The sequence below is a fragment of the Erinaceus europaeus genome, chromosome 8 (assembly GCF_950295315.1).
Source record: "Erinaceus europaeus chromosome 8, mEriEur2.1, whole genome shotgun sequence".
Lineage (NCBI taxonomy): Eukaryota > Metazoa > Chordata > Mammalia > Eulipotyphla > Erinaceidae > Erinaceus > Erinaceus europaeus.
Window position 1 is genome coordinate 42,644,616 of NC_080169.1, and position 72,089 is coordinate 42,716,704.

The window sequence follows — 72,089 nt, forward strand, 5'->3', positions numbered from 1 at the left end:
TTTTACAGCCAATCTTAGATGGACCTTGAAAAATTCATGTTAAGTGAAATAAGTCGGAAACGGAAGGATGAATATGGGATGACCTCACTCTCAGGCAGAAGTTGAAAAACAAGATCAGAAGAGAAAACACAAGTAGAATCTGAAATGGAATTGGCATATTTCACCAAAGTTTAAGACTCTGGGGTGGGTGGGTGGGGAGAATATAGGTCCAAGAAGGATGACAGAGGACCTAGTGGGGTTTGTATTGTCAAATGGGAAACTGAGCAATGTTATGCATGTACAAACTATTCTATTTACTGTTGAATGTAAAACATTAATTCCCCAGTAAAGAAATTAAAAAAGATTAGCATACTAGTTATTTAAAAGAATTACAGTAGGACTTGTCATTTTTAAGAGGTGTTTTCATAAAATCATTAAAACAAAGTTACAGATCTTCAAACATCAAAAAAAAAAAAAAAAGAAGTAAAAGCACCAGAGAATTCAAGCATTAGAAAAAATTTCAGAGACATATCTGAGATAGAACTGATAAAATCTGACAACTGATTGAAAGGTAATTGAATGGAAGACAAATTAAAAATGTTAAAGTAAGGGAGCCGGGCAATGATGCAGTGCCTTAAACACACATGGTGCGAAATGCAAGGGAAGGCATAAGGATCCCGGTTCAAGCCCCTGAACTCCCCTCTTACAGGGGGTTCACTTCAAAGGCGGTGAAGTAGGTCTGCAGGTGTTTCTCTCCCCCGTCTTCCCCGCCTCTCACCATTTCTCTCTGTCCTATCCAACAACAACAACAATAGCAATAAATGATGAACAACAAGGGGAAAAATTAAAATAAAACAATGTTAAAGTAGAGCTTGGGTAAGGACAAACCAACTTAAGAACTAAGCTAAATAACTCAGTATCTGTTGGTATGCTTCTAGCTCTGCTTCTGGGATCTCTTCTGTTACATTGCTTGATGTTGGGGTCTATTTACATGATCTTTCTGTTACATTGGTTTGGTCTCACTCCCCCTGCCTCCAGGAGATTTGGTTTAGCCCTTGCTAGTTTTGCGCTTCTTCCTTCTCCCTGCCCCCTACCCAAGGTACTTCCGGAGTTCCTGCCACTGCTGCCAGAGGAGAAAGATGCAGGACAGAACTTGTGGTGATTAGATTAGATGAGTTTTTTGAACTGTTTGCTCATGAATAAAGAAATACAGCTTCTCTGCTCAGCCGTGTGTCCCTGGTCTCTGTCTCCCACCCACAAAGCTAGCCTGGCATACTGGCGCCCCGAACTCTGATGACAAATATCTATGAGTTTAGTTATGTAAGGTAATACAAAAGCATAAATACAATATTTGACTGATAGAAATTTTATTCTTCATGCTAATTTTTTTTTTTTTTTTACAAATTGTATTGTCATACACTATTATAAGAGTAACAATTACAAGTGAACTAAAAAATAGCATTGGGGAATTTCTATTCATTTGCTACTATTAGAAGCATGTTTCATCACAGAAAGCAATGATACAATTACAGAACTGCTCAACTTGGAAAGTTAAGTATGCCATGAGGGAGGCCATTTTATAATAGAAAATCATCCAAATACAATCTTAAATCCTATACTATATCCCATGGTTAGAATCTGCCCATTAGTACCCTCATTCAACTATGTGACCAAATAAGTCAAGTCAGCAAGCATTTACAGTATTTTTGCAAAATCTTATTCAATTTAGTTCTACAAGGAAAATATAAGACAAAACACACAGGCACAATTTACTGATATTTTATGCCTAAAACAAAACATGACACAATGAAATGATGCATCATTTGCAAATTGATACGTGTTCCATTTCACATAATTAAAAGATGAATAGTACTTACAGCACTAGAATCACCCAACTACAGCTGATACAGTATCTACAGACTTCTAGTTTCTAAAATTCTGGGGTAAGTGGGACAATTTGAACTGTAACAGTCTACATGGTAGTAATAATACCTCTTGGCCATTGGCCCAATACTAATCCATTTTGTTTTTTAGTATACAAAATATACTGAAAACATCTCTCTTAAACACATTTCAATTAATGTAATTACACAGAAGGCAACAATTCCCTTCTAAAATAGGTTTAGCTATGAAAAACTTTCTGTATATCTGCTAAATTAACTTATGGAATATTTTAGGGTCCTCAGACTACACAATATTTTTCATTTCAGAGTCTGTACTAAACACATATATAAAGAAATACAAATATTATCGCAGTTTTTTTTCTAATGGAAATTATCATTTTGCTCTTTACAGTAGCTTTATAAATATATTACTTTTATCCAAACTAAAAATAAATTTTAAAAATCCACTGCAAAATTTATATTCAAAAGACAAAAATACACAAATATTAAGTCAATCAGAAACTTTAACAAGTGAAACATTTTTTCTTTGACATAAGTAAATATGGGCTGTTGAAATTTTTGATTGAAGCACATCACAAATATATTTTATTTTAGTGTAAACTAACATATTTTTCCCTACAATAATAGTTTAAGGTAAATAACTCATTTAAAATCTGATTTTATGACAGAGAGAAAAAGAAAATTTAAGATTTTAAGATTTTAATCAAGCAGTTGCTGCTTACAATAGTGAGCTAAGAATCATAACAATATGGCAAATAAACTGGCTTACTACCTAATTTGAAATTTAATTCACAATGCCTATCAAAGATTGCTATGTATTTGTAATGTATAATCTTACATTTCTAAACGAAAATTCTATCTGACAAATTCATATATTTTAAAAACCAATGATAAAAAATTTATCATATCAAAGAGCTACAAAAGTAATAAAGTATACTAATAGTATTTCTGAAAATACTATCAAAACCATAAGGTCATATATTAAATGCAACAAACATTTTCCACAAATTAAATATTTCAAAGTTTAGAAAATATGCTTATGCGAAGAGCAGCGGATACTGGAGTAAAACAGACTACCTCAAATTTGCTTTCAAATCCATGCTTATGTGTTAATATCTGTAAAGCCAAATTCCTCAGACCTGGGGCAATGAAAGTAGGCCTCGAAGGCAGACCTAGTAGAGTTTTTCTGAGGAACAATAAGCTTAAGATAATCAGATTAGTATAGTTCAGAACAGTAAGTTATCACTAAAAATACAGTAAGCAGTGATTTACTTGGGGGTAAGTACCTATTTTCTTAAGTAAAATACAATAGTTATATAAAAACTTTTTATGATCTTTACAAAGAAAACAAAGTAGGAATAGAAGAAACTTAGTGACATGTTCTCCAATGAAAAACTCAGAATTATACTGTAATAATGACAGAGTCAACACCTCAAAGGATTTAGGAGGCTAGTGTCGGAAGTCTACTCGAATACTTTTAGTATTTCAGCAGTACCTTTCTATCTAATTTAATATTGCACTTCCAGTCCCAAAGTACATTTCAGAGTATTTTCTTGTCATGAATCCTCATGGAAAAAATGACCTCACTGACAGAAAGACACCCAAAACCTGCAAAACCATAATAACTTACAAGTTAAGAACTATGAGAAAGGTGATTATTTAGTAATTTTAAGCAATGTAAGTGTTGTAAAAAATTTTTGTTCTTATTTAAAATCTCAAATACATTAATCTCTATAATCTACTCTGATAATTTATAGTTATTAGGAGACCAAAGAACACCAAATTTTAAGAAATATTACATTCTGAAATGCTTATTAGCATGTGTTCATTGTCCATTTAAAATACTTTCGGTATCAACTATATTTTCTTTGCCAATAATATTAATTTTCAACTATTAGCTATGTAAATTTTTCTCAAAGTTTTTAACCAGCCTAATTCAAGGCAGTAATTTTCTCTTTATATAATTTTTTTTCTTGCTTTATATAATTTTTAAAAATATTTATTCTTTTTTTTTTAGTACTATTTTTTTGGGGGGGAATTAATGCTTTACATTCAACAGTAAATAGAATAGTTTGTACATGCATAACATTCCCCAGATTCCCATATAACAATACAACCCCCAACTAGGTCCTCTGAATCCTTCTTGGACCTGTATTCCCCCCACCCACCCACCCCAGAGTCTTTTACTTTGGTGCGATATGCCAATTCCATTTCTACTTGTTTTCTTTTCTGATCTTTTTTTCAACTTCTGCCTGAGAGTGAGGTCATCCCATATTCATCCTTCCGTTTCCAACTTATTTCACTTAACATGAGTTTTTCAAGGTCCATCCAAGATCGGCTGAAAATGATGAAGTCACCATTTTTTTTTACAGCTGAGTAGTATTCCACTGTGTATATATACCACAACTTGCTCAGCCACTCATCTGGTGTTGAATACCTGGGTTGCTTCCAGGTTTTGGCTATTACAAATTGTGCTGCCAAGAACATATGTGTACACAGATCTTTTTGGATGGATATGTTGGGTTCCTTAGGATATATCCCCAGGAGAGGAATTGCAGGGCCATAGGGTAGGTCCATTTCTAGCCTTTGGAGAGTTCTCCAGACTGTTCTCCACAGAGGTTGGACCAATTGACATTCCCACCAGCAATGTAGGAGGGTTCCTTTGACCCCACAGCCTCTCCAGCGTTTGCTGCTGTAACCTTTTCTGATGTATGACATTCTCACAGGAGAGAAGTGGTATCTCATTGTTGTCTTGATTTTCATTTATCTGACAATCAGAGACTTGGAGCATTTTTTCATGTGTTTCTCGGCTTTTTGGATCTCTTCTGTGGTGAATATTCTGTCCATGTCCTCCCCCCATTTTTGGATGGGGTTATTTGTTGTCTTGTTGTTGAGTTTGGCAAATTCTTTATATATGTTGGTTATTAAACTCTTGTCTGATGTATGGCATGTAAAGATCTTCTCCCATTCTGTGAGGGGTCTCTTGGTTTGAGTAGTGGTTTCTTTTGCTGTGAAGAAGCTTTTTAAATTGATGTAGTCACATAGGTTTATACTTGCCTTAGTCTTCTTTGTAATTGGATTCATTTCATTGAAGATGTCTTTGAAATTTTTGCGGAAAAGAGTTCTGCCAATATTTTCTTCTAAGTATCTGATAGTTTGTGGTCTAACATCCAAGTCCTTGATCCACTTGGAATTTACTTTTGTATTTGGTGAAATACAGTGATTGTTTCTTTTGCATATTTCAAACTATTGTTTCCAACACCATTTGTTGAACAGACTCTGCTTTCCCCATTTAATAGTCTGAGCCGATTTGTCAAAGATTAGATGTCCATAGGTGTGGGGGTATTTATTCTTTTATTGCCCTTGTTGTTTTATTGTTGTCATCATGTTGGATAGGACAGAGAGAAATGGAGAGAGGAGGGGAAGACAGAGGGGGGAGAGAAAGATAGACACCTGCAGACCTGCTTCACCACTTGTGAAGCGACTTCCCTCAGGTGGGGAGCCTAGGGCTTGAACCGAGATCCTTACACTGGTCCTTTAGCTTTGCATCACCTACGCTTAACCCACTGCGCTACCACCCAACTCCCCAAGCCAGTAATTTTCCAATGTGTATTTTAAATGATAGAGCAGACACACACATTACGTATGCCCCCCCCAAAATAAACTACTCAATTTATGCTAAGGAGGTCCTTCATCTCATGGTTTTCACTATGCTTCTAAAAGACGAGGATCTTACCATTCTCCTTTGTCTAACTCTCAACGCTATGAGAAATCAAATAGGAAAAAAATGAAAAAGCTCTGAAAAGGCACAGTGCCACATATGTGCAATTTCAACACGGTCTTGTTGTAATATAGATTTGGTCAGAATGAGTTTAGTAAAAGTGTAATTTAAGAGAAAGTTATTCTCATAAGTATAAAAAAATTAACACCTTTATATACTGTCTGGATAATGTCTAAGAGCAGATTTTTAGAAATGTACTGGTACGGGAGTCGGGCTGTAGCAAAGCGGGTTAAGCACAGGTGGCGCAAAGCACAAGGACCGGCATAAGGATCCTGGTTCGAACCCCAGCTCCCCACCTGCAGGGGAGTCGCTTCACAGGCAGTGAAGCAGGTCTGCAGGTGTCTATCTTTCTCTCCTCCTCTCTGTCTTCCCCTCCTCTCCATTTCTCTCTGTCCTATCCAACAACGACAACAATAATAACTACAACAATAAAACAACAAGGGCAACAAAAGGGAATAAATAAATAAAATAAATATTAAAAAAAAATTTTTTTAAAGTATTAAAAAAAAAAAGAAATGTACTGGTACTTTCCAATTGCCATGAAAGAATGAAAATTGACCTAAGATTTTTTAAAAATCATTCATTCTTTCCCGATTAAAAAAAAATGCTAGTAAGTTTGCTTTGACTGAAAAAAAAAAAACTTTTTTTTTCCAGTTTTATTACATTACTGACTGGCTTGCTCTAGGCTTATTCTGACCATTAATGCTGTCTGAAATAAGTCACAGGTGATTTTCATTTCTGTACTACTTGTTTTCAAGTCTGTTTTATTTTATTTGTTTGACAAATGCCACTGAAATTAAGGATGATAAAGTTTTCAATTTATATAATGAAAAAAAAGCACTGAAAACTAAGTCACTAAAGGCAAAAATTGTCAGCAGATACTAAGTATATGCTATGAAAGATCAGAGTAACATAACAAAACAGAAAATTCATTTAATTATATAGTAGTTTACAATTTTCTAAGTTTAAATGATATAAAGCAAAAAAAGAAACCATATTTTTAATAAGGCATATATTTTGAAGAAATGAATGATGGTTTTGAAAAAAATAGGACATGAGGACTAAGTGAGAAAACAGTAATGATAAAATCACTAGATAAGTAAGAAACTAAAAATCACTGGTAACACAACATAGAAACAATTTGAAAGTCCCAAATATAATTACTTATGTCACAGGAGTAGAAATTTGAGGTGAAAGATGGCTTAGATCATACTTCTTAAAAGATGTCAACTAATTTTGAACCATTTCATTTTCCATATCTAGAAATGTTAAAAAGATGTTAAAAGATTACAAATAAGAGAAAATAAAGAGAATGATATGATGAGTTACGAACCTTCCACACTGGGGTAAGTTCTGGTGTTGTAGTCTCTTTCTCTCTCATCTATATCAGAAAGTCAGCCTAGGGTGGGGTGGGGAAGACAGCATAATGGATACGCAAAGAGACTTTATGTCTGAGGCTCCAAGTCTCAAATTCAATTCCCAGCCCCAAACATAAACCAAATTTGAGCAGTGCTCTGGAATAAAAAAAAAAAAAGGAAGAAGGAGAAGGGGGAAAGGTGTGTGTGAATGTTGAGGGGGAGGGAGAAGGAAGAAGAAAAGAGGCGGGAGGAGGAAGAGAAAAAAAGAAAAAGCCAGCTTAGAACAGTAAGCCCTGGTGATAACAAAATAAATAAAAATAAGGGGGTGGATGTGAAATGAAAATGATTTGAAAAACAAACAGAATCAATGCATTAGCAAAGTATTCAAGGAGTATGGGAGCAGAAGAAAAAAACTGAAGTCAAAACTGAAAGTGGCCTTAAGTCTACTCATAATGAAATTAAAGGAGGTGGTTTTCATTTAATAGGAGAATAAGAATGGATGGATATGTCACCAGTGGATTACAGGGAATATATATATATATTTTAAAGTGCAGTCTCCTGACTTAAATGTTCACCTAAGAGGAAATCTAAGAAAAAGTATGTTAAAAGGCAGCAAGTTGAACTTTTATTATCTTTAATTCAAAAAAGCTTATATATTATGGTTGAGTGAGACTGATAAGCACATATATTTCAGATATAATTTTGGCAATTGAGAGGTAAAAGGGGGAGGTAATGATTTCTGTCCACAGGAAACATAAAAAAATCTAATGTCTGGTCATTAACACATTTTATATTAACATAGTCAGAACTTATGATCAATGGTTATCTATTTTAAAAGTACTTAAAACTGGCTGGAGAGACAGCATGATAGCTATGCAAGGCTTTCATGTCTGCAGCTCTGAGCTCCCAAGTTCAAGCCCTAACACCACCACAAAATAGAGGTGGTCAGTGCTCTGATCTTTATGTCTATCTCTATCTCTCTATCCCTCTTATTAAAATAAAATAAAGTTTCTTGAAAAAAAAAGACTTAGAACTTGGTAAATACAAACAGGAAGACTCTAAATGGAAGATGACATTAAAAATATGAAATAGCAGGGTTAACCTACATCTGAAAACAATTTTGAATAAAATACAAATCTAAGTAAGAACACTTAGAAACTGCTGGAAGCATTATATTAATGTAAGGGCAATGTAATAAAAAATTTAAATTGAGACAGAACTTGGATATATAGGTTAATGACAAAATTTCTTGCATACTTTTTAAAAAAAATTTTTATTATGTTTATTTATTGGATAGAGATAGCCAGAAATCAAGAGGGAAGGAGGTAATAAGGAGACAGAGACAACTGTAAAATGGCTTCACCACTCGCAAAGCTATCCTCCTGCAGGTGGGGACTGGGGTCTTGAACCTGGACCGTTGAGCATTGTAATATGGGCGCTCAACCAGGTGTGCCAACACCTAGCCCCTTCCTTGCATAATTCTACCATTATTTTTTCCGCTACAACACTTAATAAAACTGATGATCTAGGAACCTAAAAGCTGTTAAGAATAAGTATCTTTATATTCTCAAGTATGAAAAGCAAGATTTTAAAAAGCAGAACATAAAATTTTTTTTTTCAAATCCACTTTATGTCTAACCCAATATGCAAATGAAGCCATATTCACATTCTTTAGGTTTCTGAATTTCATTTTTCCTATTTATGAGCAACAACAGTTTTTAACAATTTATGTAACATTTAGTAAAGCTATATAAATGCCATGCAGTTTATTTACAGTATTTTACATTAAATTATTATGATTACACAGAAACTTCACAAAACTGTAACATAAAAAGACATACATTAGTTAGATGCTTTTAAAAATTTTTTAAAACAGAATATTGCAAATATTATTTTAGTTCATAAGTACTGTACAAACACTGGGTTAAAATAAGACTGACAAAACATGAAATCAGTAAAATATTTTAAAAAGAAAACTAGTGTTCAGATGAAAGTTAAAATAATGAGAATTTATAAAACAGGAATTAAGATTATTTTTAATGTCTTCCAGGAATTAGTCTTAGTAATAGGCTATAAAAAGATTCAGGAATAAAGGTTCACAAATTATGTTCATGTTTCATGTTAAAATCATATTTCCCACAGTGACTGGAGCTGTAACTTTTAATTATCTATAGTTTTACTAGGAAAATTTCAGTTTTCACCTCTGGGAACAGGAGGGAGAAGAAAACCAATCAGTGATTGAGATTAAAATAAAAAATCCTAGTTTAAAAATAACACAGACTGTAGAGTTGTAACAACTGCATGCCTACATGTTTTTAACTGTACTCTTAAAACAGGAGTATAAACTTTAGGTTTGTTAAATTTAAGATCTCCTATTAAGAAGTACCTCATGTTTGAGAGTTCAGAAAAAAATACCAGCAGATATTTCTTCTTTTCCTGCTTCTTGCTCATTTTTTACTGCTGTGGCTGAAGCACATTTAGATATTCAGCCTGTCCCAACTGGTAAGTTGTGTTCCTCCCACAGTCGACATACTGATACCTCTCCTGGGATATCTGTTCAGAGTGTCCAAAATATGTTGTTGTCACAGTAACTCTACAAATAAAGCAAATGGCAATGTATGAAAGTTATATGTATGTGTGTTTGTATATATGTATATATACATATTTATATCCATATCCATATCCACACATGTTTAAAGTGAGAATATTTGTATATATCAAAATCTCTTTCACAGAGATTATTGAATGTATGTTTGTGGACAAACTTTGGGAAGCTTCTCTTTTCCCAGTATAGGACAGAAATGCTGGTTGAACAACTCCTTTGAAGCAATTGTACACAATTTAATCAAAATATATTAAAATAAGCAGGTTCACCTCATGCTTCAAAATAACCACATGGTTCACTAATCAGAGAAAATAGGTCAAATATAAGCTAATGGCTGAGATATAAAACCACAAAGTACAGTGTTTTAGTGGGTGAAATAATTCCCAATCTAAAAACAAATCATATTACTTACCATAATTGTTAAGAATTACCTATCAGGAGTCAGGTGGTAGCGCAGTGGGTTAAACACAGGTGGTGCAAAGCTCAAGGACAGGTGTAAGGATCCCGGTTCAAGCCCCCGGCTCCCCACCTGCAGGGGAGTGGCTTCACAAGTGAAGCAGGTCTGTAGGTGTCTATCTTTCTCTCACCCTGTCTTCCCCTCCTCTCTCCATTTCTGTCCTAACCAATAACAATGACATTAATAATAACAATAATAAAACAACAAGAGCAACAAAAGAAAATAAATAATTATCTATCACATATGGACAGTCAGAAATTCTGTTTCTGAGTTCTATATCAAATCAGGCCATTTTCCTCAGTTTTTACAGTTATGTGATTCTTTGCTAAATCTCTGAGCTCCTGTTTTTTCTCACATGTAAAGTATTTAATACTTGACCTCACAGCACTTTTTAAAAGTTTCATATCCAACTGATATAGCATTTGTAAAAACGATGTATATGTTTAAGCCAAAATTACAAGCCTAAGGTCTTTGGTGTTTTTTTTTAATGTTTGTAAAGAGCTAACCTCTTTTTTTAAAAAATACTTTATTTAGATATTGACAGAAACAGAAAAAAGTAGAGAGGGAATGGGGAAATTGAGATAGACAGAGATGAGGGGAAGAGATGTGCAGCATTGTTTTACCACTAGCAAAACTTCCTCTTGTAGGTGGGGCTAGGGCCTTGAACCTGGGTCCTTGTACAAAGTAACATACATGCTTAACCAGGTACACCGGTGTATCACCCAGTCCCACAAACTTAGTTCTAACAGAAAATGTCTTTAAAAGGGAAAAAAAAAGTCATACTTACTGCATCATGAGTACTATATTATGTACTTTGATGGATACCAGTGTACAGAAATCACTATTAAAAAAAACACGAATAAATGAAAAATGATGATGCAGAAATTTAAAACAGTTTAATTTACCAATCCTTTTCATATTTTAAAGCTAATAAATATATTTGTAAGGAGATTAGGAAGGTGACACACAGACTTGTATGTGTAAGGAGGTCCTGTTTGATCTTTAGCATCACATATTCCAGAAATGAGCAGTGCTCTGTCATATATATAAATCAGACACTGGGTCTCATGATACATAATTTCACTGCTCCTGTGCCAACTTTTAAAAATGATTTTTATGTCACATATGAATATACATATAATGGGGGGGGGGAAACCTAGCACTACCCCCATCATCTTTGGAGATACCCCAGTATCATGATGTTCCTATGTGGTGTCAATGCTTGAACCTGTGGTTTCACACATGGTAAGGCCTTAACAGATGAGTTAGTACTCACTTCCAAATAAATATTTAAAAAATAACAACGTTATGCATGTACAAGCCATTGTATTTTACTGTCAAATGTAAACCATCAATCTCCCAATAAAGAAATTAAAAAATAATAACATTAAGAAAGTACAGAAAATGACACTTAATGGTTAGGCATTCTCTGTAGTTCAAATGTTTTAATGACTTCTTATTTGAAAAATGTACTCTGTGGGAGTCGGGCTGTAGCTCAACGGGTTAAGTGCAGGTGGCACAAAGCACAAGGACCAGCATAAGGATCCCGGTTCGAGCCCTGGCTCCCCACCTGCAGGGGAGTTGCTTCACAGGCGGTGAAGCAGGTCTGCAGGTGTCTGTCTTTCTCTCCTCCTCTCTGTCTTCCCCTCCTCTCTCCATTTCTCTCTGTCCTATCCAACAACGACAACATCAATAACTACAACATAAAACAACAAGGGCAACGAAAGGGAATAAATAAATAAATAAATAAATATAAAAAATTAAAAAAAAAAGAAAAAGAAAAATGTACTCTGTGATAGCAGTTGTAGAGTTATTTTAACATGGGTTACAAATTATTTCTACTTTTTTTTTATATTGTGAAATTTTGGTAACCAGCTTGTTACTCAAAGTATCTATATCAAGTTAAAAGAAAAAAAAAGAACATTTATAATTATTTTTAAGCTTAACAAGAGTCAATATTCATTTAGATCCTAGTTAAAAGCTTTAAAATTTTAGATGAGCAATTATTATTATGAGCAATACATTATTCAAATATACTGCACAAAAATTACACATTAGCCTTTTATATTAAAATACTAAAGACCAACATGCTACACTTCATGAGAATATACCTTGCTTACACAATACTGTAAAGAAATGATAACATGGTATTAGATTTGCCTGACAGAAAATAAACTTTGCACATATAAGTACATGCATATAATATATGTTGAAGTGGAAAAGAAAAATAGAGATGATTATTTATCAGAAGTGGTATTCTAAAATAGTATTCTGACTACTAGCATTATAAAATTTTTTAGAACACAAGCTTTTATAATTCTGTTTTACTATTAAGAAAAATATTAAACATTATAACTTACTACATGTAACTCATTTCTTCTGCTAAGATAGTAGGTACTGTGTAATCAATCTGAAAGACAAAATAAACCAACCAAATAAACCAAATCAGAAAAAAAAAAATCAAGTATCTAAACTCATACCTCTACAAGAATTTAGAAATCTCTCTTTTCACAGGTGTGGTTCTAAGAATTTCTCTTATACATGCATAGCAAACATTTCAAAAAATTCTCTGTGTTATTGAAGTACTTAACATGACAGATGAAACTGAGACACAGTACTTTCTTTAACATATTCCATGACTAGTTGGTGTATTGCACTTAAGTAAAAGACTCTGGGGTGGGTAGGGGGGAGAGTAAGGTCCAAAAAGGATGACAGAGGACCTACAGAGGGTTGTATTGTTATGTGGAAAACTGAGAAATGTTATGCATGTACAAAGTTGAATGTAAAACATGAATCCCCCCAATAAAGAAATAAAAAAAAAACAGAAGATTAAGGAAACTTTTAAAAAATATTTTTATTATTACTGGGTAGAGAAATTGAGTGGAGGAGGTAGAGATAGAGAGGGAGAGAGACAGAGCCAGACAGACACCTACAACACAGCTTCACCACTCATGAGGCTTTTCCCCTGCAGATGGGGACCAGGGGCTCGAACCTGGGTCCTTGCTTATTGGAACCTGTGCACTTAACCAAGTGCGCTACTGCCTGGCCCCTAAGGAAACTTTTTTTTTTTTTTTTTATAAAGTAAAACAAGCAGGGTGGGTTCCAAAAAAAAGAAAAGAAAAAGAAAGAAAGAAACTACTGTGTAACAGTTTTCTTTTGTTTTTTAACCGTGTGTGTGTGTGTGTGTGTGTGTGTGTGTGTGTGTACACTGGATTATCTGGGACTGCAGTGTTCTTTTAAATAGCAAATGTACCCCCACACCTATGGGCATTAATTTTTTATAAGGGAGCCTTATCTTTTTTTTTTATTTCTTTATTGGGGAATTAATGTTTTACATTCGACAATAAATACAATAGTTTGTACATGCATAACATTTCCCAGTTTTCCATGTAACAGTAAAACCCCACTACATCCTCTGTCATCCTTTTTGGACCTGTATTCTCCCCCACCCACCCACCCCAGAGTCTTTTACTTTGGTGCAATATGCCAATTTCAGTGGGAGCCCTAACTATTAAATGGAGAAAGGAGGGTCTCTTCAATAAATGGTGCTGGAAAAAAAAAAAAAAAAACATATTCCATGACTGAGACTTACTTGTTTCATATCTAGAGGGCCAATATTGGTTATGTTGTTTAAGCGTGCTTTTCCAATAACTGTTTTTGAAAACTGAACTTGTGCAGTTATGTTTTCAACTTCAACAGAATAGTAATTATTATTTGTTATATTTAGTGTGTTCTGCAAAGGAGACAAAATGTGAAAGTTATCACAGTTAGTTATAATAATAATAAATATATACTTAAAAATATTCAAGAGGATGATTTCATTTATAGTCATACTTTTTTTTTTTGCCACCAGTTATCTCTGAGGCCAAGTGCCTACAAGACTACTACATGAAGGCCATTTATTTTGTTCTGTTTTTCTTCTTTTTCTTCTTACAGAAATAGAGAAATGGGGAGGGGGGTAGAAATAGAGAGAAACGCTGCTCAGGTAGGGACCAGAGGTATGAACCCTTGTCCTTGTGCATGGTGTTGTGTTTGCTATAACCCAGCTCCCATGATTCATTCTTTAATACTAATAAAAACAATAAAAATATAAAATAAAACCCATTATATGTACAAATTAGTTTTAGGAACTATATATGTATCACACATACATAATAAAACAGTATTTTATATTTAAATGTCCAAAATACATAGTACAAGAATATGGATAAATTAATGTTAGAAAATAAAATTTTTGGCTTGAGTTGACAAAAATTCAATAGAACAATTTTTAATTTATATAATTTTAATGAATGTCAAACAGATTTCTTTATAGATTAGTAAGAAGCTTCCTATTTTATTAAGTATACAAAAGACCATTTAAAAATGGTAAACACTGCTTTTAAAAAAAAAGATGGGAATCGGGCTGCAGTGCAGCAGGTTAAGCATAGGTGGCGCAAAGCACAAGGACCGGCATAAGGATCCGGGTTCGAACCCTGGTTCCCCACCTGCCGGGGAGTCACTTCACAGGCGGTGAAGCAGGTCTGCAGGTGTCTATCTTTCTCTCCTCCTCTCTGTCTTCCCCTCCTCTCTCCATTTCTCTCTGTCCTATCCAACAATGACAACAACAATAATAACTACAACAATAAAACAATAAGGGCAACAAAAGGGAATAAATAAATAAAATAAATAAAATAAAAAAAGATATATTACTAGGGTTGTACATAAACACCATTTCCATCACCAAAATACTATGTCCCATCCCACCCACCTACCCCCAGTGAAGCCGAACATCCACCCTCACCCTCCACCCAGAGAGTTTAACTTTGGTGCCCTACTCCAAACTCAAGTCAAATACTGCTTTGAGTCTCCCTTTCTGTTCTTTTTCAACTTCTGTTTATGAGTGGGATCATCCCATACTCATGTTTGTCTTTCTGACTCAGCTCACTTAACATAATACCTCCATCCAAGATGGGTCAGAGAATGTGGGTTCAATGTTCTTAATAGCTGCATAGTATTCCATTGTGTATATACACTACAGCTTTCTCAGCCATTCATATGTTGTGGGGCACCTGGGTGCTTTTGCTTCCAGGTTTTAGCTATTATGAATTGTGCTGCTATGAACATAGGTGTACACATATCTTTTTGGCTGGTTGGAGTCCTTGGAGAATATCCCTAGGAAAGAATTACTCATTAATCGGGTGAGACCTTTCCTTTCAAAGGGTTCTCTAATTCCATTTCAGGTGGTCCACTTCCTAACAAAGTCCCAAAACCTACATATAGACCAGGTCCCCTGAGATAGGGCATATGTTCACATGTATCCATAAATTAGTGCAAAATATATATCTGAAAGCAAAAGTGCACTATAGTCTGCAGTGAGTCAATATATGCAGCAAGCAAGTAGAAAGTCCTAAAAAGATACCATAAAGTTCCTAATGAAATAGTGTCTACTTAGACTTAGATATCCTCATCACCTACTTCCTATTATACTTCCCTCACTCACTCCAAAAGTAACCTTATCAAAGTAAGGACTGAAAAAGCTGAATAAGGCAAGAGACTGGCATAATTCAATGATGACTCTTTAGTCACTATCAGGCCACCCCATCAGCTGAGGCCCTATTCATAGAGTACTGAGATTCCCAAACAGACATGATGGGCCTAGGCCTTGAATAAATCCCTCTCTCCATTGTTACTGGTCATCTCTATCAGGAAACACAAAATAGACGCCTGTGTGGGCCCCATAAGACCTTGGCCTCAACTTGGATCAACAACAGTAGAGAATGTTTCATCCTCCGAAGGGAGGCTGGACAACATACTCTTATGTTCCACCAGAGGAAGATGGGTTTTGAAACTGCGGCAGCTTGGAATATTCCTACTCATGACCACAGAATGTGAGGTCAGATCTACTGGGATGAAGAGGTCACATAAGCTCCTAAACTGAATATGGGCCCCAGTGTGAGACTATGTGGAAGTTTGGTAGAGCTTAGGGAAGCTCCCCCCCTCATCTTCATGGATGGAGGTCTGAAAAGACACCTCTCTTGTTAGCCTCTCCCCAGAGAGATGAGCAAAGAGACAAAAGTCTATCAGGCTCAGCTTACCCTCTGTAAGACTCCTGAAATCTACAAAGAGCCTATTTCCTCTCTCCCATACTGTCAGCCAAATGGTTACACTCAAAGTTCACACATTCCACTTCACCTTTTGATCACAAAGGAAGAGCACATCCTGTCACACACTCCTAACACTGGACAAGTGAAAAGCCCCCAAAACCCTATTTCCTGGAGCCCTTTTGATGTCTTTAAAGCCTTGTTCTTCCTTCTCTATCTCACCTTACTGGTTCAACCCCTATTCTCTCAAATGCCTTTCGATAATTAAATGCCTGCATCAGGAGACTAATTGTACAGATCTTTATGTATCAATTCTTGTCATACAAGCCCCCTGCCAGAGGGGCATGCTGACCTTTAAGAAACCTGTGAATTCTGACATATGTGAAAACTGTTCTTTGTCTAGCCTTCTAAATCAACCCAAACCCACCACCCCACCCCCAATAAACAAGTGTGTTCATACCAGAATCCTCCCCAAGTTTCTTTCTTTTCACACAGTCTCTTGAACTGGTGATGGGAATTTGGTAAGTTTACCTTTCTAGCTGAGAGTCAACCCACGTGAGTGCCTGCACCCCAGATCACATCAAATCGATGGGCTTTACAGTCAACAGTATTTATACACCTTTCCCATACTTGGGAGCTACTCTCTTCCCTAATCCAGCTTTCTGGTCCTTTCTGCAGCCATGACATCATCTCCCCAGACAATAACTTGGATCCACCTGCATTTCAGATTTCAGGCTCAGGGAAAAACAAACAAACAAAAAAAACTAGTCATAGCCCTTTGGAATTTAACTAAGATAGTGTTACCACTCCACAAAACGGAAGCCCCAGATCTTCATCCGTAATATTCTAGCCCTTAGGCTCATAATTAGTCAACAATGTTTGTTAACTCTTCTTATATGTTAACTCTTCTTTCAGCCACCAGGTTCCAGATGCTACCATGATGCCAACCTGACTTCCCTGGGCAGATGACACCACCAATGTGTCCTAGAGCCCCAATTCTCCAGAGCCCCACCTCACTAGGGAAAGAGAGAGACAGTCTGTGAGTATGGATCGACCTGTCAATGCCCATGTTCAATGGGGAAACAATTACAGAAGCCAGACCTTCCACCTTCTGCACCCATAATGTCCCTTGGTCCATACTCCCAGAGGGATAAAAAGGAAAGCTATCAAGGGAGGGGATGGGATACAAAGTTCTGGTGGTGGGAGTTGTGTGGAATTGTACCCTTCTTATCCTATGTTTTTTGTCAGTGTTTTCTTTTTATAAATAAAGATTAAAAAAAAAAAACTGTGGGGCTGGGTGCATAATGAAATTATATTCAGGTGACACTGACTGCACTGTAAAGTATGAACCCCCTCAATAAGAAATGTTTTTTAAAAAAACATGTATTTACTAATGAGAAAGCTAGAATATCATGTTAGCACATGGGATCCCAAGGGACTGAACTTGGCACCTCATGTTTGAGAGTCCAATGCTTTATCCACTGTGTCACCTCTTAGTCTATTCAATAGTATTTTTTTTTTAAGGTTTTTAAAGATTTATTTTATGATAGCAAAATAGTTCACTCAGGCAATGGGCTGCTTTGCAATGTGTGTGACCCAGGTTGGAGCATGGCCTCCACTGCACTGAAGAAAACTTCAATGCTATGGTAATTTTTACTACCTTTATGTCTCTCTGCTTCTCTCTTCATAAGTATAAATATAAAATATTAAAAAAGAATTTATTGACTATAAATGAAAATTTCACAAGAGAATGAGAAGGAAGGAGGCCAAGCACTTTGGTACATCACCATGATGGGGACTAAACTGAAAAGCTCAGGCATGTAAGTCCAACACTCTACCAGCTGAATCACTCCTCTAGTTGTTAAACAGTCCTTTATCAAGCATGAATAGAAACCCATTACTGGGTCAATTATAAAAAAAGAAATGAAAAGAGATACAAATTCACTTGTTTGAAAATAATCATAACCATATAAAATATATTTATTTGTTTATTTATTCATGTGTTTATGAGAGAGACTAGGGGAAAGAGAAAGAGAGAACCAGAGTATCACTCTGGAACATTCAATGGCAGGATTTAAACTTGGACCTTAAGCTGGAGAGTTCAAAGGCTTTTCCCACCGCACCACCTCCCAGGTGCAGGCACAGTTTTTATATACAAAAACAAAATCAAGTTCACTTATGGGACTCAAATTCACAACTATCGGCTCAAACTATTCTAGAAAATAGTGAGTAAATATAAGAAAGGAATCTCTGGACGTAAAAATAAGTCCTTATCCATTTGGACACTTAATCCACTTAATCTTTTTAATACACGATGTTAGGGAAAATTGGGTAGAAAAATCCAGAAGATTAAAACATGACAACTACATTTCATCAAGCACAAAAATTAACTTGGGGGCCAGGTGGGGTACACAGTACTGTGCACAAGGACCCAGGTTGGAGTCCCTGATCCCCACATTCAGAGGGAAAAAGCTTCATAAGTGGTTAAGGAGTGCTACACATATCTTTCATTCTCTCTCCCTATCTCTATTCACTTTCAATTTCTCTTTGTCCTATCAAATAAAGTAGAGAGAGAGGGAAAGGGAGAGGGAGAGGGAGAGGGAGAGGGAGAGGGAGAGGGAGAGGGAGAGGGGAGAACAGAAAAGAGAAGAAAGAGAGAGGGGGAGGCGAGGGGGAGGGAAGGGGGGAGAGGGAGGAGGAGAGGGAGAAATAATTAAAACAAACAAAAAAATCCCAGTGGCCCAAGAGGTAACACAAGGGAGAAAAAATCATTGGTCTCTCAAACCTGAGGTCCTGAGCTTGATTTTGAACACATGCACTAGTTCTGACACTGGTTCTCTCATCCTCTTTCCTTTCATTAATAAATAAGTTAAGAAAAAAAAATCAGTGAAAATAAGTTTAAAAAGGGAGAGAGGATCTAAACAGACTGTCTGGTCAAGTTAAGAGATTGAGATCATGAACGGGCATATGAAGATATGCTCAGTCACTGACTATTTGAGATACACAAATCAAGATAACTCACATGGAGAAATAGCTCACATAGATAGTGTGTTGTTTTGCCATGTGTGTAACCCAGGTTTGAGCCTGGCCACCACAGTACTGAAGAAAGCTTTCTCTCACTCTGTTTCTGCCTCTCTAACTCTATCTAAAATAGAAAGAATAAAAAATATATATAAAGATAATAATGAGTTATTACCTTACATTTATCAGAATGCCATACACTAATAAAAGACAAGAGCAAGTACCAGCGAGGATGTGAGGAATAAAGTACTTCTCCACTATTGGTGGGAACATAAATTGGTTTAGTCCTTAGGGAAAACAATAGGGAGATTCCTAAGATATTGAAAGTTGCTCTACCATATGATTTGCCAATTCATTTTCTACAGGCATCTCACTTCTTTTCTGTCTCTTTCTCTCCTTCTCTCTATCATCTACCAAAAAATAAAAAATCCTCAATAGGGGTAGACTGGGAGTATGGATCGACCAGTCAACGTCCATGTCCAGCAGGGAAGCAATTACAGAAGCCAGACCTTCCACCCTCGGCAACCCACAACGACCCTGGATCCATACTCCAGAGACAGAGAAGGCTATCAGGGGAAGGGATGGGATATGGAGACCGGGTTATGGGAATTGTGTGGAATTGTACCCCTCTTATTCTATGGTTTTGTTAATGTCTCCTTTCTTAAATAAAAAAATAAAATATAAAATAAAATAAAATTTAAAAATCCTCAATAGGGATATAGTTGGCATAGTTGATAATTAGCACAACAAAGAAATAAATAGGAAAAGAAAAAAAATAAAACTCTTTAGCTTAAAAAATAAAGAAAAAACAAACTTCAATATTTTAAATAAAAATTAGTACTTACTGTGATATTTAAATATATCGTACGCTTTTGAACATCATAACTGACATAGGCTGATTTTACACCAATGTATTTCACATCAATAGAGCGAGGGAAAAGGAAAAAAACAGCTAATCCAGAAAGGAACAGGCAGACAAACACAGATGCCATCACATATAACTTTCTGCAAAAGAAAATAGTTAAATATATCATAATGTATTTAGTGAAACATTTAGAGAAAATACTTTCTAATTTGGAAATTTTCCCTGACTTATTTTACCAGCAAGCAAAAAGGTACAGTTTGACCAGTATTTTACATTATATAAATACTGAATCAATCAGGAGTGTATTTGAGTCTTTTAAGTAATAATATGTTCATCGAAGATGACTTACTCTTTTTGGAGTCTGAAATTCAGGCTTACTATAGCTAGGACAGTGTACTCTTTCCAAAACTGGGCTCCATAACAGAATCAAGCTGCATTTTTTAAAATAAGAATATTTATTTTAAGATTTCCTTCTAAATTCACTAAAGCAGGCTTTTCATGTGTGAGTTTTGCCCTTAGATGATTCTCTAAAGTAACTGCTCAGCAAACCACCTATGAAGTCCTTTAAATAGAATGACATTCACATCTCATCAATCTCACTGAGCCATCTGAGTTTTCTACTCAATAATTTACTTACTCAGTTATTAAGAAGTATTTATTTAAAATCAAGAAGATACTATGCAGTTATAAGGAAAAAAAATTAGGTTTCCATGTTTTCCGTTACTCTAAGTTCTCCTACTAGAATGTATCTTTTCTATCTTACTCTTCATTTCTAATCTCATAGCTGAAAATTTCCTCATATCTTTTAAGATATGACCTAGCAATTCACGATACTATATCCTGATATAGTGTTTTATTTAAATGTTTCCTGTTCAAATTCTACAGCAATGTTTTGGTTTTGTTTCTGTGTCTTGCTTGTCACTTTAATGCTTCCTTACAGTAAAAAAAATTCTTACAACAAAAATTGACATTTTATTCTTTCCTCTATTTTTCCCCAGCCAGCTCATCATCTAAATACCTTGATAGGAATAATCTTGTTATGCAGCACAACAGCTGGTTCAAGTGCCTCATTTCTAAAGTTTCTGAATATTATTACTAAGCTGCTCAAGAGAGCAAAATGACTTCTTAAAAATCACAATTAAAACAAATATAAATTTGCTAAATCACTACTACTAGCCCATACTGCTGCCTTGAAAGAAAAAAAAAAAAAAAAGTTACCACTCATTCTACCCAACCTTAAACACAGTAACTACTAGACTGTCTGTCTACTGGGTACTTTAAATATACAGTTAGAGTACCAACTACATACCAAAACAGCTAATGAAAAAAGTATATAAAAGGGCCGGGTGGTGGCACACCTAGTTGAGTGCACATGTTAAAATGTACAAGGACACAAGTTCGAGACCCCTGTCCTTACCTGCAGGGGGAAGGCTTTGTTAGTGGAAGCAGTGTTACAGGTTCTCTCTCTCTCTCCGGCCCCCTCCTCTCTTTACCTTCCCTCTCAATTTCTGGCTGTCTCTATCCAAGAAATAAATAAAGATAATAAATTTAAAAAAAAAAAACTTAAAAAAAGTATACAAAGAGAAACTATGATTAGAGACATCAACTTTGTTGGGAGTGTTGCTCTTATTTTCAATAACTTACTGGCAGCTGAGTCCACCACAAATTTATTGGCTTAGTGCTTAAGGTTATTAATTCAGCCTACTTATGAACAAATGAATTAATATTTTACATTATTTTGGACCCATACTTTACAACTGTAACATGTATTATTGAACTTGACAGGGTAATATAGTATATTTCCTTATACTATTTCATACCAAATTGAAACACTGGCTAGTTCACTGAATAAATACTCTTCATTACAAAATTCATCAGTATGAATATTTCTTATGGCTCAAGGGACAGTAACTGAATTTTGTGAGGTCTATACTATTACTACTGATAGAATTATACTGGTTAAATGTCTAATCTGGACTCAACATACTTCCATCATTTCCTAACTGTGCTGCTTTAATAATTTACATTTCCCTTCACTTTATTTTTTATATTACAAATTACATATCGATGCGGGTTTGAATCCACACCATTCCCACCATCAGAGTTCTGAATCTTCACTCTCCCCACTGCAATCCACCACAGTTGCCCTAAAGCTGTAGACATGGGCCAACCATCTTCTCTACAACTATCTGTCCACATTTATTCATATACATATATACCCTTCTTTTTCTGATTCAATCCTCTCCCTCTAAACCGCTCATGACATCATAACTACCTCCATATGTCCCTCTCCTTTTCCTTCCCTCTCTCTGGGTGCTGATGGAGGTGGAGTGCAGAGTTCTCTTATCTTCATTCTATCACTTCTCCCCCACTGGGAGTATGGATCAAGGTTGTCTATGGGGAGCAGAAGGTAGGAGTTCTGGCTTCTGTAGCTGCTTCACTGCTGAGCATGGGTGTTGACAGGTCGATCCATACCCACAGCCTATTTCTATCTTACCCTAGTGGACCAGATCTCTAGAGAGGTGAGGGTCCAGGACACACTGGTGAGGTTGTCTGCCCAGAGAAGTTGGGGTGGAGTCATGGTAGCATCTGCAGCCTAGTGTCTGAAAGGTGGTTCCCTTCATTTTACAATATGTACATTAATTTAAGAATTTAATGGTAAACCCAAATACAGAAAAAAGCAATTAATACTTTCTTAACTACCTCTACCAACTTAAAAAGTTAAAGAGTTGTTCTCTTTTGCTACAACTGAATTACTGCTTTCATTTGATATGTGCAACTTTTAGTAATTCTTAATTTTCAGAAATTAACTTAATTAAATTTTAGAAATTCTTAACCTTTCTAGTTTCCATATCTTCACTTATAACAAGATTTAGTTCATTAATTTATCTAACTGCATTCCTATCACTTTCCTACAGCATCATTTACTGTAGACACATATACAAGTACCAGTGCACTCCTCTGATCTTTGAACAAACTACTTTTTTTTTTTTCTGAAATGTTCATGTTCTTTTTCTTTTTCCACTGTTCTAAAATCCAGTTGATACTTCATCTTCACTGGAACCCTCCCTAATTTCATACAATTTAGATACTATTTTATTCTGCCCTCAGAGGGCCTTGAGTATACCTCTAGCAGTTATGCTAACAATATTGTATGAACATGGTTACTTGTCTGTCACCACTATAAAATTATAATTTATTCATACTAAACATGCCTTTCTTTTTATATTCAGGCTCTAAAACAGGAACTTATATAACTCAGTAAATGTGTGGGTATGAGAAACATATCTTCTTTTTCTTTATTTTTTTTATATTTACTTATTTTCCCCTTTGTTGCCCTTTTTTATTGTTGTAGCTATTATTGTTGTTAGATAGGACAGAGAGAAATGGAGAGGGGAGAAGATAGAGAGGGGATAGACAACTGCAGACTTGCTTCACCACCTGTGAAGCAACTCTCCTCCACAGGTGGGGAGCTGGGGGCTTGAACCAGGGACCCTTACCCAGTCCTTGTGCTTCACGCCACCTACGCTTAACCCACTGAGCTACCGCCCAACTCCCATGAGAAACATATCTTCTATTTCCTACTCACGCTCTCAGTATTTTCAATTATACTTATTAAGATCACTGAAAGTAGTCCCACTCATTACTGACACTTTTGATTTTTACTTTTTTCCTCTTCTGACACTTAACGATGTAATCATCTCTGATATTCTTTTAGGTTGTTTGAAATATCTTCCATGTTTATCCTTAAGCTCCATTTTTTTGAAAATATAAAACCTAGCTAAAATGATTTTATTGTCCCATTTTACTAATGTTTTCAACTATGTGATCTATGAATCTACTTAGATTAGAAAGACTTTATTAGAAAGACAGGAGAGAGAGAAGGAACCAGTCATCAATCTAGTACATGTGTTGCTGGGGATTAAACTCAGGACCTCATACTTGATAATGCTTTATTTACACTGAGCCACCTCCAGGAACACTGTCTTTGTTTTCTAACCACTATTCTAGATTTGCTTTAATAAATGCCTTTGAGAAGGTTCCAATACTATACTGCTTTCAAAATTGTATATGAACCAGCAACTTAAAAAAAAAAATAACACAAAGCATAATTTAACGATCTGATTATGTTTACTTTTAATAGTACCAACCACAATATTTTTTGACATAATTTGAAAAGTTAAATAAATATTGCTTCTTTAAAATTTATTTTATAATTACTTACGTTCTTCTTGGCCTTAATCTCTGATCACTATATGGAATCAATGCCACCAGCTGGTTTTCTTGTCCTAAAAGTAAAAGGAGTACATTTAGAATCGCCAGAATGCCTCAGACTCACTCAACAGTCCTTTAGTAAATTAGTCTCAGAATCTACAAAAAGCATGTGGTAGAAACTGAGTTCTAAAGCAGATATCATTTTTTACTGTTTACCCCACACACATACCTAGAAACCTAATTAAAATAGCAAAAACAAGAGTAATTCACTGAAGGAAAAATTGATAGATTCTCAACTTTTAGAAAAACTAAATTAACCAGGCTTTCCTTCAATCTCATAGTTTTCCATTTAAGACTCTAGTTTAATTCTCTGAATGAGAAAACCAGAAACATACTGCTACTTCTCTGTCTTGGAAGTCCCTTCAACTATAAAGTTTCCTATACTTTTCCCTTCTTGGGAAAAAAAAAAAAAAGACACATTAAGTTTTATACAATGAGGCTTACTGAACTCTTGCAGATTGAACCTTTTACTTCAAAATCCACTTTTTTTTTTTCTTAAATTGAGCTATGTCCAAATTCTTTAATGGATACATCAACCTTTAAATGAGTTTCACAATCTTTTCAAAACTTGACTCTTTATATTAACTATTAAAAGCACTATAGTGATATCTCTTTCAAAATCTTCAATAATGATTCCATTATTTTGTCCAAACTTCCCCACACTGGTACCTTTTATTTTAAGTAAGCTTTCCGGTCATCTATAAGTTATTATTAGTTAAGTTTTGGGGAATTTAAAAAGCTATAGATTTTTCTTTTAACTGTGTGGGAATATAAATAAAGCTAACTTATGAGTAGTAAATTAAAACATATTTTGTGTAATATTAAATACTGTATGTATACAAAAAAAAAGTATGCTACACACAAAAAAAAAAATACATCAGAAAGAACATTCTAAGAGGAGGTTGGGGAAAATATAGCTCAACCTTTTTCAGCACAGTGTTACTATGCCCAAGGCCCCCAAATCCCAAATTCACTCCTAGGTACCACTATAAGCCAGAGCTGAGTAGTGCTCTGGTGTCTGTCAGTCTCACTCTCATTAAAATGATAATTTTTTTTAGAGAAAATGAATTAATAATGTGTATTGCTATCAATTTCATAAATTTATATCCTTTATTTACAAAAATATCTGTGTATAACTGGATCAACTGTAATAGTTCAAGTACAATGAAATGTGATTTTTGTTGGTGTTGACAATTCAAAGGGCTTGTCAGAAAGAGATGGAGAAATAGATTTGTTTCACACAGTCATGATGTGTCACCACTGTATGACTCTGTGTGTCCATGAGCATGTGAGTGTGTGGTTTTGTGTGTTAAAATGTCTGATACTGCTGGTGTTAATTTGGCTAAACTACAGCCTTTATCTAAATCAATCCTTTAACTGCTATACCTGTATCCACATAGCTTTGAATGGAGAAAAACAACAATTAACATACCATTTTCACTAATCACAAATGGCCCTTAATGTTATCAGTAATAACACTACTGATATAACTTTCCTGCCTCAAACTCTCAGTCTGACTCTGGGTATCTCGTGTCTATATAATCTCTGAATACTAAGAGTAAGCTGTCTATACTCGTAAGTGTAGTTTTCTGCACTAAATAACCTTGCATCCATTACATTATCCATGTTTTCATATGAATTAGTCTCACTAGTATACATATTCTTTAGTCCATCTTAAGGGAAAAAAACCCTTTCCTGAAGTTGTAGTCTCCAATGACCATCTCTCTTCTTCCCTTTTCTATGCAGTAAAACTTTAAAAAGTGTTTTTCCATGATATAAATTAGTTTTCCTATGCTCTCATGCTCTATGCATGCCTTCACCAGTGTGAAAGTTAACATCTGTAAAGCCATGTTTAAAATTAAGCAAAGGAGAAACTTCAAAGAAATTCTATTTCCTACTTCTTTTTAACTAGGCTAAAGAACTTGGATTAAGGAGGGGGGCGGGAGAAAGCAATATTTTAAAGAACCACCAATGTAAATATTTTTTTTTTTGAGAAATCTCCCAAATAAGGTTAGCCTGGTACACAGTTGTTTTAATTCTTTCTAAATGTGTACAGTCAAGGAGCATGTTACCATTTTACCTCAATTTCTTTTTTTTTTTTTTCTTTTTTGTCACTGGGGCTTGCTTCACAGCTTCAGACTGACTACTTTTAGATAGAAAGACTATGGCTGAAAGGTATCACAACATTGAGCTTCCTTCAGTGTGGAACCAGGCTCAAACTGGAAGATGAATACAGGGAGATTACCAAGAAAGGCACAATAAACAGATGGTTATTATGAGAATTTATACTACCAATTTCTCCAAAAATATGAGATAAAGAAATCTGGTAAGGAGCTAGTGATGGCACACGCAGTTAAGCAAACATAGTACTATGTGAATAGACCAGGATGAGGACCCAGGTTCAGCCCCCCATTCCCCACTTGTAGCCTGGATGCTTCACTGAATAGTCAAACAGGTTATCTTTCTCTTTCCCTCTGTCTTCCCCTTCCCTCTCCTCTCAATTTCTCTCTACCCTAACAAATAAAATAGAAAATGAAGAAAAAAAAAAAGCCATCAAGAGTGGTGGATTTGTAGTGTCCCCAATGAGTCCCAGTAATAACCCTGGAGGCAGTGTCCTGATAAGGAGGAAGATAAAGATAAAGGGACATTTCTGACTGCTGAGCATGCAATCACCAAAATTTATCCATATGCATAAGTTAGAAGTGGGAACCCCTAAAAGTTCCTTAAAATTGCCTGTAAGTAAACAAACAAACTCAAATAAATATTATAAACTTTTCCACCTGGAGGCGTTATTTATCAGAGGCTTTGAAATACCTTATATGGCCACTTTACTTTCCCCTTGGGGTCTATACAGGGTCAAATAGTAACTTCTGCTGGGTGAAAATGTGAATAGGCAGGTTTTTTTTTTTTTTTTAATTTTTAATGCTGTCACTTCTACTAAAGTAGCTTACAGTCAGCAAAAAGGCCTCCAGAGGATGATTAAGTCAACATGGCTTTTTTTGGTCTAGTTGTGAGAACTCTGAGGTGATAAGCAAGAGGACACTTAGCACTCATATCTCAGTTAATTTTACCACTAGTCAGAAAAAGGAGCATAAAGATATGTCCTGACTGTGTCCTCAGTTCTATAGATACTTTTCAGATAAGAGATCCAAATAATCTTCCCTCTACCCAAATTTTTAAATCAGCTAAGATAGAAAGAATTGCTTTGAAGTTATGAGCATGTTTCTGCTTTCTCAATTACTTAATTCTATTAGAAATCAACCTCTTGGATAACTGAAAATATCAGAAATTGAAGGTCATCTTTTCCAAAGAACAAGTATGAGGTTGGGGAAATCACTATAGCACAAGACTGGCAGGGCTCAGGATTCAGAATCCTTAGGTTCAATTGTTCAGTACCCAGGATCTCCATCTGCCAGAGCTGAGTGCTGGGTGACTCTCTGGTCTGTCTGCCACTCTTTCAGAAAAATATATAAATCTAAACAACAACCAAAACAACTGCATGCTCTTTCCAAGCATAACTTATCTACAGAAACCAAAGACTTTTAAAACTCCAAGAGAAAGGGGCCAGGTGATGGTGCACTTGGTTAAGTGCACATGTTATCATGTGTTATTAGGTCCTAGGTTCAAGCCCCAGTCCCCACCTGCAAGGGGAAAGTTTCACAAGCAGTGAAGCAGTGCTGCAGATATCTCTCTGTCTCTCTCCTCCTCGCCTCTCAAGTTCTATCTATCCTATGAAAACAAAGTTTAAAAAAAAAAAATCCTCCAAGAGAAATCTGATATTGGTGCCCTAGTTTTAGATACATCAATTTGGCTCTGAATAACCAAATTTAAATAACCATTAACAGATATCTCTTACACTAAACCCTGAATTCACTTCATAGATTTATCATTTTAGTTAAAAAGAATAAAAATCTTAACTTTTTTAACTTTCTGTTTTTATTGACTTAACATTAGTTTACATAAAATTTTAGTTGTGGAGGCAGGTAGTACTGCATACCTGGTAAATTGCACACAGGGCCCTGGTCCCATGTACAGAGGGGAAACTTCATGAGCATTGGAACAGTGTTATAAGAGTCTCTTTGTCCCTCTTGCCTCCATCTCCCTGTCTCCTTCTCTATCAAAATAAAATAAAATTTAAATTAAAAAAAAATTCAGGAGTATAGTTTATTTTCTTAAAAATATTTATTTATTTATTATTGGATAGCTACAGAGAGAAATTGAGAGGAGAGGGGAGATAGTGAGGAAGAGACAGAGAGAAACCTGCAGCCTTGCTTCACCACTTGTGAAGCTTCCCCCTGTAGGTGGGAACCAGGGGCTTGAACCTGAGTCCTTGTACACTACAGTGTTAATCAGGTGCACCACTGCCTGGCCCCTAAGGAGTACAGTTTCATATATACAACCTACCACTAAGTTCTTGTGTCATCATACCAATGTAAGCCCTCTATCAACACACCCTTCCCCCTCCCCTGACAACCACTATTATTTTCAGAGTTCAAGAGTTGGTTTAGTTATAATTTTTTTACAGTTCATTTTTTTTAATTTTTTTTACAGTTCATTTTGTATTTGTCTATAATTTAAAATAAAAAGTCACTGGATAACTTAAAGGGTTCATAATAGCCAATATAACAAAAAAAGACTACGTGATACAACCTCAATTCATGCCAAAGAGGATCAAGTATTCAGTCACTAGTGCATATCTGTTACAATAGCACAAGGGAAAGGAAAATTTCAGAAGACAGAGGTCATGGTTTCATGACTGCATGGGAAACCTTAACATTTTTCTTTCTTTCTTTCTTTTCTCTTCCTTTCTTTCTTCCTTCCTTTCTTTTTCTTTCTTTTTCTCTTTCTTTCTTTCTAAGCAGAGCACTGCTCAACTCTGGTTTATAGTGGTGTGGGGAATTGAACCTGAGATTTTGTAGAGCCTCACGCATGAGAGTCTCTTTGTATAACCATTTTGCTATCTATCCCTGCCCATTTTTGTTTATTTCTGTGCGTCTTTTTGACGAAAGATAACTTGTATAAGTTTTAGCTTTTGCATTTAAGAATCTTTTAAAACACAGAAAACCAAGTTCATACCCATAAGTTTTAATATTTGCACAATCTGAAATCATTTTTTATAAGAAAAATCATGAAGCAGCACATACCCCTAGGAATTCTTCCTGTTCCTTGACAAGTGGGGCAAGTAACACTATCTCTTCCGGTAAATTCCACATATGGAAACTGAGAGACATCTCCATTTCTTCCATCCTCATTATGGACTTCATTACTAACCAATCCATTACTCATGGTTTCACCTGGTATGTGTCCAGCATAGGCATCTTCTTTATTTGAATGCAAAGGCAAATGAGAAAAGGATTTTCCCATGTCTAAAGAAAAAGAAAAAACATTTGTAAACTTCAGGAAACAAGTACTCCAAAGTTTACTAGAAGTGATTTAGGAGAATTAAGTGTGGTTTGCCTGTGTGAGGCCCTAGTTAAATTCTTGGCATTGCAAATGCTAAGAGAGGTATTCTGTTCTCTCTTAAAATCAATATATATGTATTTTTAGGGTGGGGGTAGATAGCATAATGGTTATACAAAGAGACTCATGGCTGAGGTTCCAAGACCCAGGTTCAATCCCCCATACCATCATAAGGCAGAGCTGAGCAGTGTTCTGGTAAAAATAAATAAATACTTTTAAAGAGAGTATCATGGTAGGGGAGATACCATAATGGTTATGCAGAATGACTTTCATGGCTGAGACTCAAAGTCTCAGGTTCTGTCTCTGGCACCACCATAAGCCAGAGCCAAGCAATGCCCTGGTAAAAATGAAAATAAAATAAAATGGATCTGACATCCAGCGGCAGAGCTACGAGCAGCAGCAGATCTCTTTCTCTCCTCTCCTCTCCCGGATCAACAAGGAATACCAAAGGAGACCACCTAGGACCGAAACAAGACAGGACTAGAATGACCACAGGAACCCACTAAATCACCAGTGAGTACAAACACATGTGGCTGGTGACAGAGAGGAGCCTAGGGAGAGATTAAGTGGCTGGTAACAGTCCAGCAGATTATCAGTTGAGACACCACATCCAGTCTGTTCCACCAACAAGGGGACAGCTGAAAGGAAGAGAGAACTCCCCGGAGACTCACCAAGTGCAACTCTTGAGTCTCCATTGCTACTGCCCTCAGATCTGGAGCAGCAACAGGGAGGGATACCAGGGGACAGAGATCTAACCAGGAAACTCAGGAGAAGACATATACCTCAGTGGCATAGCTGTGGGGCTGTGAAAGTCTCTTTGCATAATGACTGGATTATCTCTGCCACACCCTGCTTTATCTCTTGGTCAGGAGTCAGTGATTAAGCTAAGAAGCTATAGATAGTTTAAAAGCCCTCAAACTCCCATAGCCTACAGGGAAGAAAAAAAAAAGAGACTCTTAAACCACTGAGGTCCAACTCAGGGATTAAAATACAATTGAGACAACTGTTAACAACTGTTAATTGAGACACTGTGAACCCTTAAATTAACTTACTTAGACACAAGTCAATCCAGGCAATAGTGATCAGTAATTTGAAAAGTACTGAGAGAGGGAACTCATAACATAATATATAAAATGGTTAAAACAACAAGAAGAAATATTGGAGAAACGAACCAGGACTAAAGTCCCACAGAGGGTGAAGCACAAAATAACGAGTTCACCATCCAAACACTAGCTAAGGAAATAATCAAAGGAGTAAAGAATTTGAAAAAATTGTAATCAGAAATACAGGAACAACAAATGAGACAATGGAAGAAAATACTAATTATCTCATGGTTATTAGAGAGCTGAAAGCTGAAATCACTGAGCTAAGAATGCAACTAGCTGAACAAGCTAAAACAGTATCAGAACAGGGTAAAAAATAGATAAACTCCAGAAAACAGTAGAGGGCAAAAAGAATAGAATCAACGAGGCTGAAGACAGAATTAGCAAGATCGAGGACGAATTAGAGACAATTAAAAAAGTAAGAGATCTCAAAAAGAGATTAAGAGATGCTAAAAACAACAACAGAGTCCTATGGGATGAATTCAAAAGAAACAATATACGCATTATTGGCATACAAGAGGAAGAAAGAGAAGAAGAAAACATTCTTCAGGCCATAACAGCTGAAAACTTCTCTAGCCTAGACAACATCAAAGACATAAAGATTAAAGAGGGTCCAGAGGGTCCCAAACAGAATTAACCCAGATCTAAAGACACCAAGACATATCACACTTAGGATGGAAAGGAATAAGGATAAAGACAGGATCCTGAAGGCTGCAAGAGAAAAAACAAAGAGTTACCTACAAAGGAAAACCCATAAGATTAGCAGCAGACTTCTCCACACAAACACTACAGGCCAGAAGAGAATGGCAAGATAACTATCGAGTGCTCAATGAGAAAGGCTTTCAACCAAGAATACTATATCCTGCTAGACTGTCATTCAGACTAGATGGAGGCATCAAAACCTTCTCAGACAAGCAACAGTTGAAGGAATCAACTATCACCAAGCCTGCCATGAAAAAGTTCTGAAACGTCTCCTATAAACAATCAGACCACCATAAATAGGACATATATCAGAAAACTCTAAAACTCTACAAGAATGGCATTAAAATATCTTCAATCTTTGATATCAATAAATGTCAATGGCCTGAATTTACCTATTAAAAGATACAGAGTAGGAAGATGGATCAGAAAACACAACCTAACAATATGCTGTCTACAGGACACCCACCTAACTCAACAAGACAAACACAGACTTAAAGTGAAAGGATGGAAAACTATCATACAAGCCAATGGCCCACAAAAAAGGGCAGGAACAGCTATTCTCATATCTGACACCATAGACTTTAAAATAGATAATATTAAAAAGATAGAAATGGACTCTACTTAATGCTCAGAGGATCAGTCAGTCAAGAGACTTAACAATTATTAACATCTATGCACCAAATGAGAAGCCATCTAAATACATCAAACTTCTACTGAAAGAGCTACATCAATATTTTAACAGCAACATAATCATAGTAGATGACTTCAACACCCCACTCTCTCACCTTGACAGATCATCCAGGCAGAAAATCAATAAAGACATAAGGGAGCTAAATGAAGAGATAGATAAACTAGAACTATTGGACATTTTCAGAGTCAATCATTCCAAGAAACTGGAATACACATTTTACTCAAATCCACATGGGTCATTGTCAAGGATAGACGATATGTTAGGCCACAAAGACAGCATCAGCCAATTCAAGAGCACTGAAATCATCCCAAGCATCTTCTCAGACCACAGTGGAATTAAACTAACACTTAACAATCAACAAAAGATTAGTAACAGTCCCAAAATGTGGAAGCTCAACAGTACACTTCTTACCAATCTCTGGGTCAAGAGGAAATAAAGGAAGAAATCAAAATGTTTCGAGAATTCAATGAAAATGAAGACACAAGCTATCAAAGTAAAGAGGAAGTAGATAACATGAACAGACCCATCACAGCTAATTAAATTGAAAACAGTTACCAAAAATCTCCCCAAAAATAAAAGTCCTGGACCAGATGGTTTTACAAATGAATTCTACAAAACCTTCAAAGAACTAATACCTCTACTTTTAAAAGTCTTACAGAAGATTGAAGACACTGGAATACTCCCAGCCAGCTTCTATGAAGCCAACATCACTCTGATACAAAAAGCAGACAGGGACACAACCAAAAAAAAACTACATACCAATATCTCTGATGCACATAGATGCGAAAATGTTGAACAAAATTCTAGCCAACCAGATACAGCAGTATATCAAAAAGATGGTTCATCATGACCACATGGGATTTATCCCAAGGATGCAAGGTTGGTTTAATATATGTAAATCAATCAATGTGATCCACCACATCAAGAAAAGCAAGACCAAAAACCACATGGTCATACCAATAGATGCAGAGAAAGCCTTTGACAAATTCCAACATCCATTTATGAACAAAACACTACAAAAAATGGGAATAGATGGAAAATTCCTGAAGATAGTGGAGTCTATATATAGCAAACCTACAGCCAACATAATACTCAATGGTGAAAAACTGGAAGCATTTCCACTAAGAGCAGGTACTAGGCAGGGCTGCCCACTATCACCACTACTATTCTACATAAGGAATAAAAGCAAGGAATTAAAGGGATACAGATTGGAAGAGAAGAAGTCAAACTCTCCCTATTTGCAGATGACATGATAGTATACTTGGAAAAACCTAAGGAATCTAGCAAGAAGCTTTTGGAAATCATCAGGCAATACAGTAAGGTGTCAGGCTACAAAATTAACATTCAAAAGTCAGTGGCATTCCTCCATGCAAACACTAAGCTAGAAGAAATTGAAATCCAGAAATCAATTCCTTTTACTATAGAAACAAAAATAATAAAATATCTAGAGTAAATCTAACCAAAGAAGTGAAAGACTTGTATACTGAAAATTATGAGTCACTACTCAAGGAAATTGAAAAAGACACAAAGAAGTGGAAAGATATTCCATGTTCATGGGTTGGAAGAATTAACATCATCTAAATGAATATACTACCCAGAGCCATCTACAAATTTAATGCTATCCCCATCAAGATTCCAAGCACATTTTTAGGAGACTAGAAAAAATGCTATAAATGTTTATCTGGAACCAGAAAAGACCTAGAATTGCCAAAACAATCTTGAGAAAAAAGAACAGAACAGGAGGCATCACACTCCCAGATTTCAAACTGTATTATAGGGCCATTGTCATCAAAACTGCTTGGTACTGGAACATCAATAGACATACTGACCAGTGGAATAGAATTGAGAGCCCAGAAGTGAGCCCCCCCACCTATGGACATCTACTCTTTGACAAAGGTGCCCAGACTCTTAAATGGGGAAAGCAGAGTCTCTTCAACAAATGGTGTTGGATACAATAGGTTCAAACATGCAGAAGAATGAAACTGAACCACTGTATTTCACCAAATACAAAAGTAAATTCCAAGTGGATCAAGGACTTGGAGGTTAGACCACAAACTATCAGATACTTAGAGGAAAATATTGGCAGAACTCTTTTCTGCATAAATTTTAAAGACATCTTCAATGAAATGAATCCAATTATAAAGAAGACTAAGGCAAGCATAAACCTATGTGACTACATCAAATTAAAAAGCTTCTTCACAGCAAAAGAAACCACTACCCAAACCAAGAGACCCCTCACAGAATGGGAGAAGATCTTTACATGCCATACATCAGACAAGAGTTAATAACCAACATATATAAAGAGCTTGCTAAACTCAACAAGACAACAAATAACAACATCCAAGAATGGGGAGAGGACATGGACAGAATATTCACCACAGAAGAGATCCAAAAGGCCAAGAAACACATGAAAAAATGCTCCAAGTTTCTGATTGTCAGAGAAATGCAAATAAAGGCAACAATGAGATATCACTTCACTCTTGTGAGAATGTCATACATCAGAAAAGGTAACAGCAGCAAATGCTGGAGAGGGTGTGGAGTCAAAGGAACCCTCCTACACTGCTGGTGGGAATGTCAATTGGTCCAACCTCTGTGGAGAACAGTCTGGAGAACTCTCCGAAGGCTAGAAATGGACCTACCCTATGACCCTGCAATTCCTCTCCTGGGGATATATCTTAAGGAACCCAACATATCCATCCAAAAAGACCTGTGTACACATATGTTCTTGGCAGCACAATTTGTAATAGCCAAAACCTGGAAGCAACCCAGGTGTGAACAAAACAGATGAGTGGCTAAGCAAGTTGTGGTATATATACACAATGGAATACTACTCAGCTGTAAAAAATGGTGACTTCACCATTTTCAGCCAATATTGGATGGACCTTGATGTTAAGTGAAATCAGTCAGAAACAGAATGATGAATATTGGATGACCTCACTCTCAGGCCAAAGTTGAAAAACAAGATCAGAAAAGCAAACACAAGTAGAATCTGAAATGGTATTGGCACATCTCACCAAAATAAAAGACTCTGGGGTGGGTGGGTGAGTAAAATACAGGTCCATGAATGATGATAGAGGACACATTTGCGGTTGTATTGTTATGTGGGAAACTGGGGAATGTTATGCATGTACAAACTATTTTATTTACTGTTGAATATAAAACATTAATTCCCCAATAAAGAAATAAAAGAAAAAATAAAATAAAATAATAAAGCATCATAAGATAGTTGTACCAATCAATGAAAATCTAATAAAAAAAAACTTCAAGAAAAGGTTACAATTAATTTCTGACAGCATTATTCTCAATAGAAATGTCCTAAACAAGGGAATAATTTATTGGAGTCCACAAGTGATTTTTCCTAACAAAATGCGATGAGATAAGTAGTTGTTATAAGAAGTTATTAACAACATTGTAATGTGACAAAAGTCTATATTATAGGCTACTCTGAAAAAAAATGTGGGTTTCATTTGCCTCAGTATAAAACAAAAATGTATTCCACTTTTGTATTAAAGACAGGAATTACTTTAGGCAGATTACAATTAAGCATTAACACTTACTAGATAATGTCAACGTAGTAGTTTTCAGTCTTAAAATTCATGCCCAGCTAGGAGTAACTCACCAGGTAGGAAATTGGCCTTGCTAAACTCTCAGACAGGGATTAGAGGTTCCAGTGACACCTGAGAGTTAAGCAACACTGGGGATAGGTGTCTGTCCCCCCTCCCCCACATTTGAATAAAAAAGCAGCCTAGGATGCACAAGGACTGGCTCAGCAATAACAAGGATGATGATGGTGATGATAGTCACATTTGTAATAAAAATCCCCAGTTCTTCTCATCTTTACATTTCATGCTTTAACCATTTAAACACATGCAATAAAATTAAATCCTGCAGACTATTCTTTCAACAGTTGTAATGTTTCAAAATGTAATTCCCCAATATAAAGCAGCAAATTTCAAATTAACTTCAAAAGTTTGGGAGGACAGTAACAAAAATAACAGAGCAAATTAAAAAAAAAAAAGTAATGATAAATAAGAGTAAGTAATTAGGGCCAGGCGGTGGCGCACCTGGTTAAGTGCTCACATTACAGTGCACAAGGACCTAGGTTCATGCCCCTGGTTCCCACCTGCAGGGGGAAATTTCACAAGAGGTGAAGCAGGGCTGCAGGTGTCTCTCTGTCTCTCCCTCTTTCTATCTCACCCTCCCCTCTCAACTTCTCTCTGTGTCTAGCCAATAATAAAGATAAAAAGGTTAAAAAATTATTTAAAAAAAGGAAAAAAAAAGAATAAGTAATTAGTACTAAAACCTATGTAAAATAGCCTTTGATAATAGGTGGTGCAAATTGGAATGGGATGTTAAAGCCAATTTTAAGAATAAAAAAAATTTAAGTCCAATCGGTTGATACTCTGAGGAAAGTTAACAAAGGTTAGGAAGAGGAGCAGGATTTAAAAACATATGTCCACTCTAAATTTGTTATCTTTTATGAGCACCAAAATAAATTAGACACTGATACAAACACATAATAATCCTTTTAAAACTTCCTAGTGATTTGAATAAAGAAAATCAACAATTTGGAAGTTGTACCACACAGCAGGAAGAAAGGTTTTTGCTTTTTTAAAACTAGCATGCTTACCCTGCACTGTCCTCACAGTGTCAACAGCAAGCCAATAATAAGAAAAATGCACACAACAGCAGACTAACTTTTAAGTAGTTGAACAAGCAAAAGAAAGATGCGTGTTCATACCGTAAAAAATACATCCACTGAGGGTTTGGTGGAAGATAAAACGTAGTGATACCTATTTTGGGAAAATGTGGAAATGCACTCTCATGAATATAACAATTCCAGCCAACCCACATTTCCTCAATAAAACAATACTTTTAAAAAGGCACTGCATTCAAGTAAATTCACAAACTGGGAAGATTTATGACTTCTAAAAGGCATTGTTTTCTCTTGTTTTGGCTCGAGATTAATTCCTATTCCCAGCCAAAGCAATACTTGGCAGCCACAGGTGGTTTAAGTGTAAACTATTCCATACCCCAATACTGTGACCCTGGGGTTGAGGCGAAGCACTACAGGAGCAAGGCCCTCTCTGGGATGAAAATGAACCAGAGGGTAAGGTGTACCCCTCTGGAATGTCTTGGAGGTGGAGGAGGGCTAGAGGAAAACACTGAGGGCCAAGACCAAACAGCTCGCAGTCTGGCTCTGTTTCTGGCCTTAATCGAGTAGGCCTCTGTCTGGTATTTCATCAAAGACAAGAACCAGACTTTGTGAGGCCATAGGCTGCATCTTCTTCAGAGCACTGCAGAGTTTAAATACTTTCATCCTTCAAGGCTCCTGGATTCATCAAGAGTTATGAGGCCCCCTCCCTGTCCCTATGTCCGGTGTTTATGACAAGCTCTTTAAACCACCGCGGCGCCAAGGATTTTATGTATGGTGAGGAAAGCAGAAAAAAAAGAAAAAAAAAACAGAAAAGCATTCCATGAAATCTAAATGGGTAATGATCTGCGAAAAGGAAGGTAGAAAAGAAGGATGGGGAGAGGGAGGGAGGGAGGACTTCACTGCCTTTCTCGGGATATATAAACAAACCCAGTTCACAACCAACTCTTGCAACATCACAAAGATGCAAGCAACCGTGCAAGAAAAGTCCCCCAGATAGCAAAAGCTGAACAAGCCCAGTGACAATGCGGGGCCAGGAGTCAACACCGAGCAGCCCCCCACCCCGCACCTCCCACAGCAGAAACCAGGCCCAGGTGAAAGAAGGTGACACAACATCAACACCACCAAGCTCTGCGCCGCCTCCTGACGCCAGGCCGGCTCAGCTCCCCACAGCCTCCCCTCCTCCACCTCCGCGTCCTGGTAGGCTTTCACAGGGCGCCGCACCGCCACCACAGGGGACCAAGAAGGGGAAGGGGGTGCGCCGGCCAGGGTCTCTCACCGACACGCTGGGAGCCGTGCGGGCCCTGGCAGCTCAGGGGCAAGCGGGGGTCTCCTAGTCCGCAGGGCTGCAAGCGGAAACTACATGTGCTGGTTGCAGCGCCAGGCGACGTGGAATGGAGCGGAAAGGGGGCAGCATCGGCCAAGGCATCCGCGCGTGCGCAGAGCTCTCCCAGAGGAGGCGTGCGGACCGGAAGAGCGCGTGACGTAGGCACTCTTCCTACAACAGGTTCAAGCCAGGAAGTGCAGCTGTGAAGGCTGTGGGCTGCAAGGGCTTAGTTGAGCCTGGTGGTCCCTGGACTTAACAGAATTTGGCCTTTCTAGCTCTGGAAGACTTAAAAGTGTCAAATCTCCACCTTTCAGCTATCAAGCTGTTTCATTTTACAAAGAGGTGAAAGGGCTCTGTTTGCCTCAGCCAGGCTCTGGGGAATTGTTACTGGTTCTGGGGACACAGAGCTGGCTGTAGAAAGTCTAGATTGTTTTGGTACCTCTTGCCCACTAGAAGGATACTCTGAGCAGGAACTCTTTTTGTTTTTCCACGTGATTTCTTAACTCCTCCCCAGTGTTAACTCAGTGTCTAGTTACAGTTGTATGTGAAATCTTAACTCCAATTCTTTTGTTTTATTATTATTATTATTTATAAAATGGACATGTTGACAAGGCCATAGGATAAGAGGGGTACAAGTCCACACGATTCCCACCACCAGAACTCAGTATCCAGTCCCCTCCCTTGATAGCCTTCCTATTCTTTATCCTTCTGGGAGCATGGACTCAGGATCATTATGGGGTGCAGAAGGTGGAAGGTCTGGCTTCTGTAATTGCTTCTCTGTTCAACACAGGCTTGGCAGATTGATCCATACTCCTAGCCAGTCTCTTTCCCTAGTGGGGCCGGGCTCTGGGGAAGCAGGGCTCCAGGACACCTTGGTGGTGTCATCTGCCCAAGGAAGTCAGGTTGACTTCATGGTAGCATCTGGGACCTGGTGGCTGAAAAAGAGTTAAGATATACGCAGAAAAAATTGTTGACTGATCATGAACCTAACGATAAGAATATTGCAGTTGAAGATTTGGGGTCTCTGTTTTGGTAAAAGCTAGTAAGTCTATTTTAGGTATATTCCAAGGGACTATGACTCTACTAGTTTTTGTCTGCGGTTGGCATGTAACATGCAGGTAGCCTAAGTTATTGTTTAGGGAGATGGTATCATAGTTGTAAAAAGGACTAGAAAACTGGATCAGGGAAGAGAGCAGCTCCCAAATATGGGGAAAGTATATAAATATCATTAACTGTAAACCCCATTGATTTGATCTGGGGCCCATAGAGTAGTCTATACACTCCTATTAACTCACAGTCTCAGAAATCACTATTCAATTTATTATTATTACTATTATTATTATTATTATCCCCCAGGGTTGTTGCTGGAGCTTGGTGCCTGCACCATGAATCCACTGCTCCTGGAGGGTGTTTTCCCCCCTTTTGTTACCCTTGCTGTTTTATTGTTATTGTGATTATTATTGTTGTTGTTGATGTCACTGTTGAATACGACAAAGAGAAATGGAGAGCGGAGGGGAAGACAAAGATGGGAGGAGAAAGATAGACACCTTCGAACATGCTTCACTGACTGTGAAACAACTCTGCTGCAGGTGGGGAGTTAGGGCCTCCAACCGGGATCCTTAAGGGGTCCTTGTGCTTTGCGCCACTTGCTCTTAACCCGCTGCACTAAGCCTGACCCCCAATTATTCAATTTACATGAGAGGTAAAATATGGATTGAATGTTCAAACATTTGATACATAGACCAAGTATATATACTCTAAGTATATATTCCTTCAATCTAAGCACTTAAGACTTCAAATTGGCAATCAGACTGGATTTTAACACTGGGCTCAAATTGTTAATACATTTCTAATAATGACTGGTTCTTTAAAATAGTAAATCTAAACGTTTAGACCAGGGAGAACAGAAGCAACTGGTTGTTCCTTTGTAAGATACAGATATATGAGGGAGTCGGGTGGTAGCGCAGAGGGTTAAGCGCAGGTGGCACAAAGCCCAAGGACCAGCCGGTTCAAGTCCCCCGCTCCCTGCCTGCAGGGGAGTCGCTTCACAAGTGGTGAAGCAGGTCTGCAGGTGTCTCTCTCTCCCCCTCTCTGTCTCCCCTCTCCATTTCTATCTTGTCCAACAAGAACAACATCAGTAAAAGCAATAATAATAACTACAACAGTAAAACAACAAGGGCAACAAAATAGGAATAAATAAATATTTAAAAAATACAAATATATGTAAATAGCAAATCTTGCAAATTGTTCTCCTTAGATATATAATAAACATCTTCCAGTTGGCTGGGGAGATAGCATAATGTTTAGTAAAAGACTGTAATTCCTGAGGCTCCAAGGTACCAGGTTCAATCCCCAGTACCACTATAAATCAGAGCTGAGCAGTGCCTTGCTGTGTGAGTGTGTGTGTGTGTGTGTGTGTGTGTGTGTGTGTGTGTGATTAAAATAAAGGAAATGTGTGTGATTAAAATAAAGGAAATGTGTGTGATTAAAATAAAGGAAATGTTTTTTTTTTCTTTTTTAAAATGATCTTTATTTATTGGATAGAGACAACCAGAAATCAAAAGGGAAGGGGGTGATAGAGAGGGAGAGAGACAGACACCTGCAGCACTACTTCACCACTCGCAAAGCTTTCCCCCTGCAGGTGGGGACCGGGGGCTTGAACCCAGGTCCTTGAGCATTGTAATATGTGCGCTCAACCAGGTGCGCCACCACCTGGCCCTAGGAAATGCTTTTTTTAAAAAAACTTATATCAGTTACTATTTTGGTAATGCATTATTATTTTGGTAATGCATTACTTTTGCTTTGCCAACTTCTGAACATTTGACAAGTTCAAGCAGGAAATTTGTAGGCTTATGGGGTAGAAATTTTTGAGGGGCTGGGAGGTGGAATACTTGGTTGAGCACACATGTTACAATGCAGAAGCACCCAGGTTCAAGCCCCGGTCTCCACCTGCAGGGGAAGAACTTTGCAAGTGGTGAAGCAGTGCAACAGCTGTCTCTCTTCTCCTCTATCTCTTTTTCCTCTCTCAATTTCTGACTTTATATCCAATAAATAATTAAAGTTAATAAAAAATTTTAAGAGAGATTTTTGGTGAGTGTTCATTGGTCAAGTGACAAATTTAATTTTTTTAAATTTCTTTATTGGGGAATTAATGTTTTACATTCGACAGTAAATACAATAGTTTGTACATGCATAATATTTCCCAGTTTTCCATATAACAATACAACCCCCACTAGGTCCTCTGTCATCATCTTGGATCTGTATTCTCCCCACTCACCCACCCACCCCAGAGTCTTTTACTTTGGTAAATTCCAGGACAATTCCAGTTCAGGTTCTACTTCTGTTTTCTGATCTTGTTTTTCAACTTCTGCCTGAGAGTGAGATCATCCCATATTCATCCTTCTGTTTCTGACTTATTTCACTTAACATGAATTTTTCAAGGTCCATCCAAGATCGGCTGAAGACAGTGAAGTCACCATTTTGTATTGCTGAGTAGTATTCCATATCTGTTGTTGTACACCTGGTTTGCTTCCAGGTTTTGGCTATTACAGATTGTGCTGCCAAGAACATAAGTGTACACAGATCTTTTGGATAGGTGTATTGGGTTCCTTAGGATATATCCCCAAGAGAGGAATTGCAAGGTCATAGGGAAGGTTCACTTCTAGCCTTCTGAGAGTTCTCCAGTCTACTCTCCACAGAGCTTGAACCAATTTACGTTCTCACCAGAAGTGCAGGAGGGTTCTTTTGACCCCACAACCTCTCTAGCATTTGCTGCTGTTGCCTTTTCTGGTGTATGACATTCTCACAGGAGTGAAGTGGTATCTCATTGTTGTCTTTATTTGCATTTCTCTGACAATCAGAGACTTGGAGCATTTTTTCATGTGTTTCTCGGCCTTTTGGATCTCTTCTGTGGTGAATATTCTGTCCATGTCCTCCCCCCATTTTTGGATGGGGTTATTTGTTTTCTTGTTGTTGAGATAAATTTTCTGAAAATCATTTATTTATGGAAATTCAGTATTATTCCTATGAGTCCTTAAATTCTGTTTTCTTGAGGGAAGATGCAGATATTTCTATTTTATAGCTTCCTATTCTGTTTTAGATTAAAACTCACATAAAATCAGTTTTTTTTGCATGCAGTAAATACATTTCAATTCTTTAGACCTTCTAATTTTCATATCCTATAGCCCAACATTCGTGATTTTTGACACTTTGAAGATTATTTTTTTTTAAATTATATTTATATTTTTCTATTTTTAATGTTTATTTACTTATTGCATAGAGACAGAGAGAAATCGAGACAGAAAGGGGAGAGAGAAAGAGAGACACCTGCAGCACTACTTCACTATCTGTGAAGCTTACTCATGATAGTTGGGGACCAGGGACTTGAACCCATGTCCTTGGGTGTGGTGACGTGCTCTCAACCTGGTGCACCACCACTCATCCTTTTATTTCAAACCTAATAAAATTCTATAGAGATTTCTGTTCAGTTGTTTAATCCAAATGTCCAATATTAGGATGATAAATCATTTGTCATTCCTTTCTCATCTCTGTCTTTGAATAGGATATTGTTTTCAGTTCCTTTTATTTTTGCCTATGCTTTTCAATGGTGGTAGTGAGTCAGAATTTCTTCTGCCATTGTTCATAATTGTCTAAAATTTCAAAGTCATGAGGTACCAAGAGAAAAAAAAAAAACATCCTTGTCTGACAATCTGTGTGCAGAGGTAAAACTGCCACTTATAGCCAAACATGGGCCACTGCCTGGTGTAACAGAAAGTCATTTATACTACTTTTTGTATGAAGAACTCAAGGGGAAAAAAATGTTACCATCCTTCAAACCTATAATCAAAGGTCAGAGTATGTTACTCAAATCAATAACTAACTCTCTTCTGGGGCCAGGCGGTAGTGAAGCAGATTAAGCGCAAATGACATGAAGTGCAAGGACCAGCTCAAGAATCCCGGTGCAAGCCCCCTGGATCCCTACCTGCAGAGGGGGGTGGTCACTTCACAAGCAGTGATGTAGGTCTGCAGTTGTCTATCTTTCTCTCCCCATGTCTCCTCCTCCTCTCTCAATTTCCCTCTGTCCTATCCAATAACAATAACAAAGGCAACAAAAATGGGAAAAATAGCCTCCAAGGGCAGTGGATTCATAGTGTAGGCACCTAGCCCCTGTGATTTATTTGCCTCTGGAGGCAAATAAATAAATAACTCTCTTCCTTCCAAAAAAAAAAAAAAAAAAAGCTAGACTTTATGTAGGTAGAATAGGTAGAAATGGAAAAAAAAAAAAATGCCAAGAACTGGGTTTTTGTGGAAAGTAGTTTATAGGACTGATGCCTTCAAATTTTCTTGCCTTCAGTCATGGCTCTCCAAACTCCCTCCTAGAATGAAGTCTATAATTGGGCTTAACTATTCATTAATATATTGAAGAGGCAAGGTGAACTGGAACAGAATTGGGTCATTGCTGAATTTCCAATATTTTCATTTTGTTTCCAAATTCAGTGTTAGCATATTAACTGCTCTTCTGCAAAAGAGTCCCTGTAGGCAGTACACATAGAAGTATCATTAAGTTCACCTCCTTTCCCCACCCCATGTCAGCCTTGTTCTTATCCTTCTTATGACTTATATAACTTGTAAATTACTGAGGTTATATAATGGCTGTGCAATGAGGTCTTATAATGTCAGCATGTAGAATGTTGTAAATATCATGGCATGAAGAACAGTAATAATATATGACTAAAAGGAAATAAAACATAAATAATTAAAATAGCCTGTAAAGTATACAAATTTAGAAAATACAGATATAAATGGAAGGAAATATACAAAATATAAATGTATGTATAGTTAGAAATAATGCATACTATTTTTTAGAAATTATCATACTATTTTCCAATTACCTTATATTGATAAGTTATCAAATGTTTCATAATTTAAAATATATTCATTTCATAGTTACTTTTTTACATTACAAATGGAGTACTGAGTCATTTTTCTTTAAATTAATTTTGTCTTAACTTTAAAAAATACAGACTACAAAAAAAAAAATACAGACTACAGCATATAGCCTTATCCAAGTAACTGGAATCCAAGTAAACATGGGAGTGGACCTAAATTTATCCCTAAGAAGCAGATTAGTGGTATGGTTAAGAACTCAATTTTTAGGGACAGGAAGATAACTTGCATGTTTTGTGTACCTGCTTTGTCATGCATGTGATACTGGTTTGAGTCTGGTCCCACTATATGAGGGTAGCTTCACTGCTGTGGTATCTTTTCTTCTCTCTTTCTGTCTCTATATCTTCATTTATCTCCAAAAAAAAGTTGTTCTGAAGTGATAAAGCCTAGGTGAGACAAAACTCTCAGCACACATACACACACACAACTTTTAAATCTAGATTGTCTAGTGGTAAGCCCAAAATAAGAGTATGTAACAGTGCTTATGATACCTTCCTTATACCTATTTTTTTATTATCTTTAAAACTGAGATGACTGAGAGTCGGTCGGTAGCACAGCAGGTTAAGTGCACATGGCATGAAGCACAAGGATTGGCTTAAGGAACCCGGTTCATGCCCCAGGCTCCCCACCTGTAGGGGAGTCACTTCACAGGCAGTGAAGCAGGTGTCTATCTTTCACTCCCCCCCTGTCTTCCCCTCCTCTCTCCAGTTCTCTCTGTCCTATCTAACAATGACGATATCAATAACAACGATAATAACTACAACAACAGTAAAAAAAAACAAGGGCAACAAAAGAGAAAATAAATATTAAAAAAAAACTGAGATGACTATAAGGTCTATATATAGTCAAGAATTACACCTGGTAGTCAGGGAAGTGGCACAGCGATAAAGCTTTGGACTCTCAGGCATGAGGTTCTGAGTTTGATCCCTGGCAGTACATGTGCCAGAGTGATATCTGGTTCTCTCTCTCTCCTATTATCTTTCTCATAAATAAATAAATAAAATCTTTTTTTAAAAAAAAGGAAATACACCTGTAATTTACACAGAACTTACTAGTATTACTATAACAAAATTTATTTCTCACATATATGAAGTGTTTTAAATATAGTGCATACTTTTTGCGTATATTCCTATACTTGGACATTTTATCATTAATCATAGCATGAAAGTAAAGTCACCGAAAGTGTATGAATGTTTAATCCACAGTGATTTTTCTGAGTCTGGTTTTAATAAACACTCTATCAGATAGGAAAGTCATATGATTTCAAGAGTCCAGGATAACTCTGAATAGCAGATGATACTTCCACATTAATTTCTGGCTATAGTCACTATTGGTCACTAGGAATCTCATTTTTATATCATTACTGAAATGGGAGTGAATCTGGAAAACACCAGAGGAAGCCAGACACCATTTCTCCTATCTGAGAGAGAAAAGGAAAAAAGGAAGAACACTAAAAGTAGTAATCAGTGGGGGTCTGGCAGTAGCGCAGCGGGTCAAGTGTACATGGCACCAAGCGCAAGGACAGGCCTAAGGATCCCAGTTAGAGCCCCAGACTCCCCACCTGCAGGGGAGACGCTTCACAGGTGGTGAAGCAGGTGTGCAGGTGTCTATCTTTCTTTCCTCCATCTCTGTCTTCCCCTCCTCTCTCCATTTCTTTTTTTTTTTTTTTTTTTTATTTAAATTTTTAATTTAAGAAAGGATTAGTGAACAAAAGCATAAGGTAGGAGGGGTACAACTCCACACAATTCCCACCACCCAATCCCCATAACCCACCCTCTCCCATGATAGCCTTCCCATTCTCTAGCCCTCTGGGAGCATGGACCCAGGGTCGTTGAGGGTTGCAGAAGGTAGAGGGTCTGGCTTCTGTAATTGCTTCCCCGCTGAACATGGGCGTTGACTGGTCGGTCCATACTCCCAGTCTGCCTCTCTCTTTCCCTAGTAAGGTGTGTCTCTGGGGAAGCTGAGCTCCAGGACACATTGGTGGGGTCTTCAATCCAGGGAAGCCTAGCCAGCATCCTGGTGGCATCTGGAACCTGGTGATTGAAAAGAGAGTTAACATACAAAGCCAAACAATTTGTTGAGCAAACATGGATCCCAAGATTGGAATAGTGGAGAGGAAGTGTTGGGGAGGTACTCACTGCAAACTCTAGTGTAATCCTGCTTTCAGGTATATATTTTGCAGTAGTTTATGGATACGTGTGCGCATACGCTCTCTCTCACAGAAACTGGTGTATGTCTAGGTTATGGGACTTTGTTAGAAAGTGAACTACCTGAGATGAAATTAGAGTGTACTATAAAAGGAAAGGTCTCACCCGAGTAATGAAGCTGAAGGGTTGTCATTCCACACGTGAAGTCTCTGGATACACTCTGAGGTGAAGCATGTTGAGATGGCAATCGTTGCTTTGGTTAGGTTGTGATCGGCGGATGCAATATTATTTGGTATGGATTGGGAGAAGCATACGGGAAAGTGAGCCCTATCCATGGGTGCCAGGACTGGGGGAAGTAGGGGCTCTATAGTGAAGATGTGAGGTTCCTGCTGTCTTAGGGTTCAAAAAGACAATCAATAGTTAATATTATCATCACATTATTTGTTAATTGGGTTAACTTTGAAAACGAATGGCATCAACAACAACAACAATAAGAACCACAACAAGGCTACAAAAAGGGGAACAAAAGCGGGGAAAAAAAGACCTCCAGGAGCAGTGAATTCATGGCGCAGGCAACAAGCCCCAGCAATAACCTTGGAGGGAAAAAAAAAAAGTAGTAATTGGTGTAGGTGTGGCTTAGAAAGGAAGTAAATATATATAGACATAGAGGGTGGGGTCAGATAGCATAATGGTTATGTAAAGAGACTCTCATGCCTGAGCTCCAATGTCCCAGGTTCAATTCCTTGCACCACCATAAATCAGAGCTAAACAGTGCTCTGGTAAAACACACACACACACACACACACACATATATATATATTTATAGATACAGTTAGTTCTAAAGTCAGTCACTATCTGTAACCTTGGGATAACTGCTATAGTTTTCAGTGGAGGGAATGGGTCACCAAACTCTGGTGGTGGGAACAGTATGGAATTATATCCCTATTATTTATTAATATTGTAAATAAATGTTATGTCACAAGTAAAAAATAAATTAAAAAATAAGAAAGAAGAAATAAACAGAACTTGAACACCCTTGATTCTAGTGATAGAATTTCTCCAAAGTTGATTCAGTGGCCATAGATACAAGGAGTGGTAGAAATATGTCTAAGTATATTCAATGTTTTATGTATTATCATTTAAAATATCAATAGGTTGCAAAATATTTTTTAAAAAATCGTTTTAAATTTATTGCATAGAGACAGCCAGAAATTGAGAGGGAAGGGAGTGATAAAGGAGAAAGAGAGACACCTGTAACCCTGCTTTACCACTCGCAAAGCTTTCCCCCTGCAGGTAGGGACTGGGGGCACAAACCCAGGTCCTTGTACATTGTAACGTGCACTCAATCAGATGTGCCACCACCCAGCCCCACAAAAAAACTTTTATATCTGAGGCCCTCATACCCCATTTTAAATCCCTAGTACCACCACAAGCCAGAACTAAGCAGTACTGGTTTAAGAGATAATAGTAATAGTATCAATACTCTAATCATAATTGACATTTTAAATATATCAAAGTAAATATAAAAAGTGAATTAAAATTTGAACATTTGGGAGTCAGGCGGTAGCACAGCGGTAAAGCACACGTGGCGTAAAGCACAAGGATCGGCTTAAGGATCCCAGTTTGAGCCCCCGCTCCCCACCTGCAGGGAGTCACTTCATAGGCAGTGAAGCAGGTCTGCATGTGTGAAAAAAAAATTGAACATTTAAATTTTAGGAATGTCTGTACATAGAAAACTTATTACTTCCATAACTACCATCTTTACTATCTTTTCAGATGAAAATGTTTTTTTAAATCTAAGTCATATAAACAGTACATTTATATCTTATTATATACTAGATATGCAATAGAATTGGAAGTAGACAAGAAACTGAAAACATGTAAGTATAGACTTTATATGTTAACAAAACTAGAATAACACCACTGAATGGAGGGAAGCAGGAAACTTAGTTTTGCCTCAGGGTAGTTTTCAGGGCTTGCCAGTAGGAGAGGCCAAGCTAATATAGTTCATTCTGATTGTTTCCTCTAATCACTTCCAAAACTGGTTCCAACTTGTGGAGGAGAAATTAATATGGTCGAAAAGTACTTGTCACTGAAGCATATGTAATTCATATCTTGAATGACCAAGATATTAAGTCTGAGTTAGAAACTATCTTAAGCGTGGAAGAGATAAATATCTCAAGGGTAAAGAAGATAGCATAATGCTTATGCAAACACTCTTATGCATGAGGCTCCAAGGTCATAGACTCTATCCCTTGTACTACCATAAACCATAGCTAAACAGCCACAGAAAGAAAGAAAGGAAGAAATAAAGAAAGAAAGAAAGAAAGAGAGAGAGGAAGAAAGAAAGAAAGAAAGAGAGAAAGAAAAGAAAAGAAAGAAAGAAAGAAAGAAAGAAAGAAAGAAAGAAAGAAAGAAAGAAAAAAAGGCTAAGGAAGGAAGAAAGAAGGGGTGAAGGGAGAGAAAAGAAAATAGATCATTTCAAGTTATGAAGGCAGGCAAACTAAGATACAAACTCCCTGAAAAAATTTGGACAAAGGTCTTTTTGGCTCCAGTTGTCTTTCTATTGGCATCAGGGGGCTACTATGTAAATGGGATAAGGGGTTGGATGGTGGGTAGAGAGGGGCTTAGGTTGTTTGGAAGTTGTTGCAGGAGAATTTTTGTTTATTTTTATAGGAAAATCAAAACCTCTGCAAATTCATTCCATTTGTGTCCAATTTTATTCTATGCATATGTTTGATTGATTACCCAGTGTGTCTCTTTAATTCTCTAGTCTTCTAAAGTGAATTTTGCCATTAGTAAGCAAAAACACCACCCAAATCCTCTTCTCTAAAGAAGTACACTAGCTAATTTTTCTGAAGGTTTCTCACAAGAAGGATTTATAACCTTTTGTCAGTAATTATTACTTTTTGGAATTTTAATTCCTGACTCTTAATTTACTTTATGTGGACTTATTATTTTGAGATGATTCATTACTCTCTCTACATTGAGTGCAAAGGAAGCATCAAATTTTTTTTTTTAATCTTTATTTATTGGATAAAGACAGCCAGAAATCAAGAGCGAAGAGGAGAGAGAGAGAGAGATACCTGCCACAGTTCTTCATCACTTGCAAAGCTTTCTTTCCCCCTGCAGGTGGGGACCGGGTGCTTGAACCTGAGTCCCTGAGCATTGTAACATGTGTGTTCAACCACCCAACCCCTAAAATTTCTTTTCCATCATTCTGCTAATCACCATCAACAGAAAACTATATAGGTAACATAATAGTACCAAAAATAAAAATGTATTAGTGGCTTAAGCATGCAAAAAGAAAACTGACTAAGTCAAACTCTGGTCTTTACTAAAGTTCAAAGTTCCTTTTTCCACAGAGTCACATTATGATTCCCTTTCCAAGTCCCTTCAGTCCCCTTCACCCCCACTACCCCCCCCATACAAAGACTACACTGACTCATTGGAAAGACCGCTGTATTGACAAAAACAAAACAAATAACAACAACAAAAAACTTGTAATGTTTGTTCACCAAACACAAACACAGCAATATCTTCTTGTTCTTATAAAATGTAGTTATATCTGTTAAAACTGCTGAATCTCACAGCCTGGGAGATGATATGGTGACAAACACAGGTTACTCCATTCAAAATAGACTTGAATATAAAAGAACTAATTGAAAGCATGCAAACATTTCTTCTGAAATGATAATTGTAGTTTCAGATATTGAAAAGAAAAATGTTAATCTGTATACCATTATTTTACAAAACGTTTATATTGAGTAACAAATATAAGCCACATATGTAATTTTAAATTTTCTAGAAGCTATATTAGGAAAATAAACTAGAAATGGTTAAAATTAACTTTAGTAACCTTATATGTCAAATATTATTAAAACACTATAAAATTAATGAAATGTTCAGATAAAAGATAAATTATATTCTTTTCTCACATCACACTAGTTAAGTATGCAAAAAGAAATTCCGTTGGTGGTTTTTGTTATTGTATGGAGTCCTTCCCATATGTAGTTAACCAGGTACCTACTAGTCTGCTGTTAAACTAAACTACTTTCTTTCAGTACAGTGGCTGTGTTCTTTGGCTCTATGATATCTGTTTGAGGAATTCTTATTCTTTCTCCAAACCTTGTTGATTTTCATTCCCATTGATTTCATTTTGGTGAGCATCATTAGAATTGTTTCTTAGTTGTATTTGATATATTTCCTAGACTGTTGTCTTGATTCTTTGGTGAAGGTGGTACAGGTGGGTTCCTCTGGCTCCTCCTTTTGTCTGTTATTCCATGAAAGCTTGAGCTGGGGAACTGTGCCTGACCAGGTCTGGTCTGAAATATGGATTCACAGTTATGAGTGTTTAGCAGCACTTGTGTGACTAGTTTGATATGGGCTTGGATGAGACCATGGATTCAATGTTGTGAGTGCCTAGCAGCATTATAACACAAAGGATGACTACACCTGTGAAGTGGCTGGAAGATTGGTGTGTTAAGTCTCTGGGGTGAATTTGAGCAGGCCTGGAAGACAGTTGGTGTTTTTGGTTGCAAGTGCTCTGAAGTACATATGCATGAGTTTGAATAGGGCTACATAAGACTGGAAGGCAACTTGAGGTTCAATGTTACTAGTGGAGTGAACTCAAGAAATGATTGGTAGACAAAGAAGATTATTATACTATGGATAAAGTTACTGATGGTGAATAGACGGAACCTGTTATATGGAAAATGCATTTCTAAATGTTTTGCAAATCAAAGCACTTTAGAGATTCAACTATTTCTATAAAACTACTGTGTTTTAATAAGTATTTCTTCTATTTATATTTTAAGATTACATATTAAGTCAAATAATCAGAATAGCAGTCTCAGAGGAGACTAGTCATTAGGAGACAAGAACTATTCAAGTTGGAGTTTTTTTTGCTGGAGTTGGAGTACTTGAAGGGAAGAGGAACAGAGATTTGTTATTATTGCTCCCCTCCCACCATTATTATATATTGGGCTGTCAGAAAAGCCACTACATATTTTTCTATGCACAATACATCATGACTTTTATAACAACCCAACAGATTCATAAAATCAGAGAATGATAGAAAAGTTTTGGATGTTTACCTGAGTAATTAATTAGATCCATAAGGTTAGCTCAGCTAGGAGAGTACTTTCAGACTGGAGACTTAAACTAGATGACTAGTACTATACAAATGAAAGATTCTAAGAAGAGGTCAATCTTAAAACAATGTGAAAATCCCTGAGAAGAGTCAGCATAATGCAAACAAAGGATCTAATCAAAATGTTTCAACAATGTCTCTGTAGTAGGTACCAATCCCAAAATGAAAAGATAAGGAATTGGAGGCCAGAGGTAGCTCACCTGGCAAAGGACAGTCCTGACACCACCTGTTGCTGACGCCACCTAGGAACACCATGTACAAAGGAAGTTTCATAAGTAGCAGAGTGGTGCTGTGGTATATCTCCACCCCCATCTCATCTTCTCTGTCTCTCTCTGATATTGAGAAAAAGAGACTATTAGGAGTGGAAATGTACAGGTACAAAATGACCCAGTGGTCAAAATAAATAAATATCTTCTAAAAAAAAATCCTATTTGTCCTCTTTCGGCCGCACTAGGCATCATACAGCTGCCATGTGCCGCGTGATCCGAGGACAGAGAAAAGACACAGGCTCCGTGCTCCACGCACACGTGAAGCACCGCACGGGCGCCACGCATCTGCGCGCCTTGGACTTTGCAGAGCACCACGGCTACATCGAGGGCATCGTGAAGGACATCATCCACCACCCGGGCCCGAGGCGCGTCCCTCCTCAAGGTGGTCTTCCGGGACCCGTACAGGTTTAAGAAGTGGACAGAGCTGTTCATCGCCGCCGCCGAGGGCATCCACACCGGCCAGTTTGTGTACTGCGGCAAGGCCCAGCTCAACATCGGCAATGTGCTCCCGGTCGGCCCTATGCCTGAGGGCACCATTGTGTGCTGCCTTGAAGAGAAGCCTGGTGACCGGGGCAAGCTGGCCCGAGCCTCCCGCAACTACGCTACTGTCATCCCCCACAACCTTGAGACCAAGAAGACTTGTGTGAAGCTGTCCTGGGGCTCCAAAAAGGTCATTTCTTCTGCCATCAGAGCCGTAGGTGGTGTGGTGGCCGAATTGACAAGCCCATTCTGAAGGCCGGTCGTGCTTATCTTAAGTACAAGGCAAAAGAGAAACTGCTGGCCAAGAGCGCGGGGGGTAGCCATGAACCCTGTGGAGCAACCCTTCAGTGGTGGCAACCACCAGCACATTGGCAAACCCTCCACCATTCGCAGAGATGCCCCTGCTGGTCGCAAAGTAGGCCTCATTGCTGTCCGCAGGACTGACAACTCTGAGGAACCAAGACTGTGCAGGAGAAAGAGAACTAGGGAATAAAGTTTGTCCTGCCACAATAAATAAATAAATAAATAAATATTCCTATTTATATCCCCTCCCAAAGTCAGAATTGTCCTCAAAGTATAAAGAAGGATGATTATCTATAGGTAAAGATAAGATGTATGTGAAATGTGAGAGGCAGTAACTCTAGAATAGTTTTAAGTGTAGTTTTAAGTATAGTTGCTTTTTGCCCTCCTGCCCAGTGAGGTGGAAAATTCCTTGCCCTTTTCCCTTGACAAACAGAACCTAAATAGTGAGGGCCATCAGTTATTTTTGTCTGAAAGATCCTGCATCTGGCAAGTATTATCAGAGCCTTTGCATAGGGTCTGAGGAATGCTGTAACCCAATAAGTTACAGCATATGGCCGGATAAATTGCAAACAGGTGGCTGGGTGGTCCCAGCAGAGGACAAAAGAATGAGATAACCTTTTTTTGCATACAGGCTTGAAATTAGACAAATTCTATAGGTGTGTTGTCATGTTTGAAATGATTGGACCCCGTGTTATCTATAGAGTACCATTGGATATATTATAGAATCCTCGTTTTGCATGACCCCCCTCCCTTGGAGTGAGCTCTGAAATCCTATAAATAGTGTGGTTTGAGCTTTGTTCGAAGTCGAGCTGGCAGACTGCTCTCTGATGCCACTCGGCCCAGATTCGAATTCGTTAATAAACATCTTTTGCTTTCTTGCAGTGGATGGTGGTTTGATTTCGCTCTTTAACATGAAAGAAGGAAAATGAAAAACAAGGCCAGATGTGACAGTTACCAGGGCATCAAGTAACTTTTTACTGCATGAATATAAAGGAGAAAATGAGTAAGGTTGGCAGTTAGGGAATAGAGTGATTATCACTGCCTCTAAAAAAAGAAAAATTGTTCTCAAAAAATTTGAGAAGATATTGTAAAAGATTTACAAAATAACGAACTGCAGAGTCTGATAATTTATAAAGTTACAAGAGATTGTAGTTCTACTTCGCAATCATTACAAACTAGACAAGATTAAATATTTAGAAAATTACCAGAAAGCTGAGGTTATGGGGTGGGGGAGATAGCATAATGGTTATGCTAACAGACTCTCATGCCTGAGGCTCCAAAGTCTCAGGTTCTATCCCCCACACCACTGTAAACCAGTGCTGAGCAGTGCTCTGGTGTTTCTCTCTCTCTGCATATCTATCAAAAATAAAATAAATAAGATATTTTTTAAAAAATGAAAGCTTGAGGTTATGAATAAACTTTAATAAATCTAAACCTGAAGGTAATGAGAATTTTTGAATAGAGGGGAGAATGACGAATGCTTTCATTTCTTACAGAAAAATGGATAGTACTTATAGTGCATTAAGTCAGTTTTTTTCTACGTGAACACACCATAATTAAGGGTGAAAGGAAAGCTTCAGGGCCAGGCGGTAGCACACTTGGTTAAGCGAGTAAATTACAGTGCACAAGGATCCAGGCTCAAGTCCCTGGTCCCCACCTGCAGGGGGAAAGCTTCATGAGTGGTGAAGCAGGGCTCCAGGTGTCTCTCTGTCTCTCTCTGTCTTCTCTCAGTTATTCTCTACCTCTATATAATAATAAATAAATAAAAACGTTAAAAAATTTTTAAAAAAGAAAGCTTCAAGTGTTTAATGACTGTGTTTACTGAGAGGATAGATTATAATCTCACAGAGATCTTAGTCATAGTATGAGTTTGTACATACTTTTTAAACTCTTTTCCAAAGGCCTTAACTGAGCTTTCAAAATTTATATGTAAAAGATGTATAATCCTTTTGAGGATCCTAGAACTTCATCAAGTGCACTGCAGCAAAGAGTGACTAAACACTAAAAAACATAAAACTGTGACTGAAAAGTGATGAGCACATTTCAAGCAGAAAGTGACACTACACTGGCAGAAATAACAAGATAGAAAAGGCAGAAGAATAAATCTTGATGAAGTGTTTGTATTATGATTTATTTGAATAAGGCAACAACTTTCTGTTAAGTAGCCACTTAGCAATCACTCAAGTTCACATGGCCTACAGGGTGAAACAAATGTGAACAGAGGAACAAAAAGGACACATTTTTGTGTGGAATTAATCAGCACAATGCTTATCAATTTCCTAGTATCTGACATTCTCCTACACATTTGCTAACTCTTCTAGATTAAAGTGCAATTTACAAGATGCAATTCATAGTAGTTCTTCAAAGATTATTATTGTCAGGTCTGGTGAGATAGCTCCCTTGGGAATGTTCCTGCTTTGCTGTGCTCATTACCAGGTTTGAACCCTACCCATGGCTTTTACTACATGGGGAAAGCTTAGGTCTTGTGATTTCTCTTCTTTTCTCATTCTATCTCTGTCTCTATCAGCAAAAGTTATCCCAGAACCACAATGATGACAATAAATAAATAAAATAAAACTTTCTGTCAGTTTTGTTTCATGATTTATGTTAATCTGCATCTTATGTTTGTATATCAAAGAATTATTTTTAACAAGTTTTAACCTGTTTGTCTAACAGTATCTGAAAAAATTAGAAAAGAGCTAATAATATAGATAAAAGAGAATTTAAATTAAGATACATAATACTTAAAAAATTTTAATATGTATTTATTTATTTTCCCTTTTGTTGCCTTTTTGTTGTTTATCATTGTTGTTGTCGTTGTTGGATAGGACAGAGAGAAATGTAGAGGAGGGGAAGACAAAGAAGGGGAGAGAAAGACAGCTGCAGACCTACTTCACCGGCTGTGAAGTGACTCCCCTGCAGGTGGGGAGCCAGGGGCTCGAACCAGGATCTTTATGTCAGTCCTTGTGCTTTGTGCCCCATGCACTTAACTCACTGCGCTACCACCTGACTCCCACATAATACTTTTTATGGCATTTATCTACCCTATGTTTTGAATTTGGAGGTTTCATCCAAATTATTTATGACTAAATAGGGTTAGATGTATAACTAAAAATACATCTGTTAAAAGGCAAAGTTAAAGTATCAAATCCCATTTACCTTTATTGTTTTACATAAAAATGATTTCTTTCAAAAGTCACACTATTCATTAATAACATCTCAAAACAAAAAAGTTTCTTTACTTCATGTAGCAGCATTGTGGAGATAATGTAATGAATCATAAAAACAAATAGGAATTATTTTAAAATTCATGTGGATCAAAAGTTCAGGAAGCCTAAAAGAGGCAATTAGTTCAAAATTCAGGGAAATACTTTGAACAACAGAGATAAGAAAACCAAACAAAAAGACTACACAAGAAAAACCAAGACTACATACAATAGTAATTTACAGCATAACTCTGAACATTATTGGGAATTATTTTATATGAACAGCAAAAAGGACCTCAAATTAATCAATTCTGTTTAAGATTTTACTTCGTGAAGGAGAAAATAATCTGATATAGAGAACCTCAATAATAAAAAGTCAAGACAAGAAAGACCTCCAACACTGAAAATGAAGATGAAAAGTAGAAAAATGAAGAGATTAAATATGGTAAGTAGAAAATTTAAAATTTGAATTCAAGTGTAACTTACATAGTAAAATGCAGATCCTCAATGTTCAATGAGTTTTGGTAGTTCCATGAAAACCTTATCTATTGACAAAATAAAACCCCCCAAAATAATGGTCCTTTATATTACCTATATATACACTTTTCATGTATATACAATCATTTATTTTTTTTCTGATTTTTTTAATTGGGGAATTAATGTTTTACATTCAACAGTAAGTACAATAGTTTGTACATGCATAACATTCCCCAGTTTCCCATATAACAATACAACCCCCAATAGGTCCTCTGAATCCTTCTTGGACCTGTATTCTCCCCCACCCACCCACCCAAAAGTCTTTTACTCTGGTGCGATACACCAATTCCATTTCAGGTTCTACTTGTGTTTTCTTTTCTGATCTTGTTTTTCAACTTCTGCCTGAGGGTGAGATCATCCCAGATTCATCCTTCTGTTTCTGACTTATTTCACTTAACATGAATTTTTCAAGGTCCATCCAAGATCGGCTGAAAATGATGAAGTCACCATTTTTTACAGCTGAGTAGTATTCCATTGTGTGTATATATACCACAACTTGCTCAGCCACTCATCTGTTTTGTTGGACACCTGGGTTGCTTCCACGGTTTGGCTATTACAAATTGTGCTGTCAAGAACATATGTGTACACAGATCTTTTTGGATGGATATGTTGGGTTACTTAGGATATATCCCCAGGAGAGGAATTACAGGGTCATAGGGTAGGTCCAGTCTGGAGAGTTCTCCAGACTGTTCTCCACAGAGGTTGGACCAATTGACATTCCCACCAGCAGTGTAGGAGGGTTCCTTTGACCCCACACCCTCTCCAGCATTTGCTGCTGTTACCTTTTCTGATGTATGACATTCTCACAGGGGAGAAGTGGTATCTCATTGTTGTCTTGATTTGCATTTATCTGACAATCAGAGACTTGGAGCATTTTTTCATGTGTTTCTTGGCCTTTTGGATCTCTTCTGTGGTGAATATTCTGTCCATGTCCTTCCCCCCCATTTTTGGATGGGGTTATTTGTTGTCTTGTTGTTGAGTTTGGCAAACTCTTTATATATGTTGGTTATTAAACTCCTGTCTGATGTATGGCATGTAAAGATCTTCTCCCATTCTGTGAGGGGTCTCTTGGTTTGGGTAGTGGTTTCTTTTGCTGTGAAGAAGCTTTTTAATTTGATGTAGTCACATAGGTTTATACTTGCCTTAGTCTTCTTTGTAATTGGATTCATTTCATTGAAGATGTCTTTGAAGTTTTTGCGAAAAAGAGTTCTGCCAATATTTTCCTCTAAGTATCTGATAGTTTGTGGTCTAACATCCAATTCCTTGATCCACTTGGAATTTACTTTTGTATTTGGTGAAATACAGTGGTTCAGTTTCATTCTTCTGCATGTTTGAACCTATTGTTTCCAACACCATTTGTTGAAGAGACTCTGCTCTCCCCATTTAATAGTCTGGGCCCCTTTGTCAAAGATTAGATGCCCATAGGTGTGGGAGCTCACTTCTGGACTCTCAATTCTATTCCACTGGTCAGTGTGTCTATTGATGTTCCAGTACCAAGCAATTTCGATGACAATGACCCTATAATACAATTTGAGATCTGGGAGTGTGATGCCTCCGGTTTTGTTCTTTTTTCTCAAGATTGTTTTGGCAATTCTAGGTCTTTTCTGGTTCCAGATAAACATTTGTGCCATTTGTTTTATTCTCCTAAACAATGTGCTTGGGATCTTGATGGAGATAGCATTAAATTTGTAGATGGCTCTGGGTAGTATATTCATTTTGATGATGTTAATTCTATTGACCCATGAACATGGAATACCTTTCCACTTCTTTGTGTCTTTTTCAATTTCCTTGAGTAGTGACTCATAATTTTCAGTATACAAGTCTTTCACTTCTTTTGTTAGGTTTACTCCTAGATACTTTATTGTTTTTGTTGCTATAGTAAAAGGAATTGATTTCTGGATTTCAATTTCTTCTAGCTTAGTGTTTGCATAGAGGAATGCTACTGACTTTTGAATGTTAATTTTGTAGCCTGACACCTTACTGTATTGCCTGATGATTTCCAAAAGCTTCTTGCTAGATTCCTTAGGTTTTTCCATGTATACTATCATGTCATCTGCAAATAGGGAGAGTTTGACTTCTTCTCTTCCAATCTGTATCCCTTTAATTCCTTGCTCCTGCCTGATTGCTATGGCAAGAATTTCCAACACTATGTTGAATGGTAATAGCAATAGTGCATAACCCTGTCTAGTACCTAATCTGAGTGGAAATGCTTCCAGTTTTTCACCATTGAGTATTATGTTGGCTGTAGGTTTGCTATATATAGACTCCACTATCTTCAGGAATTTTCCATCTATTCCCATTTTTTGTAGTGTTTTGTTCATAAAGGGATGTTAGATTTTTTCAAAGGCTTTCTCTGCATCTATTGATATGACCATGTGGTTTTTGGTCTTGCTTTTGTTGATGTGGTGGATTACATTGATTGATTTACATATATTAAACCAACCTTGCATCCTTGGGATAAATCCCATGTGGTCATGATGAACCATCTTTTTGATATACTGCTGTATCTGGTTGGCTAGAATTTTGTTCAACATTTTCGCATCTATGTGCATCAGAGATATTGGTATGTAGTTTTTTTTTGGTTGTGTCCCTGTCTGCTTTTTGTATCAGAGTGATGTTGGCTTCATAGAAGCTGGCTGGGAGTATTCCAGTGTCTTCAATCTTCTGTAAGACTTTTAAAAGTAGAGGTATTAGTTCTTTGAAGGTTTTGTAGAATTCATTTGTAAAACCATCTGGTCCAGGACTTTTATTTTTGGGGAGATTTTTGGTAACTGTTTTCAATTTAATTAGCTGTGATGGGTCTGTTCATGTTATCTACTTCCTCTTTACTTAGTTTTGGAAGTCGGTAGATATCTAGGATATCGTCCATTTCTTTCAGGTTCTCTAGCTTGGTGGCATATAGTTGTTCATCGAAGCCTCGCATGATATGTTGAATTTCTGCGGTGTCTGTTGTGGTATCTCCTCTTTCATTTACTATCCAATTTATTTGGGTCTTCTCCCTTTCTTGTTTTGTGAATCTGTCTAAAGGTTTGTTGATTTTGTTCACTCTTTCGATGAACCAACATTTACTTTCGTTGATCTTTTGTATTGTTTTCTTATTTTCAATGTTATTTATTTCTGCCTTAAGTTTAGTGATTTCTGTCCTTCTGGTTGCTATAGGGTTCCTTTGTTCTTCTTCTTCTAGGTCTTTAAGATGTGCAATCACGCTGTTTATTTGTGCTTTTTCTTGTTTCCTAATGTGTGCTTGTATAGCTATGAACTTCCCTCTCAGTACTGCCTTAGCTGTGTCCCAAATATTTTGATAGCTTGTGTCTTCATTTTCATTGAATTCTCGAAACATTTTGATTTCTTCCTTTATTTCCTCTTGACCCAGAGATTGGTAAGAAGTGTACTGTTGAGCTTCCACATTTTGGGACTGTTACTAATCTTTTGTTGATTGTTAAGTATTAGTTTAATTCCACTGTGGTCTGAGAAGATGCTTGGGATGATTTCAGTGCTCTTGAATTGACTGATGCTGTCTTTGTGGCCTAACATATCGTCTATCCTTGACAATGACCCATGTGGATTAGAGTAAAATGTGTATTCCAGTTTCTTGGGATGAATGACTCTGAAAATGTCTAACAGTTCTAGTTTATCTATCTCTTCATTTAGCTCCCTTATGTCTTTATTAATTTTCTGCCTGGATGATCTGTCAAGGTGAGAGAGTGGGGTGTTAAAGTCCCCTATTATGGCTGTGTTGCTGTTAATATATTGCTGTAGCACTTTCAGTAGACGTTTGGTATATTTAGATGGTTTCTCATCAAGTGCATAGATGTTGATAATTGTTAAGTCCTCTTGATTGACTGATCCTCTGAGCATTAAGTAGTGTCCACTCCTATCTTTTTTAATCCTATCTATTTTAAAGTCTGTCGTGTCAGATATGAGATTAGCTGTTACTGCCCTTTTCTGTTTGTCATTGGCTTGTATGATAGTTTTCCATCCTTTCACTTTAAGTCTGTGTTTGTCTTGTTGAGTTAGGTGGGTTTCCTGTAGACAGCATATTGTTGGATTGTGTTTTCTGATCCATCTTCCTACTCTGTATCTTTTAATAGGTGAATTCAGGCCACTGACATTTATTGATATCAAAGACTGAAGATATTTTGACGCCATTCTTGCAGAGTTTTAGAGTGTTCTGATACATGTCCAATTTATAATGGTCTGACTGTTTATAGAAGGCCTTTCAGAACTTCTTTCATGGCAGGCTTGGTGATAGTTGATTCCTTCAACTGTTGCTTGTCTGAGAAGGTTTTGATGCCTCCATCTAGTCTGAATGACAGTCTAGCAGGATACATTCATCTTGGTTGAAAACCTTTCTCATTGAGCACTCGATAGATATCTTGCCATTCTCTTCTGGCCTGTAGTGTTTGTGTGGAAAAGTCTGCTGCTAATCTTATGGGTTTTCCTCTGTAGATGACTCTTTGTTTTTTCTCTTGCAGCCTTCAGGATCCTTTCTTTATCCTTATTCCTTTCCATTCTAAGTATGATGTGTCTTGGTGTCTTTAAGTCTGGGTTAATTTTGTTAGGGACCTTCTGGGCTTCTTGAATCTTTATGTCTTTGATGCTGTCTAGACTAGAGAAGTTTTCAGTTACTATGGCCTGAAGAATGCTTTCTTCCTCTCCCTTCTTTCTTCCTCTGGTAAGCCAATAATGTGTATATTGTTTCTTTTGAAGTCATCCCATAGGACTCTGTTGTTGTTTTCAGCATCTCTTAATCTCTTTTTGAGATCTCTTCTTTTTTAGTTGTCTCTAGTCCATCCGCAATCTTGCTAATTCTGTCTTCAGCCTCATTGATTCTATTCTTTTTGCCCTCTACTGTTTTCTGGAGTTTATTTCGTTACCCTGTTCTGATACTGTTTTAGCTTGTTCATCTAGTTGTGTTCTTAGCTCAGTGATGTCAGCTTTCAGCTCTCTAATAACCTTGAGATAGTGTTTTCTCCCAGAGTCTCATTTGTTGTTTCTGTATTTCTGATTACAATTTTTTCAAACTCTTTACTCACTCCTGTGATTATTTCCTTAGCTAATGTTTGGATGTTGAACTCATTATTTTGTGCTTCACCCTTTTGGGGGGCTTTTAGCTGGACTGTTTTCCTGGCTCATTTCTCTAATATTTCTTCTTGTTGGTTTACCTATTTCATATATTATGTTATGAGTTAACTCTCTTAGTACTTTTCAAATTACTGATCACTATTTCCTGGATTGACTTGTGTCTAAGTAAGGTAATTAAAGGGTTCACAGTGGTGGAAGTTAACAGTTGTTTCAATAGTATTTTTAATCCCTGAGTTGTGGCTCAGTGGTTTAAAAGCCTCTTTTTTCTTTTTTTTCTTCTCTGTAGGCTATGGGAGACTGAGGGCTTCTAATCTATAGGTAGGCTTCTTAGCTTAATCTCTGACTCCTGATCAAGAGATAAGGCAGGATATGTCAGAGATTGTCTGGTGGTTATGCAAAGAGACTTTCACAGCCCCACAGCTATGCCACTGAGGTATATGTCTTCTCCTGAGTTTCCTGGTTAGATCTCTGTCCCCCAGTGTCCTTCTCTGCTGCTGCTCCAGATTCTGAGGGCAGTATCAATGGAGACTCAGAGTTGCACTTGGTGAGTCTCTGGGGAGTCCTCTCCTCCCTTTAGCTGTCCCCTTGTTGGTGGAACAGACTGGAGGTGGTGTCTCAACTAATAAACCGCCGGATTGTTACCAGCCACTTAGTCTTTCCCTAGGCTCCTATCTGTCACCAACCACATGTGTTTGCACTCACCAGTGATTTGGTGGGTTCCTGTAGTTGTTCTAGTCCTGTCTTGTTTCGGTCCCAGGTGGTCTCCTTTGGTATTCCTAGTTCATCCAGGAGAGAAGAGGAGTTATTTGTTTTTTTAATTAATCTTGGTTTGTAAACCTGTAAGCATTCTGAGGTACTTTTTGTCCTTTCTTGTGGAATTAATGATTTACATTACAGTTGTTGTCACATAGGTTTCGCACCTCCTCAAGATGCGTTACCCAACCCTTTCCCCCAAAAGCAGCAATACCCTTTCACAAAAGTCCACTAGAAGGGCTTGGTGGGGATGCACCAGCTTAACTGTACATATTATCATGCTCAAGGACCCAATTTGAGGCCCCAGCTCCCCACCTGAAGGGGGAGCACACCACAAGCAGTCAATAGCAGGTCTATAGATATCTGTGTTTTTCTTTCCTTCTCATTCCCTCTCCCCTCTCAATTTCTTTCTGTCCTAGCCAATCAAATAGAAAAGAAAGGAAAAAAGGGGAAAAAATGGCTGCCAGGTATGCTGGACTTGTTGCTAGCACCAAGCCCCAGTGATGACCCTGGTGGCAATAAAGAGAAAGAAGGAAAAGAAAAGAAAGGAAAGAAAGGAAAGGAAAAAGAAAAAAAAAAGGAAAGAAAGAAAGAAAAAAAATCCACATTGCATCTTGTATACTGTATTTTAAACTAGAGGAATTAGCAAATGTGTAGGGGAATGTCAGATACTAGAAAATTGATGAGAATTGTGCTGTCTGATTAATTTCACACAAGTGTGTCCTTTTTGTTTCTCTATTCACATTTGTTTCACCCTTTATGTCCTGTTAGCTTGAGTGATTGCTAAGTGGCTACTTAACAGTAAGTTGTTGCCTTATTCAAGTAAATCATAATGCAAACACTTCGTTGAGATTATTCTCCTGATTTTTCTAATCTTATTCTTTCTGCCAGTGTGGTTTCACTTTCTGCTTGAAATGTGTTCATCACTTTTCAGTCACAGTTTTATGTTTTTTAGTGTTTAGTCACTCTTTTCTAGCAGATATAAGCATAGTTTGTAGTCAATGTATTACTTTTATTATTCTCATTTTTTAGGAATTGATGTACAGCGAAGCATCACCTCAACTTCCATGTAGATTTACTGAAACTTTTTGCTTATATGATTATTGTTATGAATTTTTGCTGCTCTTTTTTTCATTGAAATGGTTTGGAAAACTCAAAAGACCTGGCAGCAGTAGTCTGAATCACAAATACAAAAATAAAAGCATGCAGCTGACCTTTGAACAGACATTGGAACCAACTCAGTAAACCAATTGGAAGACAAAATCAGGTGATTGAATCTAGTTCCTGATGAGTAATGGTTAATTACAGAGCCTCACTTCTCACCTTGACATTCCTAGAAGCCTGGGTTCATAAGGAATTAAGAATGCATGTGTAATAAGTAGAACATCCATACCAAAATAAGACTTGTTGCAAACAATCATCTGTAAGGAGTTTCTATTTTATTTTTCCTACTCCTGTGACTAGAAGTTTTCTAGAGTAACTACATAGAGGTCTTGTTGCAAAATGCACAAATGAAAAAAAAGTATTTTATTAGGATTCTAAAAAACATGTTTAAATTCACTGAAGTCACTATGGTATACAACAATCAGCCTAATTAGTTGGTAGTAATTATTTCTAAGTGATAGAGTCATTCCTTTTTCACTAAAAAAAAATCATCACAAAATGTATCCTGGTGTATGAGGACATTGCCTACTTTTTAGTTAAGTTTGGGTTATTATTATAGTTGCAGGGGTCATTTCTATACTCCCTTAAGTCTGGGCATACTTGTTCCATTTACTAATATGATAGGTATTTTATTGTTCTTTTAGTGTTTATTTACCTCATTGGTTTGTATATGTTACTAATCCTTACTCCAAGTTTTCAAAGTTATTTTGAGAACTATTTACGTATTTTTAAAAGTTGACTTTTTTTTTTTTTTTTTACAAAATGTATTGCTTCAGTTTTATATATTTTTTCTAGATACACCTAATTCTTTTCTTTTTTGAATATTGGTTTGCAACTGTAGCTTTTGGGGTTTTTGTTTGTTTTTTACCAGAGCACTGCTCAGTTCTGGTTTATGGTGGTACAGGGGATTAAACCTGAGACTTTGGATCCTAAAGTGTAAGAGTCTCTTTGCATAACCATGTGCTGTCTACCCCCACCCACAACTTCACTTTTTTATTTTATGGATGTCTGTCTTCTTCGCTGTCTTAGATAGCTAAGTGGTTTACTTGTTAGAGGTGTAAATCATTCCACTGACTTCAGAGGAAAAGAGGGATGCATTGGATCGACCTTCCCGTGGTGCATCCCGTGAGTACCCATTCATTGGGGAAACTGACGATCCTTCCTAGCCGACTGAATCCACATGGATCCCAGTCACTTTCAAAGCCATTAACTGGCTACGAAAGAAGGGCAAACGCTAGAAGAAGAAGAAGAAGAAGAAGAAGAAGAAGAAGAAGAAGAAGAAGAAGAAGAAGAAGAAGAAGAAGAAGAAGATGATGAAGAAGAAGAAGAAGGAGAAGAAAAGAATCCAAGTTGATAGGAATGATAACACACAAAGTTTCTTTTAGTATAATACCACAGAATAACCCCTGGAGTGCAAAGTGGAGGGACCGGCATAAGGATCCGGCTCCCCACCTGCAGGGGAGTCACTTCACAAGCAGTGAAGCAGGTCTGCAGGTGTTTAATCTCTCCTCCTTTCTGTTTTCCCCTCCTCTCTCTATTTCTCTCTGTCCTATCCAACAACAATAACATTAGTAATAACAACAATAACTACAATAACAATAAAAAACAAGGGCAACAAAAGGGAAAATAAATAAATTTAAAAATAACCCCTGGATTGCCAATTGTAAGGTATTTTATGTTAATGCATATAAATTATTATTGTTGTTATTATTATTATTAGCCTCCAGGGTTATTGCTGGGGCTCCGTGCCAGCATGGCAAATCCACTGCTCCTGGAGGCTATTTTCCCATTTTTGTTGCCCTTGTGATTGTTATTGTTGTTATAGCTGTTATTGTTGTTGGACAGGACAGAGAGAAAGCTAGAGAGGAGGAGAAGACAAAGAGGAGGAGATAAAAATAGACACCTGCAGACCTGCTTCACCACTTGTGAAGCGACCCCCCTGCATGTGGGAAGCCAGGGGTATGGCATTAAACTGGGATCCTTACTCCAGTCCTACTGCCCAATCCCCCCTATAGATTATTTGAAATTAATTTTGAGTATTGTTGTGCCAATTATTGAGTCTCACTGCAATATTCTACACCCAGTCCTGCAATCCATATTCTTTTGAAATCTACTCAAAGAACATAAAAAATTCTATCCAAAGAAACCTAGGTATAGACTTACATTTAGGTGAAGTTCTTGTTTTTAAAAAGATTTACTGGGCACCAAAGTAAAAACCTCTGTGTTGAGGGTGAGGGTGGATGTCCGGCTTCACTGGGGGGTGCAGGGAGGAGGATGGGATGGGACACAGTCTTTTGGTGGTGGGAATGGTGTTTATGTACACTCCTATTAACTTGTAGTCATATAAATCACTAATTAAAATTTATACCACAAGCTAGAAATATGGCAGTCATTTTTGGGAGGTGGGAGGATGGAGACACAGAACTTTGGTGGTGGTTGTGATGTGGAACTATACACTATAATATTACAAACTTGTAAACTATTAATCTCAAATGAAAAAAAAAACATGAGAGGCAACAGATGTTACAGAGTATTCTATGGCTTATAATAATGATCTGCATTAGCTATATAACTTAAAAAAGTCTTTTAAATTATTTATTAAATTACTGGATACAGACAGAAATAGAGAGGGGAGATAGACACCCATAGTACTGCCTCAATGCAAGTCAATTAATTATATAAATATATATATGTATGCATATAAATATATATTTTTCCTGATACAAATCATTCTAAAGTTTTACTAATCCACTTTCCATATTGATATTTAGGTAGAATTTAGATAAGAAATTACAATCCCTTTTTTTACTCTACATTTTACTATAATAGTAAATTACAATTTTACTCTATATTTTATTATAATAGAAATTACAATCCCTTTTTTTACTCTATATTTTACTATAATAATAAAACCAAATGACCCCAAGTGAGATATTTTATTTATTTATTTATTTTTACAACTATCACCAGGATTATCACTGGGGTTTGATGCCTGTACCATGAATCCATCACTGCTCCACCACACCTTTTTTTCTCCTTCTCTCCTTCCTTCTCCTTCTTCTTTTATTTTGACAGGACAGACAGAAATCAAGAGGGAAAGAGAAAGGGAGAAGCAGTGAAAAAGAGAGATACCTCAGTATATTTTGTAATTTTTAGTCTTCCATTACTACTGGCCATCACTGTTTGCTTATTTATTTACTTTCTGCTTCCTCCATACCACTATCAATTCTTAGCCCCTCTACAAGGTATTTCCTGTGCTGAATTCTTTTTTTCAATGTTCACTGTCTGTATTCAACTTAATTTATTTTCAAAAGTATCTACAAAAGTGCACTTTATATATAAAGAAACCAAAGAATAGATAGAGTTCAAGTTGATGAGAGTAGGGACCTTAGCATAGAAAGAATTGTGAATATCTGTTTTAGCCCAGAGGGTAAGCAATGTTTGCCTGAGTTTAATAGCTAACATGAAGGTGGACTAGAAATATTTTCAATTAACTTGTTACCATATCAATCTGTCCTGGTGTCCCTGTACATTTGTACTTATTACCAGAACCTATCAAATGATTTTGATCTATCAGGCCTGAGGTTATAGGTAACTTAAATATTAAATTATTTTTACTTAAGCTGCTTAAACTATTAAAGCCTAGAGACTGAATTTGATCAGCATACAAAGTTGAGATATTAAATATTTAGGCCAAGATTATACTCAGTATTAAAAGATAGGCAGTTTGGGGCAAGGGAGATAGCATAATGGTTATAAAAACAGGCTGTCATGCCTGAAGCTTTCAGGTCCCAGGTTAAATCCTCAGTACCAATATAAGCCAGAACTGAGTAGTAGTAGTGCTCTGGGGCCAGGGGGTGGTGGGAGGAGCAGTTAAAAAATTTAAAGTATTAAAATTTTTCCCCTGACATAGTGATTTAATAAGATTTATACTTATAAGATTATAAGGGGGCATAGTTCAATATCACTTTCACCACCAAAGTTCTATCCCCCAACCCAGGGGAAATACTCTCAATGTTAACCACTATAGTTCTCTCACAATCTTATACATGAGTTGATTTTTTTTTTAATGTGTTCAATCCTTAATATTCCACATGTGAGTGAGATCACCTAGTGGTTGTCCTTCACTTTCTTACTACACCAAGCATCCATTTTTCCCCCACATATAACATAATATCATTTTTTTGTTTGTTTTTTAGTAGTATTCAGAAGTAGTATTGCATTAAGTATATACCTCATAACCTCTTTCTCCAGTCATCTATTTAAGGCCATTTAGATAGCTTCCACATTTTGGCTATTGTGAATAATGCAGCTATGAGTATGGGGGTGCATATATGTTGGGATATTGTACAGATGTGCTTGAGTTAGGCAGGACCCACAAACTACCATATTTCCATGTGAGTATTATTATTTACATATCAATCTGTTGCCTTGTCTTAAAGTGACTCATCTGACACCACATGGCCCGAACCGCTGCGCTCACCCAACTCTGAGGTGCCCTCTCCAATAAAGATTTGTGTTCCCTCTCCGCTCAGATCCCTTCTCTCTCTTCTGCAGCACAGCCCGACACATATGCACCTTCAGATTAGTGTTTTCACATTTTTTGGATAAATGCCTAGGAGTCTAATTACTGTATTTGTTTAAGTATTCTCCATACTGTTCTCCATTCTGTCCAACAGTGTAATAGAGTTCCTTTTTCTCCACATCCTTCCCAAACACTTATCACTTCCTGTTTTGTTGGTGAAGGTCATTGTCATAGATTTGAGGTGGAACTTAATGTGGTTTTAATTTGAATTTCTTGAATGATGAGTGAAGTGAAGCATTTCCTCATATATCTGTGGGCCATATGTATCTCTAGAGAACTATCTACTCATTTTTTCTGCCCACTTTATCATTGGTTTCTTTCTTTTCTTTCTTTTTTATTTTTTTATTTTTTGAGTTGTATGGGATTTTTTTTTTTAATTGCCACCAAGGGGAACTCAGTGCCAGCACTATGAATCCACCACTACCACCATTTTCTTTTCTTTTTCTTTTGATAGGACAGAGAGAAATTGAGAAGTAAGGGGAAGATAGAGAGGGAGAGATAAAGATAGACGCCTGAAGACCTGCTTCACATCATATGAAGTGTCTGCCTTGTAGGATGGGAGTAAGGGTTTAAACCTGGGTTGTTATATATGGTAATGTGTATGATTTACCGGGCGTGCCATCACCCAGCCCCTGGATCTTTATACTGATAGATGTTTGATATCAGCTGTTTGTCAGATATGCAGTGTGCAAATATCTTCTCCCTGTTGCTGGATTGTTTGTTTATACTTCTGGAATTTTCATTTGCTGCATAGAAATTTTTTAATTTGATGTATCATTTATTTAATTTGTTTAATTTCTCTTTCCCATCTGATCTAGTTTTCACGTACATATTTGAAAGTGTTTGCTGATATGATGTTTGCATTTTATAGTTTAGCTTCAGGTCTAATTTCCACATCTTTGATGATCCATTTTGAGATGATTTTGGTATATTGTTGGTAACATGTGTAAGCCTGATAGAGCTTAGGGAGAACTACCCCCATCTTTGGATGGAGGTCTGCAAAGATAACCTCTTGGTCTCTCTCAACCGAGGTGAGCATAAGGGGGGAAACTCAGACTTGGTTCTTTCCTTCTTGACTCTCAGGCCCACAGATACCCCAGTACTTCTCTCCATTAACTACAGGCCACATGGCCGCAGATTTACTTATTCAGTCACCTTCTGATCACAGAAGAACACACCTTATCACACATTTCATCACACACCTCAGACCCCAGACAAGAGAAATTTCAAACTATATGGCTTTTGATATTCATCTTCTTTCTGTCTCACCCTACGGGTTTAACCCCTATGCTTCTCTCAAATACCTCTGGATAATTAAGTTGCTTGTGTTATGGAGAATAACTGTCTTGTATCTCATCAATTCTTGTCATACCAACCCCCTACCTTAGGGGCATGCTGACTGTTAAGAAACCTGTAATTTCTGTCATATTTCAACAATAATTAACTTCATTGCTTTTCTATTTAACACATGTCCACTTTGCTAATAAACGGACTCTAGGATTCTGGGACTCTAAGGACTCAGATTCTGGATTCACGCTAAGAGTCCCCTGTTGTCTTTTACTTCGTGTCACCCCTGTCGTGAGCGAGAAAGAACCAGCCCGTTACCTTTCCCCTGGAGGCCACCCTGCCGGAGGAGAGAGACACCCCGAAAGTATATGGTATTAAGTGATGATCTACTTTGATTTTTTCCAAATGTGGCTGTCCACTCCTCCCAGCACTACTTGTTGAAGAAAACTTATTTTCCCCATTGAAACAGTTATGGCCACATTGCCATATATAATTTAGACATGTGTGGGTTTAATTCTGGGCTATTTTGTTCCACTAGTCCCAAGTGTTCATTTCTGTTCCAATACCACACTATCTATGGTTTTTATGGTTCCACACAACATTTTGAATAAGTTGTTCAGTTTTCTTGAATTATGTCATTGGGATTTTGATAAAGATTACCTTGAATCTATAAATAACTTTTTGTAGGACAGTCATTTTTATGATATTTATTCTTCTAATCCATAAATAAGGAATGAGCTTTATTTCTTGTGTTGTAATTTATTTCTTTTAAAAATGCTTTATAGTTTCATTTGAAAATGTCCTTAGCCTCCTTTGTTAGATTTATTCCTGGGTATTTTAATTTTGGGGGTTCAATTGTAAATCAAGTTTCTTTCTTTAATTTTAATTTCTTTTCCTCAACTCTTCATTGGTGTATTGAAATGCCAGAGATTTATAAGTGTTTTTTTTATTTAATTTATTTACTAAATGAAAAATAGAGAATATTAACAAAACCACAGGGTAAAGTTCTACAAACAGTGTTCCATATTCCATCCCCTCTAGAAAATATTAACAAAACCATAGGGTAAAGTTCTACAACCAGGGTTCCATATTCCATCCCCTCTACTGAAAACTTTCTTATTCTTTATCTCTCTGGAAGTATGGGCCCAGAATCATGGGGTGCAGAAGGTGGAGGGTCTGGCTTTAGTAATTGCTTCTCTGCTGAACATGGTTGCTGCCAGGTTGATCCATACTATGAGTTTTTTAGTGAGTATGGATTTGTATATCCTTCTATTTTATTGAATTTTTCCATGATTTCTAGTAGCTTTTTTAAAAAACTTAATTTCTTTATCTAGTAGCTTTTTTAAAAAAAATATTAATTTATTTCCAAGAGCACTGCTCAGCTCTGGTTTATGGTGGTGCTGGGGACTGAACATGGGACCTTTGGTGCCTCAGGCATAAAATGAAAGCCTTTTTTCATAAGCATTATGCTATCTACCCATTTTTTTTTTAAATTTTTGGGTAGAGTTTTTGGGGTTGTCTAAATAATATCAGAACATCTACAAATAACAGTAATTTAACTTCTTCCTTTCCAATATGACTTCCTCTGATAGCTCCTTTGTACCTTGTTGTACTGGTGAGGATTCCCAGGATTACACTGAATAGGAGAAGAGAGACTGAACATCCTTGTCTAATTTCTGATTTTAGGTGGAAAGCTTTCATTTTTTCCCCTCTGTGCACCCACATGAAATAATAGTAGTTGTTTGAATGTTTCAGCTGTAGTTTGATGAGATTTGTTAATTTCATAGTTGTCAATCCTAGTTACTTTGGGGGGAGTAACTTTGTGTCTACTGTTACTCCATGGTCACAGCTCCTAGTTTTCTAATTTATTATTTTTAATATTTATTTATTTAGCCATCAGGGTTATTGGTGGGACTCAGTACTGTAATATTATCTACAATAAATGTGGTTTGTTTTTTTGTTCTTGAGTTTTTTAAGTTCTCTTTATATTTTAATTATTATCCCTTTCTATAAAATATGGCATCTAAATTTCTCCTCCAATTTCTGAGGGATATCTTTCTGTTTTGGAAATGGTTTCTTTTGCTGTGCAAAAACTTTTTAGCTTGATTAAATTCCACTGGTTTGCTTATTTCTTGGTTAATTTTCCTGATAATAGGCTTGAGTCTCATATGACATTTCCAAAAAGACATTATATATTTTTCTGTTTGTAGTTAATCAGTTTTCCCAACACCATATGTTTCCCTATTCCACATAAAGCTCTGGGTCCCTTTGATATAGATAGTTATCTATATATATATGAGGCCTTATTTATGGACTCTCAATTATATTCCATTTAAATGAAAGATTATTTTTGGCTCTAGTTCTCTTACAGTGTTAATTACTATAGCCCTGTGATATTGTTGTAAGTCAAGGAAGAAATTGAAGAAAATCTCATCTACAGAATGGCACAGGGAAGAACACATACACTTCTGAACCACATCAGAAGGTATGCTCAAGGAAATTGCTGCACAGGAAATGGGAGTAGTAACAGGTGTGGGCATGGCATAGGAAGGAGATGAAGGCAGGCTTTGGATGTTTATAAGACAGACCTAATGGTGTGGATTGCTCTTTCTATTTAGACGAGCCTGCCATCATGTAAGTAAGGGCTCTCAGGAACTCTTTGTTCCTCTTTTTCTCTAGGTCCATGTGCACTCCAACATGTGGGTGTTAAAATTTTCCTTAATAAAGTTTAGAATACCTGAAAAATCATGCTTTCTCTTCAATTCTTTGTTGAGTTCATGTGTAACAAACCTTTAAACATGCGGGACAAACTTGGCCCAAATTCTGCCCAATATAATGCCACTCTATTGTGTACATTATTTAGCTTTCAAGTCTAATGTACTCCCCACTTTTTTGTTATGATTTTTTAAT

The 72,089-nt window shown here is 37.0% G+C and overlaps 1 protein-coding gene and 1 pseudogene across 1 annotated transcript; one reads left to right on the forward strand and one right to left on the reverse strand.

The window, feature by feature from the left end:
- Nucleotides 1-8,288: 8,288 nt before the first annotated feature.
- On the reverse strand, nucleotides 8,289-38,359 carry TMEM106B (transmembrane protein 106B). Its single transcript, XM_007537626.3, has 8 exons — nucleotides 38,218-38,359; nucleotides 29,473-29,694; nucleotides 24,279-24,342; nucleotides 20,034-20,193; nucleotides 13,677-13,817; nucleotides 12,445-12,494; nucleotides 10,872-10,925; nucleotides 8,289-9,615 (listed from the first exon to the last, which is right to left on the reverse strand). The coding sequence occupies exons 2-8, from the start codon at nucleotides 29,690-29,692 to the stop codon at nucleotides 9,477-9,479; spliced, it is 828 nt and encodes a 275-aa protein (XP_007537688.1). The 5' UTR covers nucleotides 29,693-29,694; nucleotides 38,218-38,359; the 3' UTR covers nucleotides 8,289-9,476.
- A 13,607-nt stretch (nucleotides 38,360-51,966) lies between these two features.
- LOC103126713 (large ribosomal subunit protein uL2-like) lies at nucleotides 51,967-52,745 on the forward strand (annotated as a pseudogene).
- The last annotated feature ends 19,344 nt before the right edge of the window (nucleotides 52,746-72,089 follow it).

Excerpts from the sequence above, each read along its gene's own strand:
- TMEM106B (XM_007537626.3), bottom strand. The coding sequence starts at position 29,692 with ATGGGAAAATCCTTTTCTCATTTGCCTTTGCATTCAAATAAAGAAGAT. Across the intron at positions 24,343-29,472 it reads AACAGGAAGAATTCCTAGGG|GACAAGAAAACCAGCTGGTG; the intron begins GTATGTGCTGCT and ends TTTTACTTTTAG. Across the intron at positions 9,616-10,871 it reads AATATAGTACTCATGATGCA|AGTTACTGTGACAACAACAT; the intron begins GTAAGTATGACT and ends CTTTATTTGTAG.